Source organism: Nelumbo nucifera, chromosome 1 (assembly GCF_055504915.1).
Source record: "Nelumbo nucifera cultivar China Antique chromosome 1, China Antique-T2T, whole genome shotgun sequence".
In the NCBI taxonomy this organism is placed as follows: domain Eukaryota; kingdom Viridiplantae; phylum Streptophyta; class Magnoliopsida; order Proteales; family Nelumbonaceae; genus Nelumbo; species Nelumbo nucifera.
In genome coordinates, this window is record NC_142649.1 from 109,838,654 (window position 1) to 109,910,742 (window position 72,089).

Sequence of the window (72,089 nt, forward strand, 5' to 3'; positions counted from 1 at the left end):
GACTGGGAAGAATGAGCGATACAGTCTTAACCAACGTCTCCCATCAGTTTGGCTATTACTCTGTTATGGACTTGTTTTACGATCATGAATTTGAACGTCGATTTCATTGTTATTATATTATTGCACTGCATTCATGACATTACGTATCAAAGCAGTTCTTAGTGTTCAGAGTCGTCTTGTCCGGTGGATTATTTAATTAGCAACGTCCTATATATTTTTTCACGTTGATACACAGAACCAGATTATGAAAGAAATCATGTCCCAAGTCCCAACCGTTAAAGATAATAGAAATTTCCAATTATATATATATATATATGATGTAGCGCGATCTGCTCGAGGTGATTTGGCTTTCAAGCGGACGACGAATTAAGTTGATCTGCAACGAGGTTGCTCCGATGCTTAACTTAGTATATTATTGCGAGATAGAAAGCTTTAGAATGCAGAGAGCTAGAGAGTAGAATAATCACGTGTACCTTGAACCTCCAGGGATGGAGACTTTATACAGTCGAGTCCTCGCGGGTTTCGCGGATCAGTTTCGGGATCTTCGCCATGATAGGATCCGTTTCCGCGTTAGTTGGAAGATAATGCTACCAACCGATAAGGTTCATCAATTCCGCTCGAATCGGTCGGGGAGATAATGCTAGCTGTTACGCGGCGTGATCCCGTGAGGCCCGGGATCCGTTGGAGGGGTTTTTGGGATCACCACGTAGTGGCATATCGGTATCCCCGAGCTGATGTCTTTAAGTCCCGAACTGGGTTGAGTTCCAAAGTGTCTTAGCATCAAGGTGTTCTTGTTGCGATCTGGTACCGAAACAAACTCGTCCCGAGGTCAATTTTGCCCGGGGTGGTTGGGTACCCGAGCTCGATCTGCTGCGGACTGGTCATGATAAGCTGAATTGTCATCTCTTGGTCAGGTCGTGTCCATGTGTCCCCTCTTTACTAGGTTGGGCCAAATCACCCTTCATCAATTGCCCCCAACTCCCCGAGCTAGGGGTCTCGACCCGGTGCGGGGAGTTCATGACGAGACAAGTGGATTTGGCCCGAGGTCCGAGCGGCTTGTCAGACGAATCACTGGTCGGACCTGTTCAGCTATTCGGCTCAACAGGAATAACCCAGGTCGCATCTGGTTTATGTGCAGACGTCACACAATCTACAAACTCTGCGGACGTCACACAATCTACAAACTCCGCGGACGTCAAAAAATGCGCTAAACCGATTTCAATCTCGGGGGTCGTGCAACCGGTTTTCCTAAGAGCCGTTGGATTGCTTCGATCTCGACCGTTGATTTTCGGACATACCAGCTATAAATAGGGGGCCCGAGACTCATTTGCTTCGCCACAAATTCGCAAATCTTCGTTTTGAGGAAGCATTCAAGCGCCTTAGCTCGATTTCTCCAATCCAGTGTCTTCTTTCAGTTCGGTATTTCTTTGGTGTGTCTTCCCTAGCTCTCCTTTTCTGATTTGTCTTTTCTTCGCTATGTCTAGTTTAGCTTTGATAGTCTTTTAGATGAGAGAGGTGAATTTGCTGGGGCCGAAGTGGGTACCTCGGCTTAGGTCGTAGGTCGCCTTACCGAAGAAGCTACATCGGATCAAGAAGCGGTCCGCGGTCCTCCTGAGGTGGAATCACCTCGGGAGGCGCAAGAGGCCTCCGGTGGTCTGGTGTCCACCTCGCACCGAGGTCGGCAGCTAGATAACTTTGGCCCATCGACGATGATAGCGGACAGGCTCCAGGCCTTAGTAGTTGGGTATAGGCTTCCGAGTGATCTTGTCTATAGTCTTCCGATAGGTAACTTTCCCTGGGAGCACAGTCATGACGAGATCGTGATTTTCGAGGAGCAACTCGCATCTGGTCTTCATCTTCCACTTCACCCCTTAATCGTCGAAGTAATTAAACTTTTCAACATTACCATAGATCAGTTGCACCCGAACTCCATCCGCAGCATAGTAGGAACCATCTCGCTCTTCCACGACTCTAACTTGCCCCTTGATCTTGACATTTTTCTTCAATCCTTTCAATAAAGAAAAATTCCTCCTATGTTCTACCCGAGCACATAGAGGGCGGCCATCCAAAATCTAAGATGACCCTTATTTTGGTCCGTAACACTAAGGGGTGGCCTTTCCCGGCCCACTAGAGGGCGGCCATCCAAAATCTCGTTGTGAGGCTGAACTTGAAGACAAGGGAAGCGCTCCAGTCCTGGGCGGAGCTCGGTCTCAAGTTCGCGGACTATGTGACAGAAGACAAGGTCGTGCAGGCCGGTCTGAGTCTTGGTAGGACGTTACTTTTGTGCTACCTTTGTTTTATTTTGATATTGTTTCTGACGTTTTTCTTTTGTTACAGCAATCATGAAGCTTCCTGCAAATGAGCTCCTTAGAAGGATGAAGGGGAAGAAGAAGCGAGCTGTCAAAAGACCTCGCGTTGAGTCTTCGCAGGCTGCCGTCCCTGAGCCTGATCAGCCCTCCACTATGAAACCTCCAGTGATCGATCTAGTTGAGGAGGAAACAGGAAGGGTTTCCCCGCCCCGCGCGCCTGAGGAGGCAACATCTTCGGAGCCTGCCCCTGCGGCTACCACTTCTTCGGGCAGCGAGGGGGTAGTTCAGAGCATCTGGACTTCGAAGTATAGCATTCTCAAGAGCAAGAGCGCGGTATACGCCGAGGAGGTCGCCAACTAAGCCGAGCTATCGGTTGCTCAGCTCGGAACTCGAGCGGCTACTCATTGTATAGTGGTAAGTTGTCTTTACTTCTTAAATTCTGTACTTGAGAACTTTTCTTGTAATAACTGTTGTTCTTCTCTTGGCAGGTGAACTCCACTGTGCACGCTCTGATGTACCAGTTCGAACTGCACCTGAAGCAAGGTATTGCAGCTAAGTCCTCGTCTCGCGAGGCTCACGCCGAGTTAAACCTGGCCCGCAGTGAGAATAACCAGCTAAAGAAGGATGCGCAGGCTCAAACAGAACTGATCACATTGTTGATGCCTGAGAAGGAGGAGCTCGCGAGGCAGAGATTGCGTTACAGCGGGAGGTAGAGAACCTCATGGCCCTCGTGAAGGAGCGGGCTGAGATACTCCTTCAGGCAATGGAGGAGGCCAAGACTAAGGCTGTCGAGGAGTATAAGACCTCGGAGGAGTTCCACGCAGAGCTAATCGAGGCGGGGATGGAAGGATACCGTAAGGGCTTCAAGCTTAGTAGGTGGCTAACCCGACGTGAATTTCCGCAGCTCGATCTAAGCGCCATCACCACCTCAAGAGTCACAGATGAAATGAATGTCGAAGTTGCCAAGGACCCGGACTCCGAGGTGGAGAGTGACGACGAGCTGCTCGGCGACATTGAAGAGGCCGGTGTTGATGAAAGGGTTGACCCTCCTGCTGAAGCCTCGGGCAAGGGCGATGAGCACCCAGACGAGTAGATCTTTCATATTGTATACCCCGGGCCTATGAGCTCGGTTTATAGTAGAAAATGTTTTTCTTTTTTTTTTGTAGCGAACTCCTCATATTAATGAAATACACTTGTCTTTTTGTCAAAAATGTTCCAAGTGCAAATAAATCCCTAACTGGCGAACTAACCAAATAGGGTGGTGGATGTTGGCATGCCTTTGACACTTATCGCACTTCTTGACGAGCTAGAGTGTGTCTGCCTTCATTGTGGGCTAATAGTAGCCCTGTCGTAGTGCTTTCTGGATGAGAGCCCTGCCCCCCAAGTGTCCACCACACAAGCCTTCATGAGTGTCACGGAGGACGAGCTCGACCTCTGAGGGTCGCAAGCAGCGCAAGTAGGGGAGCATGAAAGATCTCCAGTACAGCTGTCCGTCTATAATGACGTACTTCGCTAACTGGCGCTCTACACTTCGGACCGCATTGCGATCTGCAGGGAGGGCCTTGTGAAGCAGATAGCTCGCGAGTGGGTCAATCTAGCTCGGCTCTGCTTGTACTACAGGAGCGACCTCTGCTGCCCCCCCGAGAATGATAGGCCGAGGCAGGTCCTCTATGTACACGGTCCTCATTATGTTACTGCTTGTGTTGGCTAACCGAGACAAGGCGTCGGCCTCAGCATTCTCGGATCTCAGGATCTGCCTGATGAAGTAAAATAAGAAACCGCATAGGACTTCTCTGACCATGGCTAAATAACCAGCCACGGTGGGGTCGCGAGCTTCATACTCACCGTTGATCTGTTTGATCACGAGCTGGAAGTCACTGCAGATGATGAGATGTTTGGCCTTTACTTCTTTCGTTAAGGTAAGCTCGGCTATTAACGCCTCATACTCTGCTTTGTTGTTGGAGCTGCAAATCCGAATCGGAGCACGTATTCCAGTTTCACCCCGCTTGGTCCATACAAAATTATGCCCGCTCCACTTCCTTATTGATTAGACGAGCTGTCGACGTGGAGGATCCAGGGCTCCTCGTCCTAGGTCAGACTTGCTCGAAGCGGGATTGGTGCCACGCTGGTTGAAGCTTCCTCCATGTGCCCGAGCTCAGCTAGTTCGGGGGTCGCGGTGCCGAATGTGAATTTTGCCATCAAATCGGCTAAGGCTTGGGCCTTAATCGCCGTCTGAGGTTCGTAACTGGTGTCGTACGAGTTGAGTTCGATGGTCCATTTCGTCAGTCTGTCGGACACCTCGGGTTTGAGTAGTATTTGCCTCAGAGGTTTGTTAGTGAGAACGATGACGGTGTGGGCTTGGAAGTAGGGATGAAGCTTCCAAGCTACTGTGACTAGCACGTACGCCAGCTTCTCGATCTTCGGATACCTTATTTCAGCATCCTGCAAAACCTTGCTGACATAGTAGATGGATCGTTGGACCCGATCTACCTCTTTTATTAGTACTAAGCTGACTACCTCATCGCTCGCGAAGAGGTACAGCTTTAAAACATCTCCCTCCTTAGGTCGGGTCAGAACTGGAATGCTAACTAGGTATTTTTTTAGCTCGTTGAAAGTGAGCTAACATTCTGCGGTCCACTCCAAGTCCTTGCTTTTCTTTATGGCCATAAGGAAAGGCAGACAACAATCTGCCGACTTGGACATGAAGCGGCTATCCTGCCATTCAGTCTCTGAACCTCCTTTATTTTGCGAGGTGGTCTCATATCTAAGATGACCCTTATTTTCTCGGGGTTGGCTTCGATTCCACATCGGTTGACTATGTAGCCCAGGAATTTACCCGAGGTGACACCAAAGATGCATTTGTGGAATTCAGTTTCATATTATACTTGCACAAGATTTCAAAAACACTATGCAAATCATTCAATAAAAATTTTGAAAACTGGGTCTTTATGACTATATCATCTACATAACACTCAACCTTATTGCCGATTAACGGCTCAAAAATTCTCTTTACAAGTATTTGAAAGGTCGCCCTAGTGTTTTTTAGTCCAAAGGGCAAAACCTTATAACAATACAGGCCGAGCTCAGTTATAAAGGCCGTTTTTTCTTCATTGGCAGGGTCCATCTTAATCTGGTTGTATCCCGAGTATGCGCCTAGAGAGCTCAGCAACTTATGCCCTGAGGTCGCGTCCACTAGAAGGTCGATCATATTAAGTGGGAAACAATCCTTTGGGTAGGCTCGATTCAGGTCAGTAAAATCGACGCACATGTGCCATTTACTATTGACCTTTTTTACCTGAACTGGGTTAACTACCCAACTCGGGTAATGGACCTCCCTGATGAGATCGGCCGCTAAGAGTTTCCTGACCTCCTCGTCGACTATCCTACAGCGCTCCGGAGCATGGTTGTGTTTTTTCTGTCTAACGGGCCTGACTAAACAATCAGTATTTAACTTGTGAGTTAGGATTTTGGAATCTATGCCAAGCATTTCTGCCACGGGCCATGCAAATACATCTAAATTTTTAAATAAAAAAACTTACCAGCTGAGAGCGGAGTGGTTCCTCGATCGAAGCGCCGATATGGAAAGTCTTAGCTGGATCTTCTGTTGAGACCGGGATGTGAACCGTCTCTTCTGTTGGTGTAGCTCGCTCCTCGGGATACTTCACAGGTCGCTCGAGCTCGATAACAGCCGCTAGCTAGGCTTTCCCCTTGAGGGCGGCAACGTAGCACTTGCGAGACTCGAGTTGGTTGCCTCACGCAAACCCTACTCCGCAGTCCATAGGGAACTTCATTGCCAAGTAGTAAGTGGATACTAATGCACGTAGAGCGTCATAATGGGCCGACCTACTATGGCATTGTACGGGGATGGAGTCGCGACCACTAGGAAAGTGTGCTCGAACCTTACAATGTTAGGCCACGTGCCGACCTCTACAGGTACTGAGACTCGCCCTAAAGGTCTGACCTCTTCACCGCTAAAGCCTACCAAGGGTGTATCTGTCGGCTTGAGATTGCTTTCTTGGAGCAGGAGCTTGTCGTAGGCGTTCTTGAACAGAATACCGGCCAAACTGCCCAAATCCACTAGGGCGCGCTTGACTTCAAAGTCGTTTATCCTCAACTTTATTACCAGTGCATCGTCGTAGGGGTACTGGATCTCGCGCTCATCTTCTGTGAAGTAAATGGGAACTTCAAGCCTGTGTCGCTTTGGTGGGTTCCGCTCTTCACGTTCCAGTTCACGAACTGGGGCTTTACCCGCTACTGAGGTGCAGCCTGCGATGATGGACCCGCCAGTAATCATGTTGATTACTCCGCGGATCGGTCTTTCTTCTGGTAACTGCCTTTGCGGTTGCTCACCCTGCCTGTTGCTAGATTCGGGAGCATTTCTCCTTTGCTCCCCCTGCCGGTCTGTTTGCCGGTTAGCCTGATCTCTGTCTTCTTTCTATATGAAATTTTTTATATATCCGCAATGGATTAGCTCTTCAATCTCATTGCAGAGATTTCTACAATTTTCGGTGCTATGACCATGGTCTTTATGAAAATGACAATACACATTTCTGTTTCTGGTGGTGGGATCTCCCCACAACCGAGGTGGCCACTTCACATAGGAGGAGTCTTTGATCGCCATAAGGATTTCTCCTCACTTCGCGTTGAGGGGAGTGTAGCTCGTCCTTTCAACCGGTGGAGTTATGGAATGCCGACCTGACTTATGAGGTCGTGAAGGAGATCGGCTCCTGGATTTGTTTCCTCCCCTAGTCGGGGACTTGCTCTTTCTTCGTTTGCTGCCACCATTACATGCGTTGTCACCTTCTCTTTTCCTCTTTTTCGCTGGATTTTCATTCTTCTGGTTCATTTCTTCTTCGGTCCCGATGAACTGATCGGCGAGGTTGAGGAATTCGGTGATGTCCTTGGGCTTTTTGGCCACTACATGCCACTTGAATTTCCTATGGGTAATATCTTTCTTCGCTACTGTGAGCCTCACATCTGGATCTAGATTGGGGATCTGTAAGCAGGTGTTGTTGAAGCGTTTAATGTAGCTTCTGATAGGCTCCCCTTCTCTTTGGACTATGTTGAGGAAGCTTTCTTGGAACCTCGGACACTTCTTGCTGGTGATGAAGTGTGAGGTAAACATCTCTATGAACTGCACCCAGCTTTTGATTGTCCTTGGCGCGTGCTTCTTGTACCATGTGCGAGCTACTCCTTTGAACGTTGTGGAGAAGGCCACGCACATGCAGGACTCATCAGCCCCAGCAAGGTGCATCTGGGACTGGAAGGAGTCCACATGACCGTTTGGATCAAAAGATCCATCGTACTTGTCCAGCCGAGGCATTTTGAAGTCCTTCGACATCGGGGTCACCAGGAGCTCGGAGGACAGAGGGGATGACCCGGAGAGGAGAGGAGCGGTCTTTGTGGCTACTGAGTATGCCTCCTCTTTACCTTTTACCTGCTCTGGCTGGCTAGGCCCGGCGAGGTGGCTATGAGCTGTAGTTCAGTGTGCCTTGCGATGCCTTCGTTGCTGCTTCTTAATCGGCTCCGCATTGGTGTTGCTGACCTCTGTTTGGTCGGGTACCATTCTGGCACGGAGTGGCTCTAGATGTTGAGACTGACTGCCATGAACGAAAGGGCCTTTTCATTGGGGTTGGTGCCTTTATATAGGCATTGTTTGGCGTGGGCTTCACGCACCATATTAGTACTGAGCTGACTACCTCGTCGCTCGCGAAGAGGTACAGCTTTAAAACATCTCCCTCCTAGGGTCGGGTCAGAACCGGGATGCTTACTAGGTATTTTTTCAACCGTCGAAAGCGAGCTAACATTCTGTGGTCCATTCGAAGTCCTTGCTTTTCTTTATGGCCTTAAAGAAAGGCAGGCAACGATCTGCCGACTTGGACATGAAGCGGCTATCCTGCCATTCAGTCTCTGAACCTCCTTTATTTTGCGAGGTGGTCTCATATCTAAGATGGCCCTTATTTTCTCGGGGTTGGCTTCGATGCCACGTCGGTTGACTATGTAGCCCAGGAATTTACCCGAGGTGACACCAAAGACGCACTTGTTGGAATTCGGTTTCATATTATACTTACACAAGATTTCAAAAACACTTTGCAAATCATTCAATAAAAATTTTGAAAACTGGGTCTTTATGACCATATCATCTACATAACACTCAACCTTGTTGCCGATTAATGGCTCAAAAATTCTATTTACAAGTATTTGAAAGGTCGCCCCGGCGTTTTTTAGTCGAAAGGGCAAAACCTTATAACAATACAGGCCGAACTTAGTTATGAAGGCCGTTTTTTCTTCATTGGCAGGGTCCATCTTAATCTGGTTGTATCCCGAGTATGCACCCAGAAAGCTCAGCAACTCATGCACTGTGGTCGCGTCCACTAGGCGGTCGATCTTAGGCAGTGGGAAACAATACTTTGGGCAGCCTTGATTCAAGTCGGTATAATCGACGCACATGTGCCATTTACTGTTGGCCTTTTTTACCATAACTAGGTTAACTACCCAGCTTGGGTAATGGACCTCCCTGATGAGATCGGCCGCTAAGAGTTTCCTGACCTCCTCGTCGACTATCCTCCAGCGCTCTGGAGCATGGTTATGTTTTTTCTGTCTAACGAGCCTGACTAAACAATCAGTATTTAACTTGTGAGTTAGGATTTTGGAATCTATGCCAAGCATTTCTGCCACGGGCCATGCAAATACATCTAAATTTTTAAATAAAAAAACTTACCAGCTGAGAGCGGAGTGGTTCCTCGATCGAAGCGCCGATATAGAAAGTCTTAGCTGGATCTTCTGTTGAGACCGGGATGTGAACCGTCTCTTCTATTGGTGTAGCTCGCTCCTCGGGATACTTCACAGGTCGCTCGAGCTCGATAACAGCCGCTAGCTAGGCTTTCCCCTTGAGGGCGGCAACGTAGCACTTGCGAGACTCGAGTTGGTTGCCTCGCGCAAACCCTACTCCGCAGTCCATAGGGAACTTCATTGCCAAGTAGTAAGTGGATGCTAATGCACGTAGAGCGTCATAATGGGCCGACCTACTATGGCATTGTACGGGGATGGAGTCGCGACCACTAGGAAAGTGTGCTCGAACCTTACAATGTTAGGCCACGTGCCGACCTCTACAAGTATTGAGACTCCCCCTAAAGGTCTGACCTCTTCACCGCTAAAGCCTACCAAGGGTGTATCTGTCGGCTTGAGATTGCTTTCTTGGAGCAGGAGCTTGTCGTAGGCGTTCTTGAACAGAATACCGGCCAAACTGCCCAAATCCACTAGGGCGCGCTTGACTTCAAAGTCGTTTATCCTCAACTTTATTACCAGTGCATCGTCGTAGGGGTACTGGATCTCGCGCTCATCTTCTGTGAAGTAAATGGGAACTTCAAGCCTGTGTCGCTTTGGTGGGTTCCGCTCTTCACGTTCCAGTTCACGAACTGGGGCTTTACCCGCTACTGAGGTGCAGCCTGCGATGATGGACCCGCCAGTAATCATGTTGATTACTCCGCGGATCAGTCTTTCTTCTGGTAACTGCCTTTGCGGTTGCTCACCCTGCCTATTGCTAGATTCGGGAGCATTTCTCCTTTGCTCCCCCTGCCGGTCTGTTTGCCAGTTAGCCTGATCTCTGTCTTCTTTCTATATGAAATTTTTTATATATCCGCAATGGATTAGCTCTTCAATCTCATTGCAGAGATTTCTACAATTTTCGGTGCTATGACCATGGTCTTTATGAAAATGACAATACACATTTCTGTTTCTGGTGGTGGGATCTCCCCACAACCGAGGTGGCCACTTCACATAGGAGGAGTCTTTGATCGCCATAAGGATTTCTCCTCACTTCGCGTTGAGGGGAGTGTAGCTCGTCCTTTCAACCGGTGGAGTTCTGGAATGCCGACCTGACTTATGAGGTCGTGAAGGAGATCGGCTCCTGGATTTGTTTCCTCCCCTAGTCGGGGACTTGCTCTTTCTTCGTTTGCTGCCACCATTACTCGCGTTGTCACCTTCTCTTTTCCTCTTTTTCGCTGGATTTTCATTCTTCTGGTTCATTTCTTCTTCGGTCCCGATGAACTGATCGGCGAGGTTGGGGAATTCGGTGATGTCCTTGGGCTTTTTGGCCACTACATGCCACTTGAATTTCCTATGGGTAATATCTTTCTTCGCTACTGTGAGCCTCACATCTGGATCTAGATTGGGGATCTGTAAGCAGGTGTTGTTGAAGCGTTTAATGTAGCTTCTGATAGGCTCCCCTTCTCTTTGGACTATGTTGAGGAAGCTTTCTTGGAACCTCGGACACTTCTTGCTGGTGATGAAGTGTGAGGTAAACATCTCTATGAACTGCACCCAGCTTTTGATTGTCCTTGGCGCGTGGTTCTTGTACCATGTGCGAGCTACTCCTTTGAACGTTGTGGAGAAGGCCACGCACATGCAGGACTCGTCAGCCCCAGCAAGGTGCATCTGGGACTGGAAGGAGTCCACATGATCGTTTGGATCAAAAGATCCATCGTACTTGTCCAGCCGAGGCATTTTGAACTCCTTCGACATCGGGGTCACCAGGAGCTCGGAGGACAAAGGGGATGACCCGGAGAGGAGAGGAGCGGTCTTTGTGGCTACTGAGCATGCCTCCTCTTTACCTTTTACCTGCTCTGGTTGGCTGGGCCCGGCGAGCTGGCTATGAGCTGTAGTTCAGTGTGCCTTGCGATGCCTTCATTACTGCTTCTTAATCGGCTCCGCATTGGTGTTGCTGACCTCTGTTTTGTCAGGTACCATTTTGGCGCGGAGTGGCTCTGGATGTTGAGGCTGACTGCCATGTACGAAAGGGCCTTGCCTCGAGTCTGCGGCCAAAACCACGAACCGGTTCCCTGCAAGCAAACCTTCATGATGCGAGGGACAGAGTAAAATGACTCTGGCGGGCTGAGTATCTCCTGACCTGATCGCAATGTTGCCCTGTAAAGCGGGTGGGGTGACTTGTTTGTCCCTCCTTCCACGGGACGAGACCCAATTCCCAAGAGGAAGTGGAACTTGGGAGGTCTCACCTCGGCGGGGAGAGCAAGTGTTCTGCCGATAAGATTGATTTTGTACCTTTGGGTGTTGGGATGGAACCGGTGGCTGATTTTGCTGTAGAGGAGGGAATTGCTTCTGACATTGTTGCTGGTAGAAATGATGGAGGACTTGTTGTTGATAGTGTTGGTGTTGTTGGACCTGTTGCATTTGGACCTGAATGGCCCAAACGCAGTGTACCAGGTCGTCAAGCTGGGATGGTTCAACGAAGGTCGCGCTAACTACTGGAGGGAGCGACGCGTTTACCTGAGTCGTCGCTTGAGGCATGGTCAGCGTTGGGACCCCAGCCGCAGTAAGCGGTATGGTGAACTGACCGATGCAGACAGACGGGACTGAGGTTGCCCCTCGGAGACATTCACTTTGTTGTTTTGTCTAGCGTTGCTGGAGGATGCCATGGATTTGATTCTGTGATTGATGGTGGAAAAAAGCTTTTTTTGTAGCGTTTCCCGTAGAAGGCGCCAAATGATGTAGCGCGATCTAGCTGCTCCCTGCTGGAGGTGATCTGGCTTCTAGGCGGACGACGGACTAAGTTGATCTACAAGAGAAGGATAAGAGAACCCGGGGTTGCTAGCCCAGCGAAGTCGCTCCGATGCTTAAGTTAGTATATTGTTGCGAGGTAGAAAGCTTTAGAATGCAGAGAGCTAGAGAGCAGAATAATCATGCGTACCTTGAACCTCCAGGGGTGGAGCCTTTATATAGTCGAGTCCTCACGGGTTTCGTGGATCAGTTCTGGGATCTTCGTCACGATAAGATCCGTTTCCGCGTTAGTTGGAAGATAATGCTACCAACCGATAAGGTTCATCAATTCTGCCCGAATCGGTTGGGGAGATAATGCTAGTTATTACGCGGCGTGATCCCGTGAGGCCCGGGATCCGTTGGAGGGGTTTTCGGGATCACCACGTAGTGGCATGTCGGTATCCCCGAGCTGATGTCTTTAAGTCCCGAACAGGGTTGAGTGCCGAAGTGCCTTGGCATCAAGGTGTTCTTGTTGCGATCTGGTATCGAGGCGATCTCATCTCGAGGTGGCCTTGTCCCGGGGTCACTTTAGCCCGAGGTGGTTGGGTACCCGAGCTCGATCTGCTACGGACTAGTCATGATAAGCTGAGTTGTCATCTCTTGGTCAGGTCGTGTCCACGTGTCCCCTCTTTACTAGGTCGGGCCAAATCACCCTTCATCAGTATATATTATCATGGTTTTCAAAATCGGGTCAGATTGGATGGTCGAAGGATCAGAAAAACTGGGAATTGTTCCTTTTTACCCTAAAACCATTTTTTAGCCAATAATTGTTGATTTGGTCAGTGAACCATTGATTCGGGTGGTCGAACCATAGATTCAAATAAGGTTTTTGACCTTTTTTTATATTTTTATTTTTCTGTCGGAGCAGACTATTCGTTCAAACCGGATGGTCGGACCATTTGACTCGGGAACCGGACCCACACTGGTTCCCTATCTGGTCCGGTTTTAAAAACTTGTTCATTATCTGTTGAGCAAGTATATATGATTCCAGTTATTTATGGCAAAATAACAAAAAAAAAAACGTTTTTCAGGAATTTCTTTCTGAGCCATAATCTTCAATTCCAACCATTTAATTCTTACAGTCTAAGGGTTGCCCATCTACAACTAAAGAATTAAATGGCATGAGTGATGAGTCTCTTATGTGATTGAAGAATTGGGATGCATGTCCATGGTCCATAGAATGGGGACCATGCATAGTACACGGTCCATGGAATATTGCACGAGTCTCACGTTGGTGTGTGCGGGAGTGCTCTTCCATTCAAGTTTTCACACGTCTCACTTCACATGTCACCCCGCATCACATGTGCGGGACTTATTATACGGTCATAAGTTTTTTTCTGTTATTTATATTATTTTTTAACTTAATAATTAAAAGAAAAAATGGAAAAGAAATGTCATATTGAGTGTCCAATATGAGAAAAAAGCAGGATAGACAAAACCAAATCCTATGCTGCCGCTGCCATTTTTACAGGCCAAAGATGATTGTCTGAAGGGTCTCATTGTTTCTTTTTCTTAGAGAGTTATTTTGATTCTAACGTGTAGCCACCACATATTAAAGACAAGGAAAATAACACAAGTATTGATTGGTTTTTAGTAATATAGACGTTTTCCGTCGGAACTTTTAGTCTTCATGAGATTAAAGGACCCCCAAACTTTGTGGGTGGTTGAAGGTCAAAGAAGATCGGGAGATGATCCTAATACATGGCGGGGATGCGCTGTGGGGCGGCCCCTTGTGGGGAGGAGATGTGATCTCGCACATGTGAGCCAAGATGCATGAGAAGTGAGACATGTCTAAATATGATTTGTAGTGCACCCCAACACACACCAAGATGAGTGCAGGAGATCCGAGCTCCAAATAAGCGGCCTTCAAATTCTTACCTAGAAGGGTAGAACCAAATATAATTATTCAAGACGAGAATGGGTGGACTCGTCACCACAAAGAAATTCTATATCTGGTAAGAAGTAGGAAGACTAAGAGGGAGGTCATCACCAAACTATGCAAGATTTCTTCTTCAACAACTTTCAAACCATTTCTCGGCAATACTGAGAGAGAATCTGATATAACGTATGTACCAATGAAGCCAGAAATGATTCTGTGCACGTGCTTTCCTTCTCTCTTGTTATTTCAGACCTAATTGGTGTGTTCTCACATATAAGTTCTGTTTGAGCTTCATCTTAGCATTTACTTCCTTAATTCCTCTTGATTAATTTAATTACGTACCGGCCACCAACCAAACAAGCAAGACTAAAATTAAAGTGATTCCTACCAATTTGTCAACTGTGTCGATCTATAGTTTAAAGTAAGAAAACCGATTTAGTTTTCGACTGGGCTAGTGAGGATATCATGCATATATGTATATATACTAGGGATTTGGGGCTTGAACAGTTACAACTACTGTATCTACCAGAAATTTCAAAACACCTTCAATTTTGTTTTCAACCTAATTAGCAAGCAAGAGTTTATTAATTATAGAAATTTTCAACACTTTCAACTTATTTTTCAGACTTGGTAATGTATAGTTTATTCATTATATAAACTATATAATGAATAAAAAAACAGAGGCAAATCAAAGGGTTGGACTTTTGTCAAATTTTAAATTAAGACTCGAACCCGAAGCAGTGCAAAATATTAATATGCATGTACGTAGCTTCCAAACTCCAAACTCTGATATCTACATTATTGGTTCCTAAGTAATTTAAAGTACGCGAAAAAAAGAAAAAAAAAATCCTAGCGTCGTAAACAAAGTCAAGGTGCAACCACCGAATTGAACCAACCATTTTAGCATTAGAAAATCTGTATTTGTCAATTCCCTTCTATCTCTCTATGTTCTTCACCACTTTAATTTGTATGGAGTAAGCGACCCCTTAATCATATAAATATTACTTTGATGCATCTATTAATTAATTATCTAATTATTCTTTTTCTCTTTAATTATTTGAATGCTAAAAATGCATATATAATTTAGTCAATATGCCTTCATTCATTAATTAACAATCCATTTCCTGATCGATATTCAAATTGAATTCATCAACCGGAATCTGACTAAATCGCATGGCCGGCCGGCTGTTTTCGTTTTGAACCACGCGCACGCGGTATTGGGTTTTTGCACCAACGTTAACGTTACCCTCAACCCCTTTACTCTTATCAGTCTATTTATACCGACACTCGCACCTCCAATTCTTCCATCAAACTCTCTTGTGATTGTGATTGTGATTGTGATTGTGCTTGTGATTGTGCTTGTGCTTGGCACCTACTGCACCACTTTTGCCTCTTCACTTCTCTCCTTCGTCCTCAGTATTCCTCAGAGTCAGAGGTCGTATATATGTCTGCAACCATGCATGCATATATTCGTCTCTCAGTAACACTTATTGACTCTGTTAATTAATGCACATTTCCGCCAACTAGCATTTTATTGATTCATCGTTTACCAATCAATTTTAATGCGTAGTGACCATTCATTTTGCTGTAGCCTGTAGACACATCTGGTAATTAGGAGTATATATCTGACTGACGATGGCTAGACTGTTACTAGCTCCCATATTGCTACTCATTGCGATATGCGGCCGAGCTGTCTCACGACCTCCGCCTCCGACATCCGATGCTGCCCTAACTCAAGTGGCCGCTTCTCTGCAAATGTTCGTCGACCAACTCCCTGTGATGCCCAGGCTGTATGGCTATTCCAACGAAGGCAACACCAAGCCTAAGTCTGGCAATCTCGTCGTTGGCATGTTTGAAAAGAAATGGGTATGCCGCGTTAGCTTCGTTCGTTCTATGGCTCTAACCTTTCACCATGTTTGCAGGTGTTAACTGTTTTATATGATATTTGTCTCTGCAGAAATTTCACCGTGATTTGCCAGAAACAACGGTCTTCGCGTTCGGCACAAGCCCAGAAGAAGCAACCGTGCCCGGTCCAACAATTGAGGCCATCCAAGGCGTACCCATGTCGGTGACGTGGCAAAATCACCTCCCTGAAAGCCACATACTCCCGTGGGACCCCACCGTCCCCACCGCCATTCCCAAGAACGGTGGTGTCCCAACTGTCGTCCATCTCCACGGTGGGATCCAAGAACCACAAAACGATGGCCACCCTGATGCCTGGTTCACTTCCAACTTCAGGGAGACCGGGCCCACCTGGACCAAATCCACCTACACCTACCCTAACGTCCACCACTCAGGAAGCTTTTGGTACCATGATCATGCAAAAGGACTGACACGTGAAAACTTGTTAGCTGGACTGATTGGCGCCTACGTCATCTGCAATCCCGCCCTGGACGCTGCCCTTAACCTTCCCTCTGGACCCGAGTTCGACCGGCACCTGATGATCTTCGACCGGAGCTTCAGTCGGGACGGCTCCCTCTACATGAACTACACCGGCAATGTCCCTTCCATTCATCCCCAGTGGCAACCGGAGTACTTCGGCCATGCCATCGTCGTTAACGGCAAGGCTTGGCCTTACCTGAAGGTTCAGAGACGGAAATACCGGTTCAGGATCATCAACGCTTCCAATGCTCGATATTTGTCGCTGTCGTTAAGCAACGGCCTGCCGTTTGTCCAAGTCGCCTCCGACGGTTCCTATCTTCCGGCACCGGTACATACGCAGAGCGTTGTCCTAGCACCCGCCGAGATAGCTGATGTGATCATTGACTTCTCAACTTCGGGCACCACCGAGGCTGTACTGAACAATGATGCACCCTATCCGTACCCGGGCGGTAGTTCTGTGGATCAGCTCAACTCCAAGGTAATTAAGTTCATAATTCCACCGGAGAAGCCGAAAGTTCCCGACACCTCGAAGATCCCGAGCAGTCTAGTGAGTTACCGGGCGACGGCGACGGTAGACGGTGCGGCGAAGACAAGGTACATCGTGTTCTATGAATACAGGACCTCGTCCGGGGATACCACGCACTTCTTGATAAACGGTAAAAAGTTCTCCGACCCGGTGACGGAGACACCAAAGTCCGGTAGCACAGAGGTGTGGGAAGTGATCAACTTGACCAACGACGATCACCCGTTACACATGCACTTGGCAACATTTCAGGCAATCAAAGTGCAGGCTCTGGTGAATGAAGCCCAGTTCAACAGTTGCATGATTGCCAAGAACGACGCGATCGCATGCAATGTGGGATCCTATGTAACAGGGAAGGTAACCGATATACCCCCTACTGAGAGGACATGGAAGAACATAGTGAAGATACCCCCGGGAAACCAAACAACCGTCGTCGTCAAATTCAATCTGGTCGACACCAATTCCCCTTATCCGTTCGATGCTACGGCAGAACCGGGATACGTCTACCATTGTCATGTAAGCACTCAGTCCTCCATGATACCAGAGAGAGAGAGGAGAGAGATTGAAATTCTGTCTGTTTCGGGTTTTTTTTTTTTGGTTCTGGATTATATTAAAATCCTGTTTCTGTGTTTAATTTGCAGATTCTGGACCACGAGGACAACGTGATGATACGACCATTGAAGCTGGTTTCAGGAAGTTGGTCTGAATCTGATGATAAAGGAAAAGGGGAGACAGAAACAGAAAGAAACGGCTGAAGCTAGTTTCAGCAGGGTGCATAGATGAGATCTCCTTTGCTTCTTCTGTTACAAGACATCAGAGTTTAATTTGCTTTCAGTTGTAGCTAGAAATTGAATTGAGTCAGCCCATTTGATTGCTCAGGAAGCTGCATAGCAGAGCTATCAGAATAGCTATTGCTGTTCCATGGCTTTCCTTTTGTTCATGCTCATGCTCATTCTGTTCTTGTATCCAGGAAGTTTGTCCATCTGTGTTTGATATCAATGGAATTCCTGGATCTTCTTGTCAAAAAAGAAAATTATAAGATGGCAGGATGGTGGCAGTGGAACAATTAATGGTTAATTAATTGATGATATATATAATTGGGTGCTTTAGAAAAGTACCCTCTTGGATTAAATATATCATTAAAATGTGGAAAATTAATCAAATCACAGTAATCTAGTGGAGTTTAACTCAATTGATATTATTGAGAATAATGAGGGAAATTATAAAAACAAGCTCAGCAAAAAAAAAAATGTTCATAGTAAAAAAACAAAAAACAAAAAATTGAATGAATGAGCACATCACACTATTGGGCTTAAGCAAGCCATATACGCATACGGCCTGAAACCATTTTTAGTTAAATGGGCTGCCAGTGTTTTGGCCTATGAGCTGTGGCTGGTGGCACTGGGTTTACCTAAGCCCAGCATATCCCCTCCTTCACTCCCTACCTTTTACCGTCTTGCTTTTGCGGCCCAACCCAATGAGCAACAATGATAATGCTGGACATTGACATGTTCCAAACTTCCTTTGTTGTTAATTAATGCTCGTTGGGTTAGACTGTGTTTGGTTGCAAGGCAAAGAAATTTATAAAACTATGACAGTACAAATGATTTGAGTGTAAATTCTGACTTATTTTTGTTTTAAAATTTAGGTTATTTTGTTTGATTGCAGTAGAATGAAGTAAATTAAGACATGAAACAGAATAAAGTAAAATCCAATACAAAATTAAACAATAATTTGCATGCAATTTTTACATTTGCACTTTCATGCATTTGTACTAGTGCAAATAAATTTGCAGCTTTAATTACCCACATGGGGCACTCGGATCTTCTTTGAACCGTTTACCCTGTCATTATTTTAAATTTTTAATACCTCTTTTCTTCCACAAAGAAGTTAAGGTTGGCATCTCTACTCCATCCATTGTGTTTTCTAATTTGAGAATAAAAGATATTATTAATTCAGAGCCAGGACTCACCATTGGATGGTCCCCAACCAAAACCAGCATAAAATAAATGACTTTCAAGCTTTAATCATAGATCCAGTGTTTTCAACCCGGTCAAACCAGCTGATCGGACCGATGACCCGTCACCCAAACTGATTTTTGGGTTCGTTTCACCTCCGAACAGAAAAATCGTTGAGTTAGCTTAGCCAACAACCCAGTGGCCCGTCTGAGTGAAACCACTTGACCCAGCCAGTCGGGTTAAAAATTTATTCTGTTGCCATTTATTTCTATCATTAATAATAATAATTTTTATTTATAAATTATGAGAAATGTCAAAAATTTCAACAGGTTTTTGTTATTTTTTTACTGATTCTTTATTTACTATATGGCATCACATGTTGATCCATTTATGATTGACCACTGACCCGCCACCCGTATTTCATTTCCAGCCGTCCAGGTATGGGCTTAGGGAGGGCCCCTCCACCTGCAGCGTAGTCCCGTCAAAAAAATGTAAAGAAAAAGGGGTAAGAATTTAGCACCATGTGACAATGGACGTTCTGTATTTGGGTGGGAGTTGGGACCTTAATAGTTGAGTTTTTGCTTTGTTAGTAGATACTTTATTATCACTTTGTCCAAAAAATAAAAAAGGCAATGGGCCCAGACTTGAAGACGGAAAATCAAGAAGTTAGGGCCAAATACCCATTAACCATGCATGGGTCTTGTTTTCCAGACCAAGATTATTTAGCCCACCTGGATATAAGATTCTCTTACAACACTAAACAAAAATACACACCTCTGGTATGCAATACCAATATGCAAAATAAGCTACCTACTCTGCAGATGTTGCAAAGAACGGTAGAGCCTGCTCACATACTGCATATTGATGTAACCTCTGAGTTCAAATAAGCCCTTCACAAGATAACTACATCCGTTGTGTATTGAGAACATCTCCTAATGATAATATCAGAAATGATAAGGCATCATCAGGAGATGTTCCTAATACACGGTGGGGTATATTGTGAGACGTTGTGGGAAACTAACAAGGACTTCAACTCGTAACCTCTTGGCCTGAGTCTAACAAGGACTTCCACGTGGACAAACCAAGGACCACCACATGCCCAAACCGAGCAGTGACACATGGTTAAAGCGACGAAGAATCTGCACCTGTTGAGAGTTTATGACGTGTCGCCTTTGGAGCTCATGTGTGTGAGATCAACAAGTCATCACTGAAGAAATGACACCTGTCCCTGTGGTGAAATGTCGGACTAACAACTGAGTCCAGATCACCTGCCAATAAAATATGTTCCAACATCCTAACAATGTCATCCGACACCGCACATCTCATTCAGGGTAGGTCTCGCTTTTATGGTTGGCCCCAATTTTATAGTGAGATGGTGGTGTCGGATCAAGTTGGTAGGATGTTGAAATGTGTGTTTTGTTGGTAGGAGATCTCAATCCCTAACAACCGAGGTTGGTGGGTTGGACTCCGTCCAAACCAAAATCAATTTAGACGGACCAACAGGACAAATTGAATTGGACCAGTCCAGACTTAATGGTCTAAAGAATTTATTGAATTGGATTGGACCTGGTCCATGCGTAATGAATTTATATTGGATTGGATTGGACCTGATCCATGCTTAATGAATTTATATTGGATTCTTTTGGACTTTGACCAATATCTGGTCCATTGATAATAAGAATAAAGGTGTCAATGGACCAGGTTTGGGTTGGAATCAATCTAAAAAAAATGAATTTGAACAGATTGGACGATTCAGACATTGAATTGGACTGGTCCAAAATATTCACTGAATTGGATTAAAACCTGACCCATTTATAACGAACGCACTTTGGATTAGATCGAATTGGACCAAACCCAGTCCAATTGACACCCCTGACGTTCCTCCTGTTCCTGACGTTCCTAAAGAACGTAAATAGGTTTGGGAAGAAAAAATGTAAGAAATAGCCTGAACAGGAATAGGAACAAGGCTCCAAAATGGTGTTCTTAATTCTCAATGAGAACGCTGTTCCTGTTCGTTGGTTTTAAAATAACGAACACGTATGCACCTCTTTCACGTGTTGATGAGATGGGCATTAGAGTAATTTTGTATCAAAACAGAAATTGGGATGTTTTCAAGCTCTAACCAAACTCAACAAACATCTTCCTACTCCTCCATCGACAGACTGTTGTTCTCACCCCTTTGTCGTGCTTCATCTCATTCATTCATTCACAATTGTTCGTCAAGCTCCTTTTTCTGCCCTTCTCTATTTTTTAGCCCCAACTAAACTCGACATTGACGTCTTCCTACTCTTCAATCGACAGACTGTCATTCTCACCCCATTTGTCGTGCTTCTTCTCTGGTGACGAAGATCCAAGTAACACCATCATTCATGGTCATTCGTCAAGCTCCTTCTTCTTCCGCCCTTCCCTGTGTTCAAGCCCTAACCAAATTCGGCATCAACATTTTCCTACTCCTCAATCGACAAACGACCATGCTTCTTCTCCAGCGACGAAGAGCCAAGTAACACCATCATTCATCATCGTTCATCAAGCTCCTTCCGCCCTTCTCTGTGTTCAATCCCTAACAACATCATTCACCGCCCTTCTCTGGTTTGTTTCTACTTAAGCAAAAAAAGAATTTGTTCCTGAGCAATAAATTGCCAAACATTTCAGTTATTCCCAAGAATTAGAAACGGAAACAAGGAGGAACAATGCCAAACAGGGCCTAAAATGTCCCACGAATGGTTCCCATGCCTGTGTGACGGCACACTGCCCAAGTTAACAACTTAACACTCTAGCAACCTAAAGCATTGTACCTGTACCCACTAACTCTTCAGCTCTACGGCTAGCTCAACTCTTCAACACAGATCGGCTTAGAGAATCTCTCTCTCTCTCTCGTCTTCATCCCCAGATATTGACCTCGGTGCCTCAAACTATCCCTGCTTGCAGATCCCCAAATCCACTCAACTTGTCCAGTTCACTATAGCCTCTTCAACATGTCCAGCCCAATTCGGACAGCATCATATATAATATGTGAGTTTGCTTATTAAATGCATTGAAGAATATGCCACTGTAAGAAAAAATTCTATAAATCTGCTCAATCACTTGGTGATACTTCCCCACTTTCAACAAGATTTATTTCATACGTGCACAATGAGTTATGAGAAGAATAAGAGATGCTCTAAATCAAGAAAATCCACCCTTTAAAAGATAAATAAACATGTATTCTGAATACTATTTGCCAAAAATACATTTATAGGCACATTTCATCACTTAAAAAATAAAAATTTAAGGCTCTGTTTGTTTGCGTGCAAATCTGAACCAGATTGTTTGATCTGGTTTAGTTTTGCAGCCATTTGTTTGTGGCGAAGATTTGCAGTTCTACCTGATACAAAATTTGTGCTTTTTGTCCTCACTTATTGGCAATACAATTTTTGAATTAAAAAAATAGATGCAAAATTAGTACCACCTCCTTCCTACCTCATTTTTTTTGGTTGAGCTCTACCTTAATTCCCTCTCATATAAAGTGGGGACTATATCATCTTGCTTCCTACTTCACTTTCAAACAAATAACCTTCTTCTTATCTCCATTCTCTAGGGAATACTAGAACAAGCTACAGCCCTGGTGTGGCCTGAATTAGCTAACCAGTCAACCACAAAATTGGCTTCCCTAAGAACATGCATATAAGACATATCAGACACTGTCAAACTAAATCCTTGACAAAGTAATTTCCGTTTTACTTCTCATGACAAACAAACAAGACAGTCAAATCTAAAACCAAAGTAAACCAGAATCATACTCAGCCGATTTGCACTTCCATGCATTTACACTAGTGTAAATGAAATTGTACTGCAAACAAACTAAGCCTAAGGAACTCGACGCTAAGGGTAATCATGGGCCGGGCCAGGCTTAGCACCTGTGGTAAGGGCTACAACCTGAGACTGGGCCCAGCCCATCCCCAATTCCAGGCCTGAAATATAAACCAGGCCCCGGCTATTCCAGGCCTATGTCTTTTGTGTAAAATTTTAAATATGTATAGTATTTTGTATTATGTCATATAATATAATTTATTTTATACAATATTTATATATATTATCAATTATAGGTGTTATATTATAACATTTATATATGAAATATATAATATACCATACAATAACACAAATATGTACAAATAATATCAATAATAACGTATGGGATGGACCTAAAATATTGGGCCCAGGCCCAGGCGCAGCCTGAAAATTGGTGGGCCTGATGCAGCCCTAACACAAAACATAGGCCCAAGCCCGGAACTTCCGGGCCGGGATGAAAATGACCACCCTGCTTGAGTCAATTGTAAGGCTTCATTTATAATCACTTGTTTACAGTACTGGCTACCAAATACAAAACAGAAAACAGTTACAGTTACATTTTTCCTTATTGATATATGCTTAAGATATCAGACCTGGTATAAAAGAGCACCAGACAAAGCATCTATTGATCTTTATGTGTATAAATACAACCAAACTGATTATCAGATTACACAAAAGACGGTTCATCTTAGAATCATGCTTTTCAAGTAATAGGTTAAGAATGAAAATCCGGGATTCACAAAAGACCAAGTGTCTTCAACTGCTGAACATGCTCAGGTGGGAGGGGTGGAGGGGACCAGTTGGAATCTGTCATCTCACCATCAACATCCTCCACAACGTACTCCTAATTACAACAGCGAAAAGGCAACGCAACCATTGTAAGAATGCAGCAAGAGGCTAAATTATTAGCACTCCTACAGTTGTGCAAATAAAACAAAAAATCATGTATAAGACTGAGAGCAAATATTCTGGCTGTTGAGTTGCACACAGGAAAACAAAACAGAAGCCATGAATAGTAGTAATATAATAGATACACACTCAAAAGTTGCTCGAATGTTTCAGTAAGATTTTTTTTTTTTTTTGTAAGATAAACATTGATCAAAAGGTAGGAGAAAACAATACAACAATTGGAACATCCTGTAAGGCCAAAAGATACACTGTTCTGACTAAATGCTTAGAATCACAATCCTATAAAAATCCTTTTATCCAGCACCCAACTCACTGAGCTCCACACCACCAATGCAGATACGTTGACCTTTGCCCCGGTGCATGGTGAGGATCAAGCACCAATGAATAAACATAAACAAATATGTGAGGTTGGCATGCTCAATCCTCACCATGTATCACAGGTAAAGACTGAATTGTCTTTCATCATCGGGGTAATTTCAGATGGGATCTTAGAGAGTTCACAGAATCCGGACTCTGCAGAGTTGCCACAGGCATCCATTACCTTATATAAAAAGGGAGTTCCCCTCCTCCTTTAATTGATTATCTCTCCCTTCCTCTCCTGTGTGAAGTATCAGTATCAGAAACATATTAGATACCGACATTCTTTGTATTATTGAGGGGCACTTCTAAGTAAAATTTTCCTTTTTCTCCTAATCTAGTTGACATAAATGAGCTGCCAACGTACAAAATGAATGCCATTTTTCCTACAAGACATTCAACAACTAAAACAACATTCTTTTACCATTTTATAGATATATAATGTTAAATCCAAAATAGAAAACATGAAATGTTTTAGTATTATAAACTTTTTTCTATAAACATGTTCATGCGTCCATTTGTTTTTTTTTTTCATATTTTCTAGTCAGAATCTTGGTCGTGCATCAGATTCCGACTCCCATGTCCATGTTCATGCAATAATTTATGCAAATGCACATACCATGCAGCTAATACAAGAAGAAGAGCATAACAAACTCTTGGTAGAGTAGAAAAGAAAATGTGGATAGAACAAATCATGACTCACTTTTGTTAGCATCCTTTTTGCGAGTATGTGATAATGACGCTGCCAAATCCGTTGCCCTACCATTGTAGCCACTAGAACACTGTAGAATATGCCAATTACAGTAAATAGTCCCAGCACAATTAAACCCACAATAAATAATAATGGCAACCCTGCTTCGCCAGCACCTCCTAAGCAACCACCACATTCACCTGCTGCACTTCCACAACTTTCAAGACATGTGGTACAGTCAGTCCACATGCAAAGAGTGCCAGGTAAATGGCAGTCTGCACACATTCTGCAAAGTAAAAAAGAAACATTGAATCAACTTGATTAAGAATAGCACAAGCATCAAAAACTTGAGCAACTGCAGAAACATAGAAAAATACACTCTATACACCTTCCCAATAACTTCAGTATTTTTCTTCATTCAATTCTACATGTCATGAGAATATTCAAGCAATTCAGATGTCGAACCATTCCTCCAGTGTTTACTGGTACCTAGCTTTTCTTACTGAGTTCTCAATTTCATATTGACTCTGTAAAAACACCTAAATATGTCCTGATGTCATGCATTACTAAAGAAGGGATTATTGTAATTCTTCAATGTTTTAAACACACAAGTATATAGACTTGGCGAGCCAACCACTAAGGTCAACTCATACTCTATTCCTCTCAATCATATCTTTCTTTCTCATCTCCATTTTTCCCTCCTCTCTTCTCTCTTATTTTCTCATCTGATTTTTTTTTTTTGATAAATGAAGAATTTATTAATGGAATAAACCAAGAGGCACTATTACAGAATACACTTGGAGAGGCACAAGTTGCAACCTCTCCAACCCATCAAGAACTAAAAAAGATTACAACTAAGCCCAATACAGATGTTCCCTATTTGTCCCTTGCTTGGCTAAACAATCAGCCATAGCATTGGCAGACCTCCCTACCCATTGTATTCTAATAACCAAATTCCTCGTCAAGCATTTGAATCTTTTAAGTTCATTTTTGAAGCACCAAACTGTAGTCTCTGGTTTTTGTAGCCACCCCACAACCACCTGAGAATCACCTTCTATTAGTAGCTGCCCCACTCCTAGCTGCACAGCAAACTGTACCCCTTGTAGTGCAGCTAATAATTCTGCCCTCATGGAGTCCCCCTCACCTAAAGGACCTGAAGATAGAAAAGCTACATAACCACTTACATTCCTTATAACCCCTCCCATCCCAGAAAGACCTGGATTGCCCAGACTACTATCATTAAAATTTAACTTCATGAAACCTTCAGGTGAGGGTACCCAGCTCATATGCATCTTTGTCTTCAGAGAGGAACTGCTTGCCACTTCTGCCCAATGCCTCCACAGGTCATTAAAAGAGAACTGCCGAAATAAATTCCGAGACTTTTCTTTTTACTTATCAAAAAAACAAAAGAATGGCAAACATTTAACTGTTTTTTAAAGGGTAATGTATTGACAAGCATGGTTAGTAAACTGATGAAACCTTACCCAGGATGACAACAACAAAGACACAATTCTCGACAAGGCTGAGCCAAATCATTACGAACTCTTCGATCATAGCAAGTAATGAAGCAGCCTGACAATCCTAGTAAGGCAAAAAATAGTAATGCTCCTGTATTCAAAAGCCACACTAACAACTATATTAGCATCACAAAATGCAACAATATAATGGAAGGCAATCATGGACTTTAACCTGGAGATTTCACAACTACAAGTACATAATTTTTATGAAGTTTCAAATAAACTTAACAACTGAAATGCACAGAATTCGAGGCCCAGAAATCTTTCAGACAATAATAATTCATTATACCTTCTAAGGACATTAAAGCATTTTAATGAAGCAAACCATGGAAGACCAAAATTAGAGCAAGTCAAATAATAAGAGTAATGTCAGGTAAAGATAGGAAGTTATTTAAGATAAAGATAACAAGTACAATCAGCCATGCATAAGGTGTAAACTAGCTGCTTATGCAAAAAAATAAATAAATAAAATAAAATCTAATCCTAAAGATATCCTCCCAGCAGTTATGTCATACCAGGTACTAATACTGATGATAAAATTGAGGAATTAAGTCCTGCAGGAAGTTCTTGCAGGACATTGACAGACCATGAGAAACAAGGTATTAAAACTATAAAAATTAAGCACAAGGGACCAAAAACTAGGATGAACTGGCAATTAATAATTTACCACATATATAGTAGAAACTAAGTTCATTTTCAAACCCCCAAGCCAAGCGAAGCCAAAATTGTTGGCAGCTATCAATTAGATACACCAAATATGACAATGAAGCAATTACCTGCACATAAAGAAAATTAATGAAAACATTTATTCTTAAGCCTACAGCATAAAACTGCAAAATGTAAAATTCAACAAAAAAAATGCAAATAGAGGAATCCTACAAGTTGAACAGCCACAAAGATAAATAAAATATCTCTAGTCACAAAGAAGCGAAACTTCAAGGTTCGCCATTTTCTATCTGCAACAGCATGCACTCTCAGGTGGTAAGGGGCCTTGCAGGTCGTGCAATGAGCAAATGCAAAACCTTCCTGCAGAAATTAAGAGAATATTATCACATAGAGAGATATTAAATGGGGTGGAAAACAGAATCATTTCATATCAACTAGACATGAACCCAAAGACATCTGTTGTATCAATTTCTGATATTATATGACTAAAGTATCCAGAGCTAAAAAATTGCAAAAAGACTAGCAAAGGACAACATATGTGAGCACTTAGTCATGTGCGCATAACAATATACATCACTTCAAATTCACAAGGCAACTTTTTCATCTAATATAATTCTAAGCATTATCTATATCATGTGGTTACTACTTAAAAATATGATTTTGCATTAAAAGAGAATCTATTTTTTGCCTAATTTTGTTTATGCACAATAGGTTTTCAGTAATGACTTCATCCTGCAACAATTCTATAGATGTACATGATATGTGTTTGCACTTTAATGTTTATATGTGAGCGTGTCTAGCAGCTGTGGTTAAAAACCACTACTGATCTTGAAAAGGAGGTCTTGAAAAAGAAAAAGGGTTCCAAATAGGTATATAAAACTAATTAAGGATACGTATGAGGGTGCAACAACTGAACAGCCAATGTAAGAACAACACCTGTGGGAGAGGGAACAAATTCTACAGTTATGATGGGTCTTCACCACGGTTCAGCATTTAACCCTTGTATATTCAAGAGGAGGTCCCATGGTGCATGTTTTTTTGTTGATGACATTGTTTTAATTGAGGAAACTAATGAAGAATTAAGCTTATAGACAAATACCTTAGAAACAAGAGGTTTAAAATTAGTATGACTGAAACAGAATATATGATATGTAAATTGAATAATAAAATGAGTGCAAATCAGGGTACTCTCCTGGTTCAAGTATCAATACAATACAACCTATATTGAACATATCGTATCGTATCTTGAGCTCACTAGAAAGCTAAATACAGTGGGTTAGAAAATCTGGCCATTTTTAAAGGGCAATACACTTACTGTAGATGTCTTCACAGTGTGTTGGTCATCCAAAACATGCAACATGCAATCTTTACATAACGTACATATCAATACTTTGAACTTTGGGTATACTTAGGATTGGAGACAAGAGATAACTTAATGTGACATTTTCCAGTACCTTAGTTCAATAACTCATAACAAGGGAGAGATTGAGGAGGATGTCACCCATAGAATTAGAGTAGGATGGGCAAACTAGAGGGGCACATCCAGAGTTTTATGTGATAGGCAAATACCATTTAAATTAAAAGGAAAATTTTATAAAACAGTTGTAACACCAGCTATGTTGTATAGAGCAGTGTGTTGGGAAGTCAAGAAATATGTCCAAAAAATTGAGTGTGACGGAAATGTGTATGCTGATATGAATAAGTGGGAAAAAAACTATAAAGGAATAGGATCATAAATTAAGTAATTTGAAGGAACCTAAGAGTAGCTCCAATAGGTGATAAAATGACAGAAAGTAGACTAAGATGGTTTGGTCACATGCATAGAAGACCATCAACAGCACCTGTGAGAAGAAGTGATCTATTGCAAGTTGAACTGACCCATTATTTAACAATGGATATGGCATTAAATACAATGGAATGGTGAAACAGGATTCTTGTAGGTGACCCCATAAAATTAGGATAAGGCTTGGATGATGATGATGATGACCAATACCGAAATTGTAAATATTAAGTCCCCATCAAGAGGCAATAGTGCATGGTTAGCAATGCTAATCACTTAGACGAACAAAGGGTTACTAAAAGAAATCATGTCAATTTCTGTCGTAAATGCATGTTTAGCCTGTGGCTTAAAATAATATAAAACTATAAAAGCATGGGTTTTACATGTAAGCACGAGGATGAGTGAAACATTAAAAAGAAAAATTTGCATATGCACAGAGACAATGACAAGTGATATAGGGAAAATTCATAGAACAACTAAGATCTCAGCCCAAATTTGGGTGACAACACTTGCACATTTAACTTGAATTTGGTGTCACCAGAAAAAGTATCCAATCATATTCATCAAGTGCAAGATTATTATAATTAATGAGATTAAAGAAATTTCATTTCGTAAGAAAGATGAACAAGGGTATATAATAGCCCAGTTGCAAGAAGCCTCTCGACAGAAAAGAACAACCAGAAATAAACACATCAAAATACATCCACACATATTGCATTACCTGGGATCATGGCTCCCCAGCACAGATCCTCTTTCCACTCCTCTAGATAAGCTGTCCACTAGAAGTTTGGGATAACCATAAGCAAGATGTTTACAATGGACATTAGAGCTTTGGCCTCTCTAAATTAATTTCATATCGCCAATGTGATAAGTTCAACCCTTGTCTTTGGGTGGTAAAGGGGATTACAAAAGAAAAAAGGGCTAAAACAAAGTCACCAAATTGTACCCCATCCCCAAATATCCATGAATCATCTATAGAAGTTTGGCATGCTGTTCAGTTTAAAGACATTGGCATGGGAGCCTATGTTTTACCTTCTATTTCACTGGGTGAAGCACAATCAATAGTCAAATCAGAATCACCCACAATGTTAATACTTATTAACTCCTCTCTTTTAGGAGTGAGGCAGCAAAAGTAGTTTTTCTATGGCCATGGATATAATAAACATATCAGTTATTTGGTTTTGAACGCATTCGCATGGGAGCCCATGTATTACCTTCTACAACATTGTGGTGAAGCACAATTAAATCAGAATTTCCCAATAAAGTGTTTTGTTAGCCTAAGAAATAGATGGTACACACATCTGGAATTTCTTGATCCAAAAAGTTTGCTTTTAATTGATAGCTATTTGTTCCTTGCAGAAATATCTGAAAATGCAAGAAAATCAAATTATAAAGTGCACAATGGGTGGATGGCCCCTACTAACTACGACTTTCAAATTAAAAGGAAAAAAAAAAAAAAAAAAACTTCTTGTCAATCAAACACCTTTGTTTCTTTACTTTTTTAATTTCTTTTAGGTTTTTTTCGCTTTATTATACTCTCTTGGCAATGGAAGTGAGCCATAAAGATTCCCTGGCTGTCAGAGATTATGAACTACAATAAAGTGGCAAATAGCGAGTCCACATGCACTATGGCAGCACTGGATATTGCAAAGCATGGTATAGTCTACTTTACTAGATTAAAATGAGACGTTAGAAGGCCGTTACCCTCACGGCTCGCCAATGATCCAAACATTCACGATGAACGTACTTTGAAGTTCCTTTGCACTTGCAAGGAGCAATAAAATCCCTGCCTGCTAGAGAGTTAAAGAAATACAAAATAGCTGGTTAGTTTGGATATTCAACTCAGATTTAAATAGATTTATAAAATTTTGATAAAATAACAAGTATATAAGCTGGCAGAAACAAAGCTGAGATTGCAAGAATGGTACCAGAGATTCATAAAATCGGCATTTAAGACAGTTTTCAAGAAAATTAATGGGAAAATAAAAATGATCTGGTCAGCAATTAGTCACGGGTCAGCGAAAACCTAGGCGTAACTTAACGAAATAAAGGAATTGAATTGGGAGTCAAATACCGTCTGTTTCTAGACAGATTCTGCATTGAATTTGTTCTCCTGGTCCTGCTTCGAGGTCGATCTCGCCTGGTTCGGTGATCGGAGAAGGAGCAATGAGAGGAGAGGACTCCTTATGATCAGCCATGGACTTTAGGTTGGAGTTAAATTTACAGAGACGAGAGTGATAATAAGGAATTCATGACTAGATTCCCTAATTGATCCCTCTTCTCTCTCTCTCTTCCTAGTCCCTCGTATAGTCTCTTCCTCCTTTCTCGATGGCTTCGAGTTGCCCAGTCGTATGAGGCCTGGAGTCTGAGCTCTGACGACGAAGGGAAGTCTCTGAATAACAAAATTTCACGGGAAACCCTGTATTTTGATTATTTCGAGTTGACGGCAAGTATATTCAACCAAAAAGAAAACAAAATTAAAAGAAAATAAGATCCAAGTGTCTGAGAGCGGATTCGAACCGGGGACCTCTACTGTGTGAAACTAGCGTGATAACCAACTACACCACCCAAGCAAGGTTGTATTTTAGATCTCTTTAAAACTTAATGACTCTCTCGCAGTAATAAGAAAGCAGATGACCAAACCACGCATATACAAGTTTTCCACAATGTCACTGTGCGCATCTTTTCACTAACCAAACTAACTCCTATCTCACAAACTAGGTTTGATATACGGTATCCCAAGGTGAGAGGCAAAGCCTCAACTGGGATACTAGAAAAACAAAAGTTTTATAATACTTTACTAATTCTATTTTGATTAGCTTGAATGCTTGAACAATATTGTACATTGTACAATATAGAGGATCAAAGGGGGGATAGAGCAGGATGCATGTGAAGTTCAGTTGTGTGGGTTTTGATCCAATGCCTTTGATGAGGGGTGATTTGGCCCGATCTACTAAACAACGGATATGTGGATGTGATCTGATAATTAGACATTGACTCAGCATTTCCTGCCACCTCAGTAGGATAGGTCACCTTGGCCAGGACCGAGGTCCGAGCAACTTGTAGTGTCCTGAACTACCGAGGTGACATGCAAGCAACACCTAAAAGTTAGCCAATTGTCTCCAAACTTCACGGGATCATGTCGCGTGTCCTTAGGTCTTATCCTCCTCCCGCCCGGATCGAATGGACTTGATAAGCCTTATCTGCTAGCACGAAATCCGTCTCCTAGTGTGAAACAGATTACTAACAGCACGGGTCAGGGATTTTGGAGGTGTTTCATGAGACCCCACAACAGATCACCTATATAAGGGCATCTACCCCAGTGGTATAAGGTACGCACGATTTACTGCTTACTAGCTATTACTCTCAAAAGCTTACAACTCGCATACATTAGCTACTAACTTAAGCATTGGAGCGACCACGCCAAGTAAGCCACCCCGAGTCCTTTGCTCCTTGTTTTCTTGCTGTTCAACCAACCAGTCAGGTGTCCGATGTTAGAGCTGCCCTCCAACTAGGAGCATCCAGATCGCACACCATCAACCTCCTTATGAGAAATGCTGAATGACCATGTTGACTACTGATTACTAAAAGGATTTTGACCAATCAAAACCCTTCCATGAATTTTGATGAATGTCAACTTATTGGTTATCACTTCTATGATATCAATTCATTGATTATAAGTTTTTTCGGTATCATAGTTGAACCCTATTGGCCAATTCAAAGTTATTGGACTTAGAGTATGTACATAGGTGGAACCCTTTATTATTGATTCAGATTTGCTGAATGTAATGGCTGTTTAGCAAGTTATGGAATCAATGATACTTAGGATTGTAATCGGATCAAAATCATCAAAAATTGGATCCGATTGATTTATTAAAAACTTGCATTCAAAACTAATCTGAAATTCAATTGAATTTGAAGAATGGTTCAAATTCAAATCCTAACGGACTCTGATCGGATTTGGATTTAATCCAACTATGCTTCATTTTTTAGTTACAAAATAAAATTAAAAAATTAATTATTTTTCAATTTTTATATATAATAAATTAAATCGGATGTTGGATCGGACTGTACATTTTAGATATCATTGACAGGCTAATAATAATGCCCCATGCTAATCATAAAATGCATAAGGGCCACAATGAGAGGTTGAATAGTCGTGACCCCATTATTTTATTTGGGGTGCAAAGCATCATCATTGTTTTCACAGCCCGCTGAACAGCTATAGTGTTCAACAATGCAGAGAAAATTGGCATGACAACTATTGGGAACATTGGAGATCAGCGTTTAGAAGATCAGCCGAGCCACAAATCTGCTTGCGTAGAAGGACCCAAACCAGGGCCCAAGAGGAAGATAGTGAATGATTCAACACTGTGCTTACCTATAGAGCCCAGGTAGTCCAGGAGTACCAGCGAGAGCATCTATCTATGGCCCGCTTCAGCCTTTAGTTGAAGCTAACCACTGCATTCACATATTTGGATATCAAATTCATTGCTTTGTTTTGTTATTCTCGTGGGTGTTTGGCACTGGTGTGTTTTACAAGTAAGCCCCGATTTGAAAAACACAAAAAAAAATTGGGATGCAAGCTGATTGGGCGTTTAAAGTGATTTAACTTAATATCATAATATATTTATAATGACAATTGTGTGACATATCAGAAAAGTAGTCAATCTTTTCAAATTTCAATGTGCCATGTCACTAGAGTGATTCAGGATCACCAAGGCGAATCAAGAAATGTCAATTTGACATTTCAAGAAACCCCTCCTTTTCAGAATTCCAAAGCTAATCATTCCAAAAACATTTTTTTTTGGAAATAGATTGCCAAATATAATATTCTTGCCAATTCCGTTTATTTGCTGACATGGCATGCATAACACATCAGAAGAAACAAAACACTTGTAAAACGCACCGGTGCCAATCACCCATTAACAATTTAACTTGTAACTGGCAAGTAAAGAAAATAGATCACCAGAGTAATGCTATCGTAAAGGAAATACAGTTCCCCTGTTCTATTTCTTGTTGTGTTGATCTGCAAAAAGGGGAAACTGGTCCGCCAAACAGCCCAATGCCAAGGAAAGAAAATAGCTCACAATCCGTTTCCCCACTACGTTGATATAAAGGCTCAGTTTGGAAAGAGTGCAAATACAAATATGTTCGATACAAATACATACAAAATGCAAGACTTTGCACTCTACATATTTGTATTTGTATTCCTTCCACATTGACTCACTGAGCCAAAATAACATCGTTTATTAGAACAGTGAGCTTGATCTGTGCCAGAGAGGGAGTTCGAGGTAGGGCTCACAAACATATTAGGTGGTGATCCGATCCATTCATAATGGGATCAAATGTGGATCCACCACTATCTAATCTGATATAATTTGGTTTGGGATTAACAAAACGAATTGAAAAGAACTTGTATGAACTTGGACCCATGACAAGTTGGTAAAAACACAACTTTGAGCAGCATTAAAGTCATTTATATTATTCAATGTTCGGTTTCAATTCAATATACGATTCAATTTAAGTCTAAATATAAATGGATCAAAGTTGGATCTATTACTTATATACATGAATATTCGGGCTTGGGCTTCAGATCAGACCAGCTAAGCCCAAACCCAGCCCATGAACAGGTATACCCGGTGGGTCTATTTACACTTCTCAGCTCTAGTTCAAGGTTTCTATTTGGGCTCAACTCAGGTCAGGTTCGTTATACATAGCCCAAAAGTGTGTGACCTCACATGTCACATCCAAGTGGAGTTCAAGTCATTCCAAAATCCAAAGGATGGGTACAAGGGTTTCAGTGTCAATTGTTAATATAGTAAATATGATTTCCAATTAGCTAAATGCCTACTGGTACTGGATCCTGCTGAATGCAATAAAAACGAAACGAAAGAGGCTTTAACATAAGTTCTAAAACTTGTATTGACATTTTTAAAAGGATCCGAATTGAAGCGGCCAGAGCAAAATGTCACGTGTGCTCTCAATCAGCTCAAAGTTGAAAAGTTTCTCTCTAAACACATGATGACATGCATTAAAGAAAAAAAAAGAGATGACAATTACCTAAATAAAGTAAACCTTCGACCTAAAACAACGCCTTCTGGATTAAAAGCTAAACAACATGGTAAAGGTTAGATAGCCAGACAGAAACTAACAAGGGCGCGGCTACATTGATGGCACTGAAACCCTAGTTTCTTTGTTTCACTTCTTCCTCTTCTTTGGGGGTTGGAGGGCCTCTTCTTCCTCGTCTTCCTCTTCCTCCTCGTTCTCTGGTTCCTCTTCCTCCACGACTTCGTCTTCATCTCCTTCCCCACCATCATCATCTTCGTCGTCGTCATCATCATCATCTTCATCGTCATGGTCCTCCCCATCTTCTTCCTCTTCCTCATCTTCTTCCTCTCCATTCTCTTCAGCTCCACCTGCACCTCCTTCAGATCCCTTCTTGGAGTTGCTGTTATTGCCATTGGGGTTTTCATCATAACCTCCTCCATCTTCTGAAGAGAGTTCCTCTTCACCTTCTCCAAAGCCATCATCGCCATCGTCGTCGTCGTCATCATCATCTTCATCTCCTTCTGCATCCATTGGCTCGGACTGGCTTTGCTTGAGACTGTCTCCTTTGCTTTGAGGTTTGTTGGTTACTAAAAACCCACAGAGAACCTGAAACTGTTTGATGAAGTTGAATACTTTAATCAAAAGGAGATGCCAAGCAAACTGAAAATATGGGCAAGACAGTTGATAATCCATGGTGAGAGGTGTTGAAAATTTGAAAGGATCATGGAGGTAATGCATCAAGGTTAGAAGCAAGTGATAAGTGATAACATACATAGATCCAGGTGATGTGCCATATGCTGATAAGTGATAACCCATGGTGAGAGTGTCATTAACAGACGCAGTTTACAATAATTCCAAAATAAATTTAGCATTTAATATCGACAACATACAAACAACTATGAATTTTTTTCTGGGAATGTGGATAAAAGGGAAATGAGACTGTCTGGTCACTAGCCTAAAAAAAGACTATCCACCAAGAGCAACCAAACACTGCTGAGGTAATAAAGAAGGAAATCTTATAGTAATATAATGTAGTCCATATTGACCTGAGTTTAAGCTTACAATAATATTAAGCTTGTATATTAACTACTTTTTGGTAAGATATTAAACATATCTTTCACCTCCTATATATAGTGGCAGAAAGCAATGTATATCTAATATTTGTGGCTGGAAAGGCAAGTTATCTTAGCTTGATACACAGCGAAAACAGCCCAACACCTGGTCATGTATAACCAGTTCATTTCTGAGCCAAACTAACCTCACAGCAGGGATAAATATGTGCACATGTAAACACTCATTTACTGATTGCATAGTGCACATGGTCATAATTCCTTGTTGTAAATCCTTTACAATAATGCTTTAGTCCAGTCCTTAGTACAGTAATGAACTCCCATTACACCACCAGGTGATTCAGATTTCTCAATGGCGGGATACTAATTTTACATGTGTGTAGCCTAACAGCAGTGTAACAGACCCTAAAATCAAGACACCTACCCTGATTAGAAAGAGGTTAGAGAAAGCAGTGCCCGATGTCTCAGACGTTCTAATTTCTTTCTAACCATGCAATTTAATAGACCCAAGAATTATTGCTAATGTTGCAGAAAGAAATGTTATCACTCATTCAGAAACCCCAAAACCAAAAACAAAATTGCATTTACACTGTTCTTCCTCAGGAGACCCCTACATGTGGCATAAAAGTAAAATAGAGTTCATGGGGTGGGCTTTGGGCTCGTGTTTCGGGCTGGCCCATTCAAATTCTGGCAAAAGCTAACCAATTAGCCAAATCAGAGATCAACAACTATCCTCTTTCATTTCTTTAATCTCACCCCCCAGCCCCCAATACCTTCCATCCTCTTCTCCTCTTCTTCATCTACTTTGCCCGGACCCAGACCCGCATCAGTATCACAATCTCAAGTCTCAACGGGTCGGGTTAGATTAGTTTTGGAGGTCTGTCGTCATTCACACGTCCCACCTCACCAGCAATGGTCCCACACGGCCAAGCAGTGGAGGACAGCACAGCAGAACCATCCATTCATAGATCACAATTCACATCCATTAACTTTTCCTTTATATGAAAGAAAAAGAAACACAGACGAATATTCGCATTTCTAAATTCTTTTTCCTTTTCTAATCTGAAACACTTTGACCTTTCCAATTCCGAGAAAAAGAAGAGAAAATAGAACATTTCCAGAGATCTTCCCATCAGACCAGACCAGACCAGACATGCTACCAAAAGAAAAGAGCCAGATCACATTCGCCACGGGCCCCGCCGCTCAACCAACCAACCGGAACTCAAACAACTTACCCACAACCACTGCATAATTCCTTTTCAGTTCCGGAGAAACGGTAACCGACCCAGCGGCGCATGTTAGCAAAGGCCTTTACCAAAAACCAGCAAATCAGTTGCTTCAAGTCCAGACAAGGAAGAAAACCGTGTTTTTCTTGTTCAGACTTGCAATTAAAGCTTGTAAACTAGGATCTAGCAAATAATAATAGCCCTTGATGGATCAAAGTTCAAACTTACTTGAACGGAGAGGTGGGCTTTGATCAAGGTTGAGGTTAACAAAGCAGCAAGTGTTTCGCTGGCGCACGTTAGCAAACCCAGGTTGGCCATCATCTGAACCGGACCCTGGTTAGTCTCCATGTTGTACGGCCGAGATCTTTCGCGTGGGAAGACCCCTGAGACAGCAAAATCAAGAGAAGGGGACCTTCAGATCGGTTCCGAGGCCGGCTGAGCCGTTGGATCTCCAAAGAAATCCGTTAGGCAACAAACTAAAATTAAATAACAACCTTTTTTCTCTCCTGGTGTTCAAAAAGGTTTGGAAAATCAGGGGAAAAGATCGGACGGGAAAAAAAAAACATTTTTTTATCGGATCCTTGGAGAAGAAGACAAGAGACTTCCCTGGAGAGACGAAGCGCGCTGAAAAAATGACAGATTTTGCCGGGATTTCGCCGAAAAACAACGAAAACATTGTTTTTTATTTGAAAACACTGTCACTAGAAGAAAATACTGGAAAACCTCCATTGGAAAGACGGATTTGGTCATGAATTCCGCCGGAAAATAACGAACACTACAAAACTCCAACGAGGAATGCCGGGAAAAGAATAACTCACCGGAAAACGATGGGTTCCGCCGGGAAGTCGCAGTAAAATAACGAAAGCAACGATTTTTACGGGGTAAGGCAAAAATTTTGGGGAGAAAAGCCAAAATCTATCAGGAAACAGCTGTTTCGTAAGGAGCTTCACCGAGGAACAACGAAAGGCTGATTTTTTAAAGGACAAACCGAAAATTTTGACCGAAAATACAAGAAAAAGAGATGGAAAACGAGAAGAAGCAAGAAATTCGCAGGGAAACTGAAAATTACGACAAAAAAACGGTAAGATTAACGGAAGCCACTCACTTGATCCCGAAATTGGCAGTCAAGAGAAAAAAAAAACGAAGCAGAAGCTCAACTTTCAGTGAGAAGCTTGATACCGAGCACAAAATGCTTGAAACATAACATACCAACCCGAAAGCCACAATTAACTGGCAGAATCACGAAAGAAAAACAAGAAATCGAGAAGAAACCATACCTGGTATGAAGATCTGGACACAGACGCTAGCAGATCTGACGAATTACAGCTCTAAAACCTCAAGAAACCAGCATCAAAAGCCCCTTTCATCCTGGACCGTCCGATCTCGATCGCGAATACACAGAGATACAAAGAGAAATATATACTAGAGCGACGGAGAGGGAAGCAGCTGAACTCAAGTGCGGTTATTACTGAAGAGCTGCCCGTAATTTGTCAGCCAGGTCTCGAAGCCACAACGGGCAGTTTGGGCATTCTCTACCTTGCGTAATACCGTGCTTCAAGCTACCCGAAGAAATTGTAGAGATGGACAAGTGGGTTCGAATTAACTTTAATTGATGTCTATTTATTAACTCTAATTAAAGTTATATTTATTTATTTATTTTCCATAAAGTCACTATTCACGAGCCCAACGACTTCAAAATCTACTACTCTGACATACTCTCTCTCTCTAACCCCAACTGGATAGAGAATTGGATTCTAGGGTTTCGCAATTCAATTCGATCTAACCGTGGTTGGTTGGTGAACCCAATTTGGGTTAGAATTGGGTTAAGATCTGTTACTAGAGTTTATTAGTCATCACTCTCCCAGCTCTTTCTAGAACCACGCGTCACGAAAACCGTGAAATTCTCCTCTCGCCAATTTCTCGAGTTTTTGTCGCGTAGTGAGAAACCGTTTACTGGGACGAGTTATGACGGGAAACTGAGATACGTTAGGATTTTTGTGGCTAATCGGACACCGTCAATCTGTCTTGTGATTGTAATGTCCACATACAATCTTAGATCATAAATATCTTATGTTTCGAACAAACAAAAAGATCTTCGTCACCCGTGTGGTGCACTGTTGCACACGTGTTAATTATCATGTCTCTTTTTCATGGATGATAAATTCGTGACGTGGCACACTGATTGACTCAGTCAATCCTCAACACATAAAAAAATCTAGGGACTAAAAAGAAGTCCACGACTCAGCTCTATCCTTATAAGACGATTCTGATCCAACGGTGCAGTGTTATCCTTTCGACCCAGAGAACGGTTTGCTGTAAAGTTTTAAAACTGAGAAATCTCAGATCCGTAGATCAATCTTTCTCACGCGAGAAGGTGAGAGAGATCTGAGATGTTTGAGACAGATTTATGCGAAACGGTGAGAGAGAGTGAGATCTGAGACTTAGAAATCTCGGATTTGCCACCATCGTCGCCGTTGTTGCTGTTGTAGTTTGCCATCACCGTCGCCGCCGCTGTCACCATCACCGTCACTATTGCCACTGTAAGTCGCCGTTGTCGTCGTCGTTGCAAGCTTGCAAGTCCTCCTCCTCCTCCTCCTCCTCCTCCTCCTCTTCTTCTTCTTCTTCTTCTTCTTTCAAACTCTTTCGGTTCAACCAACAGTTTTGTCAAATCTCTCTCATTTAAATTTTCAACCCTTATTTTCTCTTACCAAATCTGATGATGTCATCATCAAGAAATGAGACGTGCACAATGAGACGTGCACAAATCTAAACTGATTGCAGTGCTCGTTGGGAAAACCACAATACAAACGATAATGGCAAAAGTCGATGTTCCCTTCTATCATCGAGAGGAAAGAACTCGAATTAGGGAACGCCACCTCCCTCATTCACCGAACAAAGCCCCCCTTGCACCTAGTCCGCATTTCCTACAATTCAGATCTTCCATATTTACACCATTCATGGAGAAATATTCTTGATGCACAGCAATGATATCATGTGGGTAGGAAGAGGACACCATAGCCACACATCAAGAAAATGGAACATCTCCCCATGATGTGCGGCTGTAGTGTACTGTGGGTAGGTGTGAGCAGGGCTGTTGTGGATAGGAGATCCAACCCTACAGCAGCCAAAAAAGAAAGCGAATCATTAGAGAAACAAATAAAAACATGCCCAAATTATTATTAATCAGTCTCCCATCGCATTTAAGAACTACCTCAAAATTAGTCTCATTTACTCTAGGGAACAACCATATATTATTAGACTGTTAACCAAAATATCACAGTCTTTAAAAACTAAGGTTTTAAAAACTTATTTCGAATTGGAATCGTTCTGGCCATTAGTTTTTTTGGTTAATAATTTGATTGCCCATTTCAAATGGATGACCTGTTCTAATAAAAAATAAAAATTAAAATAAAAAATATCAAAACCATTGAACGGATTGACTGCTTAGGTCAATGAATTATTAACCAATTCAACGGTTTTTAGTTAAGGACCAGATTTGAGATAAAACAGAACCGATTGTCTAAATGGTTTTTGGACCAAACGGTCTGACCATCCAAATCAACAACGGTTCAAAATCAGTGCTTTAAACTAAGCGTTAGAGATAAGGCCAATAAGCTTAGCAGACTTAATCTCTTTCCATTAAAAACCAGCTCATTCCGAGCCATCCAAATACGGTAACGGATAATATTACACCAAACCAGAGAGAGATTCACCAACCTCAGAGGATAAGCTTGAAAGAGACTTTCAAATAAAATCGACTAGAGAGAGAATAAAAAAACAATATAGTACCCATCTTTCGAAAGAATCTGAAACTTCATTCAAAAGATAAAGAAACGTGTAAACATGAGCTGGACATAACCAAATTTGATTGGTTCATTGGAACTAAAATAAATTCTTTTGTGCTTGGTAAGATAGAAAAGATAAAAAGAAGTAAAACATTTATCCTTGATTGATTATACATGAAAAATCAAAGAGAAAACTGGAATAGGGAAGTAATTAAATACAGTGAAAGCACAAGTATATATGCTCAATATAGAAAATGGGTGGTGTTGAATTAGATTCTTGTTTTCATAAGAAGCTGATATTGCTACTCTTCTTTTTGGTCGGGTCAAGACATTACCCTTGTTGCTTTATTAGACATGTTCAAAAGGATGTGGCCCCAGCAAAAAGGGAGAGTGGCAGTAGAACCTTTTCTGCAGTGAACCAATGAAGCATTCTCATTTACCATATGAACCACTTAGGAAGCTGTGGAGTCAATTTGCAGCTGGGTCAGATCGCATTCCTCCCACTGAGCAGGTATCGGGTGGGATGTCGGATGATAGACCCTCTTACCCTTGCCCCACCAACCCGCTAACCACAGGATTGGAATGGACCCTATGAAATCCAAATGTGGATCCTAACCATTTCTTTCCACTCAAATGTGGATTTCGATCTTTCTTGGTTAGCTCCAAAAATTGATACATTTTATGTCCCAATTATAGGTTTGAGAAACAATTGGATTATATAGTGTAAACAAAGAAGGATTGAGAGTGATAAGAACCTAATTTAATTCCTTCAGTTTCTTTGCCTTTTAATTGAAGAAATTAAAGCGATAACATATAGAGCATGGTTTTTAAAACCGACCCGGAGATCGAATTGGTCAGGGGTCCGGTTATCGACCCAAATGGTTGGTTCGTTCTGACAAAAAATAAAAAAATTAAAAACAGTCAAAATCGTTCAAACGGTTATAATGGTTAATTGTTCGGTTCAGCAGTTTGCTGACCAAAATCAACGTTTTTTTTGAGAAAATCCGGTCCAATCTGGTTTTGAAAACAATGATATAGAGTTCTATTTTTTTCTTTCTTTTATTTGGGTATTACTAATCGGATCGGATTCAGCAAAATCCGAATCTGATTCTCATTATTGAAAACCTCGGATTCAGCAAACTCAATCAGATCTGAAAACATCGGATTCGAATTCTAATCCTAGTGGACTTGGATAGGATTTGGATTTTATCCGGCTCTACTTTAATTTTTTAAATACAAAAATTAAAAATTAACTACTTTTTAACCTATATATAATAAATTAATGTAAATATAACATACTAAATTATTATATATAAATTTGTATTTAATATGATATATAAAAATAGTAATTCTTATAAATTTAAATATAATTATATAAAATCTATATATTAAAATCAATAAATATTATAATATAATCGGATTCAGATTTTAATTAAATCAAATGGAGTCAAATCCAAATTTGATCAAATTATATAAACACATCATTCAAATATGAAATGATAAGATTGGATGTTGAATTAAGCCACGAATTTTTAAATATCATTAACAAACCTAATATTACGTAAGACACATTAGAGGGAATTCGAGCATAAGGATAAAGTAGGTTGCATGTGAGACCCATTGACCATACTACAAACAGCCTGCAGTTCAATAGGTTTGATCCCATGCCTCCTATTTTAGGGGATGACGAGCGATCATCTCAACCACTAAATATGTGTTCGGTTCCGTTTATGTTTATTGAGTAAATGCTGCCACATAGGTGCCCCATCAACAAAGGCCTCATTGTAAAAGCAAACATCGATTTCTGTGTGCCTCTTTCGTTTCAGGAATCTTCAATTTGGAGTTTCCCCAACGGGTAGGCGTTTATTGGCATCTTTGCTGATGTAGTGCCTAATGGCACTTATGTATCATAAACACCATCGTTAATTGTTTTTCTCGATTTTACTATCACACAAGTACAAAACCTTTATTCAATAAACATAAACGAAACCAAACATATACTAAGTCATCATTAGCGAGAGTCCAATTTTTTTTTTTTCATTCTTTTCCTTTAGCCTTGTTTATTTATGCAGAAAGATGGGTTTTCCATTAACTTTCATTCCTTTTCCCTAATTTTTCTCTATAACCCTGAAAAGAAGCTTCTCTTGAAAAGTCAGACATGAATAGTGCTGTATGTGCCCCACTCTTTGTTATTCTCAAGAGATGAGAGATGAATTCAATTCCATTCTTTTCCTCCACTAACAACCGAATATTCCTCCATTTTAAACAAAGAAAATCCCAGTACAGACCACAACTTTGGCCAGCTCCCGGCATCTAACGATTAGGTCCTGTTTGGTGTCTTGTGGATTTTGGGGAGACAATGCTGAGCCAGCTGAGGTGTGTCAATGAATGGTTTTCAAACCAGGGACTAGCCCAAAGCGTTTGCTTTCTAACCATTAGTCCAATCACACTTTTGGTTTTGGGTAATAAACTAGTCAAATGCAATAAGAAACTGAAACAAAAAAATTCCATTATGCTCGCATCCAAACACGCTGTAGTTTCATCTGATTATCTGCTTTCTGCTTATTGCACTTGTCATGCTTGATATGAATATAACTCAGTAGATAGATATCGCACATATGGAAACACAATTGTTTGCTCGGTTCCTTTTGGGATTACATCTTTCTGCTCTCCTCGACACTTTGGACTTTTTCTGCTGAAAATATTAGGAAATTACAGCATCACTGTTGCCTTTAGAATTGAATAAATGTCAATCTGAAAATGCCCATGCATGCCCTTGCCTTGAAAGCTTTCGAAAGACAATTAATCCATCAATCAAACAGAAAAAAAGTTTGGAGAAGTAAACTTCAGTCGGATGCAGAATTCTGAAATTACAACCGCTCATAATCTATTAGTAGCCCATATAAATCTTGTCCTGTTCATTGATTTGACATCATGGTCAGGAGGCTTTTCTTTTTTTTACTGTAACAATATTTTACTTTGCAAGTTTGCATGTTAGTTCCTTCCTCAGCTTATATAAAATTTAAAAGTATTTTCAAAGATTAACTAAAAGTTAAATGAATGGTTTTTTTTTCAAGCTAAAACATTTGAGCTGAACTTTTTTCCCTTCAAAGTTACATCAAAACAAATCAAAAGGGGTGAAAAACAAAGTTTTTACTGTAAAAGGAATACATCTAAGAAAATATTCTCCACTATCTTTAATTCTTTATGTTTGCCTCCCATCTTAGCGAATCCAAACCCAATGCTTTACCAGTCAGCTGAAATGACATGATTTAATTGTAGATATCCACTTGCATTTGAGGCTAGAATCTATCATGTTTAATCAGGGTCATTTTGGGGATCTCAAATAAATAAACATATTTTTTTATTTTTATTCCTTATTAATAAATATAGTACTGGACCAGCTGCAATTATAACTAAGATGAAATGATTTCATGGTAAATTACATACATGGTTTTTAAAACCGACCTGGTGACTGAATCGGTCAGGGGTCCGGTTACTGGGTCGAATGGTTTGATCGTTCGAATCGAATGCTTGACCTATTTTGACAAAAAATTCAAAAAAATAAAAAATGGTCAAAACGGTTTGATCGGTTAACCACCTGGTTCAGCGGTTCGTTAACCAAAATCAACGGTTTTAGGAGGAAATCCGGTTTTTGGCGAAAATGGAACCGATCACATGACTGGTTCCCAGTTTCTCCAGTCCAACCATCTGGTCCGATCCGATTTTAAAAACCATAATTACTTATATATCCTTTATTTATAATTCTTGAAGTTTTTTTTTAAAGTATATATTTTACCCTTTTTGGCACTTTCTTGTATGTCATAGAGGCAAAAATACCCTTATTTATAATTCTTGAAGGGACCAAACGTTTCCCTCAATGACTCAAGGAATGAATGAAAATTGAGAATATTAATTAATGGGTTCAGAAGTAAAATAAAATAAAAGGTAAAATTTTGAAATCAAAGCTGCATTTAATCTCGAGGGTACTTTTAATAATTTTTTTTTTGTTTCTATATTAATTCTGTCTCTTCCCTCCACAGTCCCCTTTGGTTTTGTGGTTAAAGTCGGTACAAGTTATTAGGTGCTGAACTGAACCTGAGGCTGTGTTTTGTTGCAATGCAAATAAATTTGCACTGATACAAAACCTAATGCATTACCACCTTCCTTCTACATAAAATCTCTTTCGTGCAGTTGCAGTAAATAAAAAAATAAAAATAAAAAATAATAGGGGCCACACCATCTTACTTCTTACCTAGAACTGGGACAGGGTGGACCAGTCCTGAACCAATTTTTAATCAGGATAATGGTCTGACCCGGTTGTACGTGATATCTATAATAACCTATGTTAATTAACAATTTAGAGCTTCATTTTTAGTATTTTCTTTAACCAAAATCATATACTATCTATGAAATTACCCTTTTACACATAAAATATAACAAAAATTACAAGAGAAACCAGGAAACCTATATATATAATTAACGACATAATCAGTTTGGAATAGCAAGAAATGGTCCCAATACAATTATTAATCAACACACAAACCACGGAACAAAAACTGGCATATTCAATTTGGTTCTATCTGATAGATTAAACCAATTGACATCTCCTTTGTTGCCTTACACCCAAACAAATAACCATCCTTGTACCCCTGGCGTCAAAAATAAAAAACCATCCTTGTACCCCTGTTCACATAAACAAATAAAACAAAGTCAAAAATAAAGCAAAATTAACCCAAAATTTATACTCCCATGCATCTATATCAATGCAAATGAAATTAAATCCAAATGAAAGGTTCAAAATTTTGGTATGATATGTTATGACCTCTTCAATATCCCAAATAAAAGGTATTTTGGATTTTGAACACTTTCAGGGGGTAGGCATGCCTAAAACCGACCCCTGAAGCAATTTTGGAAAAAGAAACATAAAAAAGTTATTAAGTATTGAAACACTTGATCGTTGATATGCCTGTTTGTTCGTGCATATTAAATGTATTGATAATATGAACCTTAGCTCAAAGCTCCTAAAAATAAAAACTTTGCATACATATATATCATCCAATCATACATTGGAAATATCACCTATACATGTATATTTTTTTGTGAATGTATTTTTTTAAGGCTCCTATACATGAGGTGATATTCCCAATATGTATTGGATGCCCTCAGAGAGTCAGAGTGTATGCAGAGTTTTTGTTTAGGCTTTGATTGGTTTGAAGTAAAAGGTAGGGAAAGTAAGGGAAAGACATGAGAACTTATACAAGATTTATAAAGGTTTTTTTATCTTTTCCTGTTCCTTCAAATCAAATATAACCTTATGATCTGTTTGTTACTAGGGTATTAAATGTACTTCAGTTCACGTTTGCAAGCATTTGTTTGAAATGTAAAAATAAAAAAATAATGATTATCAAAGCAAAACTATATTTTTTGAGACTTTTGCATTTTAAGAAGAGAGCATTACTATACCTATTTTTTGGATACAATTTTGTGTTCTTTTGATAATTAACTTTTTGACCAAAGCTAATGTATTAGAACATAAGATAGTTAGAGTATTTAATAATGAGCCCATACTTTTGCACCGGTTTCAAACAAACAAGATGAATACAAAAACAATTTAAAATATGAACTGTATTTACATTCATGAACCGAAAAATGGGTAAATATATAATTTACATATTTGTGTTTGCATTGTAACCAAACACAACCTTAATGAAATTCGTACTAAGCAAAAGCCTTATTTCCATAATTTATGTTGTGAACATGGGACAAGTGGACAATTTCTAAAATGACTGCAATTGATGTGTCATTGGTGGAATTAATATTTAATATCTAGGGGGGGTGGCCACAATTTTTTCTCATTATAAAACCAAAAGGCCCACATTGTACAGTAAAATAATAATATAATATTCAGGGTTAAGTAATGAACAATTCGTCAGTGACCCGTAAATCATAATGTTTGAGTAACGCAACAGACAGAAGAAGGCCCATGCCCAGCTGAGTTGTCAGTGTCAGAGAACTCTCGCCAAATTTGCACGTGCATCCCTTGCTTCTTATTAATTTGCACTCAACTACTGGAATTGGGGGAACCGAATTCAGTAAGAACATTCGAAGAGCCATCATAGCCTTGCATTGGGAATATTTTCCCATGAAATAAAGCACAAAGTATGGAGATATTCCTGGTGAAAGATTATAAAGGCTGTTCGAGCAAACGGGCCTTGCTGACTAAAGCCGATCTCGAAATTGGGCCTTGGAGAGGAACCGGATTTCCAGAAAATTTTCCTGCACAACCAATCATAGTGTGTCAGGTCAGCCTCACAATATTAAACTCTTACACGTGCGAAATGATGGAGAATTTCCGTTTCTTTCCTTTTTATTTTTTAAATATTAAAAACATTAAAAAAAAAAAACGTTTCTCCTTGAAAGGTTATGAGGACCATTTCTCTTAGCTCTCTATAGAGGAGAAATAAAGTAAAATCATTTTCTAAATTTCAATAGAAGGGCAATCAACAAAATTTGTTGTTTATTTCATGGTTTTTAAAAATGATCTAGAGACCGAAGTGGTCAGGGGTCCAGGTATAGGGTCGAACGGTCCGACCATTCAAATCGAACGGTGGGCCTATTCTGACAAATAAAAAATAAAAATAAATAAAAACGGTCAAAATGGTTCAAACAGTTAACCGTCTGGGTCAGCGGTTTGCTAACCAAAACCAATAGTTTTAGATAAATTTCCGGTTTTGGGGAAAACCGAAATCGATCACCTGACCGGTTCCCGGGTTTTCTGGTCCGGTTTTGAAAACCATGGTTTATTTACATTATTACATGTTTCCTTTCTCCATTTCCCTCTCCAAGGAGAAACAATGAGATCATCGATATCTTTCTATGCAAAATACCTTGAAAAAGGGGTCTCCTCTGATGGAAACAAAATCTAACCTGAACTTTCTTAGCAACCACAACAAAGAGAGCCTCCCATCATGTGCTTTAACTTTCTACTGGGTTTGGGTCTGGGCTTTCTATATGGCCAAGGCAATCTCTCAAAGTGCTTGCATTGCTCTAGAATGATGGAGAAGATAAGCTTCCCAAACTTGTCTAAATCATCATTGCTAAGTCTTGAGTAGGCTGTAGGCATCTCCTTCTTCCCATTCCATTTTTAACACTTTCAGCCAACCCTCTTTGCAAAAGCTTTTTCACATTAAAAACAGAAAACATGGGCTAGAAATTTTTATATAGTGATGGTGCGCGATCTAGTGCTCCCTACTGGCAAACAGCTCGGACGTTGGACTGAGTAGGTCGTTAGGTTGAGTTACAAGAAAGATGGCTGAGTGTTCGGGCTACTTTACCTGGGGTGGGCACTCCGAAGCTTAAGTCAACGAAGAGTTTTGAGAGAGCTAAAAAAGTGAGAGAACTAAAGAGCTAGTGACCTCGTAGACACACAGCCCCTCGCGGCCATGTTCCCAAGGATAGTGACCAGGACCGGGCGTGATCCAATGGTACTCGTCAATGATCCCATACCTATGACACAACTTGACTAATTCTTTCCTTGATAGCTGGGTCCGCCCAAACCAACCCATAACAACCTCAACTTCATCCCATTTGCCTACTAAGGCCCCATCGAAAAAGGTTTCAAAAGAATCGTTGCCGGAGGAGCTAGATTCCTCCTCTGACCCACTGCAACAGAACTCAACAAAGGAAGAAACTACAGCTCGCCTGCGGAAAACAGAGCTCACCTTAGAAAATCAGCGACAAAACCCTACCCATAAACCACTCACCTTTCTCCAGAAAAGTCCAAGAACAGTGACAGAGTGGGGACCTCAGGGGACCCCACATTTAAAGCTCGTAGGAGAAGGAATCAACAGCCGAGATGTAAAACAAGAGCACGCCTCCTCCGATCTGACGGTGTCTGTGCATGACAGACTAGCGACAGCCAAAACCCTGTTTATGCGCTGAACCTGATAGCGTGCCTATTTCAAAAATTCAAAATAAGGGTGCATGCCTTTTGAAATTTGAAAAGCCTGCCATCCCATGCAAGTAAAACCGTGCTAACCGCACCAGAACATTCTGGAAAAGAGCAAGGCTGAACTAGACAAGCTGAACCAACGACGAAAACAAACTGAGCCGGTCACGAGAGCGAGCTGAACCTACGGTCAAAGCGAGCCAATCCAAAATGCCCACAGAAACTTCTACTCTCTTTGCCTACTTAGGTAGTGGCTCGAGAGTGGGGGCAATTGATGAGGGGCATTTTGGTCACCCCACACAATTACAGACACGTGGACGCTGTCAGCAGCATAGCATCCAACTCAGTGAAATAGCTTGACAGATCGACACGTGACAATCTACAATAGGTACATAGCCGAGCTGAGGCGAGCTCAACCCGCCGACCACGACAGCTTGCCTCGAAACCGCTCCGCGCGATACGCCCCCACGAACATCGTTACCGCGACTATAGGAACAACTCACCGAACCGTACGCCATAAGACCCATGGGTGACTTGTAACGACCACGCGAATCTAGCAACTTACAGCGCAGTACGCCCCCAAACTATAGAAATAGCTCCACAGTAGACTTAGAGGCGTTGCCTAATGCCACCTGAACCCCAAATAGCTATAAAAGGACCCCAGGATCACTCTAAAAGGTATGCACACATAAGCTCCCATACTCTTTCACATACTCTCACTAAAGACCTACTTCCTGACTTAAGCATTGGAGTGTCTTCTTGGGTAAAACCTACCCAGGCACTCTAACTCTTATTCCCTTATAGTTCTTCTCAGCTCGGACTTGCAGTTTACAGCTCTGCAATACAGCTTGGCGTTGTCAGGTTTGAACCCAGTTCGAGCCACATCATCAAACACGAGGAAGTGAGCAAATTATATATATAGTAAAACAAAGCGGGGAAAAAAATTTCTCCTTTTTTGGATTTTTTATTTTTTTTTCCGTGTCATTTTTTAAACTGCCCAATAAAATAAGAATATTTTAATTCAATTTCCCACTCTTGCCTATCCGATGTAGAATGTGTTTAATCTTTAGCTTTATGTGCTATTTAGTCTCCTCTCTTGAATTGCTTTCTCTCTTATCAGCAGTAGGAGTCTTGGCAGAGGTCATTTGAACGAAAAGAACTTCATCTTTGAAAAGTAGGGGACCAACATCGGTGACGAAGTAGGGGAGCGCAGTGCTAAAACATCCACAGTATGCTCTGCCATCTTCTTTCTCTGTTCTTTTTTATGCGCTAGAATATACAAAAAGGTTAATACTGCTAAAACGACCCATGTAGTTCAATTAGGAAGCCATACCTATCTTCGTTGACGAGTTTCTGGTCAATTTTCCATTCAAATAACCAGTTCTGAAAAAATACCCTAGATATAGTTTAAGCTTAAACAACCCCAAAATACAGAGAGAGATGGAGTGTAAGAGAAACAAAAAATAAAAAATAAAAAACAATGCACGTATTAATCGTTTTTCACAGAGTGGCTTCTTATGATAAAGTCATCTCTCTTGAATGCTTTCTTTCTTATCAGCAATAGGAGTTGATGCTGTGCAATCCGGGCACTCCTAACTGGCGGCTGATTGGCTCCTGGCTGGCGACAGACGGTACCTGAGAAGAAGACGGTGAAGGATTCCCGGGGGACTTGCCCGGTGGGAATACTCCGATGCTTAAGTTAGAATGCTGGAGAAAGCAATAAAGAGTGCAAAGAAGGCTAAGAGTGTAGGTCGCGCTAAATCACTGAGTTAGTTCAAGAGAAAGTTCGAGTAAGTTCAAGATATTCAAGATAAGATCAGATATTCGAGAGAGCCCTCCCCTTCAACTAGGGGGCTCTTAAATATGAGCGTTCTTGTCAAATCGGGCGTAACCGCCACTGGACCTCTGTCGCAGCCGTTATTTGCTAGGGCTACGCAGGTAACTGTTGCAGAGTACTACCCAATCGGATGAATGACACGTCCCGAAAGGACAGACACGCCACCATCTGTCGAGAGATGTGGGTGTAGTCTGTCGGGCTGGCAGGGACTGCGCCGCCAGTCAGGAGACGTGGCGCAGTCTGACGGGTACGGTCTTGTCAGATAGAAGCTTCCTGAGAACGTCGCGTCGCTTAGTAGCGAGCTGCCTTGTAGCGAGCTATCCTGCTGCGAGCCATCTTGTAGCGAGCTCCCAGGGGTACTTCGAGGTGATTCCTCTTGAGGTTGCCCTTGAGGCAGTTTTTCTGCCTAAGTATTAGAGCGAGCTGGTTATCCTATCTCGCGAGTTAGGGTAGACTTATCTTGGAGTATTCCCTTTGTACATCGGGGGGTCATTGATCTCGCGTTGTAGCGAATTCACCTTATAGCGAGTTGTGACGTAACGAGCTGTCCTGCGGGCTTCGTTACTTAGTCACGGTCAAACTGCGATGCTGAGCTGTTACGAAAAAACTTCATGTAAGAAAAGTAGTAGGGGACCAACATCGGTGACGAAGCAGGGGAACGCACTGCTAAAACTTCCGTAGGTATGCTCTGTCATCTTCTTTCTCTGTTCTTTTTTATGCGCTAGAATATACAAAAAAGGTTTAATACTGCTAAAACAACCCAAGTAGTTCAATTATGAAGCCATACCTCTCTTCGTTATAGTTTAAGCTTAAACAGCCCCAAAATACAGAGAGAGATGAAGTGTAGATGCAAGAGAAACAAAAACAAAAAAAAAGATGCACGTACTGATCGTTCTTGGCCGTTTGATAAGTCGTCGTTTCAAGAGACTTGCGGGTTTCAGTCTACTGTATCCGCTCAATTGAGCGCACACAGTAGACGTTATTTGGGTGAAGATGGTGATGTTAACATTCGGGAATGGGTCATGTGCGACCCGGCCCACATGTTAACATTACTGTTATTTTTTATTAACATTATTTATTAAAATACTGTATTTTAATAAAAACAGTATTTTGAATAATTACAGCGTTATTCACTAATTAATAGTACTTTAATAATATTAATTAATAAATATTGTAATTAATTATTTAAACAATAATTAATAATAATTATAATTTAAGCTATAAACTTCAGAAAATTATATTTAATTACCAAAAATTGTCATAAATTAGTTTTAGCAAAGAAAATAACCAAAAATAGAGTACCAATATTTCTGAAAATATCAGAAAATTACATTTAAATAATTACAGTATTTTTAATAATTAACATGTTTTTAATAAATATAGTATTTACTAATTAACAATATTTCAATAGATACAGTATTTAGTTAATTATAGTATTTATTAATTAATATTATTTATTTAATTATAATACTTTTGATAAATACAGTATAGTATTTAATTAATTACTGTATTTATTAATTAACATTATTTTTAACAATTACAGTATTTTAATAAATACTGTATTTATTAATTAACAGTATTTTCAATAAATACAATATTTATTAATTTATAGTATTTATTTCATTATTTATTAATTAATAATATTTTAACAATTTCAATATTTTTAATAAATACATTATTTTTAATAATTAATGAACATGTATAAATGAAAGTAAATAAAATCTAACAAAAATTAGTATGTAAACAAATTTATAAAAAAAAAATAATTGAAATTAATAAAAATAACATCCATTTAAATTCAATTTGGAATTATAAAAATTAATAACAATTTAAAAAATAATAAACACTAATAGAAACATTATTAAAAATTAGCACAAGTATAACTAACAATAAATTATTGCAAATTACTAAATAAAATAATTGTTTGTTTATTTTACTTTATTAATGATTAAATGTTATAATATTTTTGTAAGTGTTACTTAAATATTTAAAATATTTAAATATTAGTAAATATATAATGCTAGGTTGTAGTCATAATTAAATTAATTTAATCCTGAGTTTGAGCCTTTGGTTGATCCTCAACTCAACCCAATCCACCCAAGTTGCACACCTAAGAGAAATGTGACATTCGTAATTGGATTGAACCAAAATGAAGAGAACCCATTCATACATTACTTTTGGGGTTTAAACTAATTTTAGATAAAATTTATTAATATTGAAGCCAAAGGAACTATGCAGATCGTGTCATGCCGACCAAGCACGTCCCAATTTACACCTCTACTTAAACCCGCCCAATACTGGGGACGAGGCAGGGAAATTCGAGGATTCCCCATCCTTGATGAGGAGTGGTGTGCCTTGCCCCTGAACTCGCTCAACATTGAGGAATTGTTGTCTTGCCCTAAACCAGTGTGGCACTGGGGATAAGGCAAGGATGAGGTAGAGTGCCTTGACTATGGGGCAGGGACAGGGACGGGGTGCCCCACCCTGAACCTACCCTGTTATTATTCCTATATAATTGTTAACTATTAATGAAATTAATAAAATGTTAGCTTTTATAATTATTTTTATTTATTTAAAATTAATCAAAACTTTAAAAATGATAACAATTATCAAAATTACTACAAATTATTAATAAAATTAAATTTATTAAAAAAATATTTATTCATATTAAATCAATTTATTTTTTATTATTAATTTAATATTAATTAATAATAAATAAAACTATTAAATCTTTTAAATTTTTCTATACATCACACGGATCCCTCTACTTTTAATATTTAAAAGTAAGAAAATAATACAAATGGACGCTCTCTCAGTGTTAACTAGTTATGGGAATTTAATCGTGTGATGATCATGAGGCACTTTATCATAGGATGTACAGGAAAATATACAGATTGGGATGTACAGATCCCTTCTGGAAAGCAATTCATTTGTTTTCTTCCGGGTGGGTAAAGTGGAAAACCCACAATGGCAAAGCAAATGAAAGTGACCATGCGTTTGCAAGAAGCTTGTAAGATCTCGAGTATCTAATCCTTATTTTAATCAATTCCACGTTCAGTTAAGATTTTTCCCCTTTCTCTCTGCCTTGCTGGTGGATAAGTTCAATAGGGACCTTTATCTCATAATGGATATTAACCAATCAAATCTAGTCCAGCATTGATATTGATTGCTATATGTTCGTAACTCCAACCCCCAAGTGAATATTATTTAGAGAAAATTCTTGATAGGTAGCTGTATGTTAGGTCGAATGTCAATTTAGTATTTAAATTTTAAAATGTGATAATTTAGTATTTAAATTTTTGAAATGCGATAATTTAATGCTATAATTAATGGACCGTCAGTTATGTATATCACGCGTAATCTCATGTACGATTTAATATTTTTAAAAATATCAAAATTACCCTTAAAATAAAATATTGTTCATTATCATCTTTTTAGCGAAAATAAAACAGATCCCAAAATATAATAGTCCGGACGAAAACCCAAGAGTTTGTTCGCCTCTCGCTATCCTCCAAGAGCCCAAAATGAAGGAAGTGAAAACCCAAACTTTTATCAGAGTCCGGATCTGCTACATCGTATGCAGATGATAGATTCCGCTCTGACCACATGGAGCATGCGATCTGAGGGTCAAAGTTCTTCTTCTTCTACCTCCTGCACCACCTCTTCTTCTTTCTCTTCTTCTCACACTGCGAGCAAAGAATTCTCCATGATCTCAGATTTGGCAAGACGCCACACAGAGCTGAAAGCAGGGCAGAACAAATCGAGCGCGAATTGTTGCAGATGACCCAATGGTCAGTTGGTCCTGAGTGAATGTTGGTGGACACGGACACATACTTAAAAAATAAACCATTAATGAGTTCAATATGATACTGAGAAACTTTGTTATTAATCAATTGATATTATATTTAAGTGGTAACCAATCAGTTGGTATTTATCAAAATTTACAAGGGCTTTGATTAATTATTGATTCAGTCTTTATAGACGTCACACTGTTCTCATAACTTTTTTTGGAGCCTTGCATTAGGAATATTTCTGTATTTGTATATTTTTATTCATGGAAAATATTTTCAGTGCACTGCTACAAGTGAATGTGAATATGATGTGAGGACGGTTGTGTAAAGACTTAATCTGAATTCGTTTTGATTACTCAAAACCCTTTTAGTATGAGTTGGGATCTCCCACCAGCTAAGATATGATCCAACACCGCACATCTTAGGACAAGTCCAATGCAGATTTTTGATTTCCACTATAGAGTTATAAACAATCAAAATGGTAACAATACATACTCTATGCATCAATGTCCGCCCATGAATTGACATCAATTCCAAGCTGACACTTACCCCAATAGTACTCATGCCTATAAATCCTGACCCTGGCTGAACAGTCTTTTTCCCTGATTTTTATGATAGACCTGTCTCATAGTGATTTGTGCGATTTCAAATCATGTTGGAAGGGTGTTGCAAATGTTTATTTTGTTGACAGGAGATCTGAACTCCTTGCGGTATCATGCCTTTCCGGCAGCATGGATTTTCACACCATTTAAGGATGATTTACAACACCAATTGACCCTCTAACAAATGGGCAAGCTGGGCAGTTGTGTCAAGAATTCCCACCTTTGAATCTTTGTCCATCTATCTATGAGGTTTCCTAACTTTGTTGTAATTTTTATTATATTTTATGCGTAAAGGGTAAATTTGATAACTATATAAACAATAATTTTGATTAAAAACACTTAATTTATTAGCATAAAAATAATTTATTATTTTACTTGGTTTTAGGTTGTTAATTATAGTTGTCATTATCAATTAGTCCTGATTATCCTGATTATTAATCAGGAAGGTTTTGGGTCTATGATTTTACCCCGTTTAATAATTGGGACAGGATTTATACATGCTATCCCAAACCATATCCAACTCGTTGACAGCTCTATCACTGTTTCAAAAGCCACTTCTGTCATATATTTAGTAGCCTCCAGTGTTAGTAACTTGGGTGGGTTCAATTTGAGCCCAACCCAAGCCTTTACATGGGCCTGAGCAAGAAAAGTTAGGTTTGACCTAAACTTAGCTTTGGCTTGGATTGAGCCCTGAGCTCAGCCCAAGCCCGACCTAACCTGAGCATGCCTGAACAAATGTATACATTTGTTGATAAAATTAATATATATTTTTTTATTCATTCTACTTTTAAGTTGGACTCTAAAGCCTAATAAATTATATTTGTGAAAAAAAATAATTATAAATTCTTTTCAAACCCAACCAATCTGCTCAAACCTAGCCCAAATTATATTGAGTTAAGCTCAGCTTCGAGTTGACCTCAAGTTGGATTATGCCCGAGTTCAAAACTTACATGTTAGGGACTTAGGATTGGGCCTGGGCTGACCCACCCGCGCAAGTTGCATCCCTAGGCGTGTGCAACCGAACTGAGAAGGAAATCAAATAAATAATAACCTGACGGGAATAAGATTGGATGTTGAAGATTACACTTTGACAATCAATTCGCTAGCTATTGATCCAAAAATAATTGTTAAGGCTTAGTTTGGATGGGGTACAAATATAAATATGTAGAGTGCAAAAATTTACATTTTGTATTATTTTATATATATTTGTATTTGTATTTTTTTTTCAAAATCTAAGGCTGTATTTGGTTGCAATGCAAATAAATTTGTACTGATGCAAAACCATGACAGTACAAATGATGTAAGTATAAATTCTGACCTGCTTATGTTTCAAATTTTAAGTTATTTTGTTTGATTGCAAGATAAATAAAATAAATTAAGACATGAAATAGAATAAAGTAAAACCTAAAACAAAATTAAACAAGAATTTACATTTTTTATATTTACACTCTCATGCATTTGTATTAATGCAAATAAAATTGCATTGCAACCAAACACAGATTGTTTTTTTCTTTTGTTGGGGGGATCTCCTATACTTTTTTCCTCATTTTTTTTTTGTTTTCTAAGTTCTTTTTTCACTTCCATTATATCTGTGACAGACGTCCCCTTACACAGGTATACCCATGAATGATAAAGCATATTGCTAATATGGATTATGGACTATGGAATTAAACATGTGGCCAATCCTGTGGGTCCCTTTTTGATGGATGCTTTGGATCTGATACAAAATCTTGTGCCTGGATCTGATACAAAATCTATGGTTATCTATTAATGCGATTCATTGCTTTATATCTAAAAAAAATGCACCAACTTCCCTTTTTGACATGTATATACAAACTGCCTGTGCAAGTGGTTTTGTATTTAGGGTTCATTATGCATAAAACTTGTATACAATATTTCTTAACCGTGTATTTGTATTTGTAAACCATTGAATTATACATATTTGTATTTATACTCTTCAAATTAACAAAATGGTGGCTCATCGACTAAGCCCACCATATTAAAATCAGTGGTCCATCGAGTGAGTTCACCTTTTTGGATTGTTTAGTGATGAAGACATTTTTTAAAAATTTCCATTATATCCCTCTCTACAGGTATAAATAGGGGTCCCCTCCTTTGTTGTTTTCATTCCATTTCATTTGATTATATACATTATATACAGTGTGTTGAGAGAAGTGTGGTGTTGGGTATATTAGGTGTTGGCGGGTGAAGCTCTGGTGAGATCATTGCATTGTATTCTTCTCTTGTATATAGTGAAGAAGCAAACTCTGAGCTACTGCCCGTGGATATAGGCAATTTGGCTGACCCACGTTAAATCTGGTGTTCTCTCTTCTTTCTTTCTTTCTATGTACATTTATTTCTTTTTATGCACATACAATAGCCTCAGCTGTCCATAGACATTAATCCATGGAATCATGTCTCAACATTGTTCCTGTTATATGGAGTTCATATGAACTAACGTGTCACTAGACCTGTTCATGGACCGGGTCGGGTCGGGTCGGGCCGGGCTCTCTTTATTAACAGAAAAATGTTAGGGCCGGGCTCGGCCTACAACTTGGGCCCGAGCCCGGCCCTGATAAAAAGCCCGAAGCCCGACCTAATAAAAGAAATTCGAATTTTTCCCTATTCAAATGGACATTTTCTATTTTAATTTAGATGTTTTTTCCCCCTATTTAAATGAATAATGGGCCTACAAGTGAATCAACAACCTTTTCAAATCAAAAAATTTATTCAAATGGACATCACATAGGGTTTTTACTTAGGTTTAACTATAGGTCGGGCCGGACTCGGGCCGGGCGGCCGACCTATTTTGGCAAAGCCCGAGCCCGGCTTGAATTTTATGCGGGCCGGGCTTTTTGGCCCAAGGTTAAGCCCGCAGGCCAAAAAGCCTGTTCAAGCCCGTCTGGGGGTCGGGCCGGGCCGAGCCGGCCCATCGGGCCACTCGGCCCATGAACAGGTCTACGTGTCACATAGAAAACCCTGAGAACAGCACAAGCTGTCAAATATAAACAGCCAAATTTTTTCCAGGTGGACCCTAGGTCCTGCCTTGTATTGGTGGTTTTAGCTGTTCAAAAAACTGTTAGTGCAAAAGAAAATGGCAAGTTATATTTGGTTGATTTATTTTTTCATGGATAAAGGGTGGAGAGGGACAGGGACTCCTAGGGTCGAAACTTATTTGCCACAGCACAAGTAAGATATGTTGGTTTAGTCCAAGGGATGTGATGTAAGATCACTTGCCACTGGAGAGAGATTTTGGAGTCTCACTCTACTTAGAAAACAGAAATCATATCCATTCTTATAAGTTTAATACGTAGTACGTGTGCATCAGCTCACATGATATTAAATTATTTTTTTGGGGAAAGACGCACGACAGTAGAGAGTCGAGATTGGATCTGCTCCTCACACCGGGTGCCTTACACCGAACTCACACGCAAATCTTACCATGCATTGGAAGCATCTCCCGTACTTATAAGTTATTATTCATGGGAGATGTTCCCAATGCACGGTGGGTGTGCCTGTGAGGCACCCCATGTGTGAGGAGCAGATCCCCTTCCTAGCAAGTCTGGATCTATTCCTCATAGAGTTCCTCACAGCATCTTCCAGTCATACATCAGGAACATTTCATCTCCCATTCTTGTTTGTTATTATTCATGGGAGGAGATCGGCTTCTATAAGGGCAAATCTGTGCCCACACCGCTCTAACACCCTTTTGCAATCTTGCATTGTGAATATCTCCCCATGAAATAAAGCACACAAATACGAAGATATTCTAAATACAAGGGAAAGGCTGCTCAAATGGGCTTTGCCCTGAACTAAAGTCGAACTCTCATGGGAGATGTTCCCAATACACGGTGTGATGTGGCTGTGAGGCCGGTATGAGGAGCGCTTTGTGAGGAACAGATATATGTGGCACGGTCTAAACCGTTCGACCCGGCTGGTTGAACCGGTGACTTGTGACCCTGAGGCAAAAACGGTTTGGCCTCCAAGTCGGTTTTTAAAACAATGAATTTTTGGTAATTTACTAACCGTACTAATAAGAATATTTAATTTTTAGTAATTTACTAACCGTATTTATTAACTTTTGGTAATAACACTATTTAATACTCATTGAATATGGGTTGAATTAAGTATTAGTCGTATTTAACTATTTATTAATTAATATGGATATTTTAAATAAAAAAGAGCGGGTATAAATTGAGAGAATGGTAGGATCCATCTAATGGACGCCATAAAGGTTGCGGAATGGGTGGGGCGAATTTCAAAAATTTCCTACCTTCTCCCAACTGGGAATCATATTCCCTGAATTTAGAATACAATATTCAAGGATCTACTTGAACCCTAATCAAACCAGATCTGTACCAAAAGATAAATGGGAGGATTATACCTGATCCGGAGAAGCAGTATCTCCCAAAGTTGGTGTTCACGCCCAAAGAATGCTCCAAGATCTGTCCCTGCTGAAGATGACACAGCTGTGGATGGAACAGAACCAGCAGGGTGCGTCCTACACACTGGATCCTTCACAAGAATCCCCTGGATGTACTAAACACTGAATTCTTTCAGTCTTTCTTGCAAGACTGATGTCAAGAACTGGTTTCTTGACTTTCTTTTCTGCAAAGATCAAATCTTGCAACAATGCAGATGGCGGCGGCAGGAGGAGATTTCCAGAAACGAAAAAGCTGAATTGTTTTCTTTTCTGGAGAGAATGAGATCTAATCTCAATTCGCAGGAACCTTTCTTGCTTACTAGAACCTCTTGGATCGAAATCTGATTTCCCTGTCTTGGTTCATTCGAAAATCTCCTCTCTTTTCTTCTTGATTAAGAAATCTCCTAATTAGGAGTTATCCCAATCCAAATCAGTATTTGGATAGGGGATAATCTTAATCCCTTTCCCAGATAGAGTTAGCTTACTCCTGATCTTATCAGGAGGTTACCAGATTCAAATCTGATTTGAATTTGGTCTCTAAGAGTGGATAAGGCTAAGAGCCCAATCCTTTTTGCTAACTTCAATCTCAAATTCGCCCCATTGATGGGTGATCATATCAGCCCACTTCGAAATGGGCTTTTGGCCCATTAAGTATTCAGTGTTTAATTAGTTTCCAATCTGCTGCCCAGTTGGGCTTCTTTGTATGGCGTGGGACCCAAGCATTGATCTACACACCAGCCACATGGGTTCGGCCCAGCCTTTAATACAAGGCCCAGCCGAATTCACTGAAAATCTCAATGAACCCCTTGAGTCCATCGTATGAACCCTATGGGCCCAACACTTACATTAAGTGGTCCCTGGGCCAAGCCATCTTATAAAAACCCAGGGACTGTGGGCAGGTGCAAGATTAGCCCATCAGGTATTATCCTAAATGGTCTTACACTTAACCTCTCAGCCCTTAATGATCAAGCACTGCCCGACAAGAGAGGACCTCTCCCTCGGCTGCAAGGAACAGTGCCGCACTCTCCTCTCACATGGATCCCGGGAATTAAAACCATTTGCAAACATTTTGAAACCGTATATATATATGTAAATATATTAATTTTGCAAAAACAAAATTCCAACGATTGAAATCAACTGCCGGCAGTTTGGTTTCCATCAGAGAGTGCATTCCCGATCATTACCCTTTGTCCGACAAAGTGGCCGATTCTGTCACTATGACCACCCACTCAGATGAATTCTCAAACTGCCCCAACATACCCAGGTTTTGATCCCCACTAAGGATCTCACTGATTGGCATATCAAAGGCAACCTGATCCAGCACCTAGTGAAGTGTCATAATCGAGTCTAGGGGTCAGGTGTAACTTTCCAGTTTTGCCCATCTATCTCCAAGGTCCAGGGCAAGACTGGAAATCTGGTCCGGTTCAAGGATTCAAGTAATCCCATGCTGTATGTGCCTCGGGTCTTACCCTGATGGCTGAGACAGGCCATCCCAACACTTGGTGGCACACCAGTATCAGCCTTGGCAGGATAAATCTCCCCAGACTTATCCAACGGCTGTGAACATTCAAAACTAACATGAGTCTCTACAAATGTCCAGTTTTAGGGTTTTACACAGAATTAAACCAAACAACATGAATCAAACATGCACTTTATTTATTTCCACTAAATAACAAAAGTACATCAAAATGATTGAAGCTAAGGGCATACAAAACTGTCTAACATAAATTGGGGGAGAGATTTTAGGAATTGATTGAGGAGTGGGGTAACATGATACATTCCTAATGACTTCGAGGATATATCTTACGAGAGAGATCCTAGGGATATTTTTTAGATAATTGAGTTGGGAATGGTGGCATGGCTTAATGAGAGTGGTAGAAAAGGGGAGAGGAAAAAGTCAAGGATAATGCAAGGTGGGGATAATAGAGCAAGGAGAGGTATATTGGCATGGACCGATTATATATATTGAAAACTTTACAATAAACCCAATCAGAACTAAACATCTTTCCCTCTTGTCACCGACCAATTACATGTCCCATTTCACTTCCCCCTTGTTCCAACCTTGAAGAACAACTGCCGTAGCTAATTTGGATTAGCTATAAGTAATGACTGTTTAATGGGCTGTGAAATCAATGGTAATGCTTCATGCCAGTTATAAATGCTAAGTGATTGAATATTGTGGACCTCATTATTGGTTCTACAACAGAAGGATCAAAAAATTGAAATGTATTGAGGTGTATTGGTTGATATGTATCCTATCAATAACCCTCGATATGCCTCTATAGTGGGTGTTTCAGGTTTGACCTGGTTCAGGAGATAGATGGGTCTTAAACCAACCCCCTTAAACCAGTTTGAAAAAAAAAAACTAAAAAAATATAAAATTACAGTTCGGTACAAGCTGATATGCCCCTGAATCAATATTTAGAACCTTGAACAGCCATTGCTTTCAGCTAATCCCGTCTCCACCTTTTCATTCATTTCCTGCAATCTCTCTCACCCTTGGGCATTTAGAGTTTAATGGTCAGTTTTCTGTTTAGTTGGAAATGTTGAGTTGAAGTTCATAAAACACTTCTGTTTTAGGAATTTAGGAAGCAAAATCTGAACACCTTAACTGATGTGGCATGACATGGATGAAAATACACATTTATTTCCAAACAGGAGTTAAGTACAAACAAAAGTTTTTGATGGCATTTGGTATGGATTCCTTTTATTTGAAAAACGGTACCAATTTATCACCATCTAGACGTTTATCTCAAAATTCTATTTGGTAAGATTATTTATCAAATAAATGTGTCTCGATTTATGTGTGAAATATTTATTATTCAACTTATGTGGTATCTAATGGTGCCTATCTATCAAATTACATTAAAAATTGTTTATCAACCACTTTCTCTTAGTTTTGAAGATAAATGAAATACAAACGTTTTTCAAATAAATGGAAATCATATCAAACATTCTCTTTGTATTTCAAGTATGCATGATATTTATATTCAAGATAGTGCAGGTAGAAACACCAATTTCCTAAATTACCCTTATGGTTTAGCTAATTAATTGACTTTATCCTTATTATTTACATATTATCTTAAATTGCCTTTCTGTAAAACCTCCCTCTCTGCTCACAAATAATATCATGTGACTAATAATATTTTAAAATTCTTAAAATACCCTTACTATTCTCTGTCTTCACTCTAGATTCATTGGAATCTTGACCAGTTTCTCGTCGTCACTCTCTGATGTCATCGTTTCTTTACCTCTGTTGAAGAGATCACTAAAACCCCTTGGCTCAACTAGAACCCGAATCTGGTCACCGGTGTCATCGCCTATCAGACAACCCAAAGAAATCGAAGCCTGATTTTCAAAGGCTTTCTTTATCTCTCTACTCTGCTCTGCTGTCGCCATTGTCGGATGTCCCTGATTCTGCTTTGCTCTTTGTGGATAGTGGATTGACGATCAAGTAATCTGGACAAGCCATCACGATTGGCGACCACCACATCTGCGTTGGTTTCCATAAAGTTGTTTCCTTCTGCAATGAGCAGAGTGGCATTCGTAGCACCTTTCGACGTTTTTTCAGAGTTAGGGTTATGATGAAATGTATAACCAATGGACTTTACAGAGAAGATTCCTGACAATGGAAGTTCTCAGAACAAGACAGCTCAAACCCGGGAAAGTTACAATGGATTCGTCCAAGACTTGTTGCAACTGCACATCAATGGCTAGACCCATCTCCGATGGTCCACTGTTCACTCCTGATGAGAGCAGGACCCCTGATTGATTGAGTTCATATCTATAGATTTTTCCCCTAATGAAAGACGCATGCATTTGTGGAGATGCAAGAAATGATTCAAAGGATTAAAATTTAGATATCAACATATCAACCAATCTACTATACTTATTTGTCTTTCAATGTTGTTTAATTACAATAGAATTGTGCTTAGTTTGAATCTTTTAGATATCAACATATCAACCAATCTACTATACTTTTGGAATGATCACCAAGCCTTTTTTTTTTTTTTTGTAAAATAGCATTTCTGATAAGAAAACAACCAGGCACTGCTATGTTTTTGAAAACACAGAGAACAAGTCAGTGTTGCAGAAGGAGATGGTGTATTGGATGATCTCTTCATCGGTTGAGTTTTATATTGAAAATTTAAGGAATAATGGAGGGGAAGTTTGACATTTGTTTCTTTCAATTAGCATTTACCGATGATGTCTGATGGAGGGTGATTTGGCCCGACCTCGTAGCTCAGGTACACATGGGCGTGACCTTGCTCAAACAGTGACTCAGCATGACAGCACAACGGACGTAGGCACAACTCGGTGGGGAAGTCCCACCGAGTTCAGCACTGCAACTCGGCAAGTAAACTACTCACCAAAAGCCACCTTGCCCGCACCTCCTCCCCGGGGTTAAGGCACTTCGGGGGTCCCGAGTTCGGGACCCCTGACCCCTTTTGAGGCCCGAGCTCCTCCCAATGGACCTCAGGCCACTCCCAAGCAAGAACGCACCGATTCTTCTTCGGACGCCCCGAGGCACAAAGACCCCGGGTCGGCTAGCTCGGCATAACCGGCTGCAGACAACCCGTCACTTAAAGGACAGCCCAGCTCAGAGCAATTCGCAGGGGGGCAGCTCGGTATACCATAGGAGGGCTTCCTGCCCAAGCTCTTTTGAGGCCCGAGCTCCTCCCAATGGACCTCAGGCCACTCCCAAGCAAGAACGCACCGATTCTTCTTCGGACGCCCCGAGGCACAAAGACCTCAGGTTGGCTAGCTCGGCATAACCAGCTGCAAACAACCCGTCACTTAAAGGACAGCCCAACTCAGAGCAATTCGCAGGGGGCAGCTCGGTATACCATAGGAGGGCTTCCTGCCCGACTGTCGTACCCGACAAACCTGTGAACAGCAGGCATGTCCCCTCGCCGCGCCTGCCACCTTTAGAAAGGCGTTCCACACCTGACAAACACGTACCCTGCATGACGACCTGCGCGTGCCACCTCAGCCCTACCTGTAACGGCTGTGGCAGGCTGACAGTGGCGGTTATACCTGCCCTGTCAGAAGTTAGAGGGCCTGGAGCAACGGAATTCGGTATAAGGTGCTTATTCTCAAGGAACAAGGTATCTCGAATGACCAAGCACAACCTGCACTCTTAGTGTTCATTCTCTTTCAGCTTCTTGCACACAATACTAACTTAAGCATCGGAGCGTTCCCTCCGGGAAATCCCCCGGGAGTTCTTCCTCCTTCCTCTCGTTTCAGGTACATCTCAGGAGCCACGCGAGCGCCAGCTAGGAGTGACCGGATTGTGCTACATCATTTGGCGCCGTCTGTGGGAAACGCTTCAAAAAGCCTTTCTCTCTAAACTCTTTCAGTTCCTTCTTCTTCCTTGAAACAATCCAACACTCATGGCTTCCTCTAACAACATCGGACGAAGCACGAAAATGGATTACTCCAGGGAACAACCCCAGCTTCCTACTGTCTGTATTGGACAGTTCACCATCCCCCTCTCAGTAGACGGAATCCCCAGCTTGAACGTGCCTCTCACAATGGCACTTGTCATCGCCCCACTCCCTACTACAGTCGGAACGACGTTCACCGAACCTTCGGTCGTGCCCCCAGCGGCCAGCCCGAACCAGCCGGAGGACCTGATGCAGTGCATGAGGGCCATGCAGGCTCAAATGCAACAGTTCCAACAACTTTAACTCTATCACAAGCACGTACTGCACCAGGTCTCCCAGTATCAGTATCAGCAGCAGTTCCCCCAGCTGCTCCAACCTCAGCGCCTAGCCTCATAGCAAGCTAAGTCTTGCCGCCAGAGTGAGCACCCCTTCGGCCGAGGAGAGGCCCTCCAAAATCTCCCAAAAAATCAGGCCTCCCCCCACGGCAGACGGGAGAGACCGGCTACCTCGATCTCGCCGCGGGCGGACAGGTCAGGAGGACACCGGCTTGGCAGGTCTACGTCACCTCAACAGTCGAAGTTTGGAACCCCGATCCTTGAAAACCGGTTCGAGATCCTGGCAGCAGACTCCAAGCAGGACCCCTCTGTCCATAGCCACCACCAGCAGACCGGGCTACTCCCTGCGCAAACCATTCTGGACAGTGCAGAGGTGAGCAGCACGAACGCCGAGCCCATCAAGAAGCAGAGATGCCGCCGCCGATCTCGTCGATCTGTCACTCGCGATTTGCCCGAGCTCATGGGCAAAGAAGAGGTAGGCTCGGCCGAAGCCAAAGCTCCCCTCCTCTCGGTTCCATCCCCCCTATTTTCCGAACTCCTGGCAGTCCCGATGCTCAAGGATTTCAAGCTCCCCCCTCTTGACAAGTATGACGGGTCGTTCGACCCGAATGATCATGTAGATGCCTTTCAGTCACAGATGCACCTGGCACGAGCCAGTGAGTCGTGCATGTGTGTGGCCTTCTCCACTACTTTCAGGGGAGCAAACCGCACGTGGTACCAGAACTTGGCACCCGGGTCGATAAGAAGTTGGGCGCAGTTCGCACAAGCCTTCACATCCCACTTTGTCACCAGCAAACGGTGCCCGCGAATTGAAGAAAGCATCTTCAGCGTAGCACAAAGAGAGGGAGAGTCCATCCGGAGCTATATCAAGCGGTTCAACGACGCTTGTATGCAGATACCGCGCCTGGACCCCGCTGTACGCCTTGCTGCAACCAAGAAGGGAGTGATGCAAAAAGAGTTCAAGTGGCACATGGTCGTCAACCAACCTGTGACCATAACCGAGTTTCTAAAGCTTGCGGATAAGTTCATAGCCACTGAAGAGGAGATCAACCAGAAGGGCGAGGGCGCACCCGAAAAAAGAAAGAGAGAAGGAGAGCCTTCCAGTCAAGGGGACACTCGAAGAAAAAAGGAAACAATTTGGGGTGCAAAGCCGGGTCAATTGTTCCGAGCTCCTGCACTAGACCGAGCTGATTACACCCCATTGAACGCAAAGCGGGCCGAAATCCTGATGGCAATCAAGGACGCCCCATACGTGAAGTGGCCACCCCGTCTGAGGGGGAATCCCAATGAAAGAAATAAGAGTCTGTATTGTAGTTTTCACAAAGACCACGGTCACAGTACCGAGAGTTGTAAAAACCTCCGTGACGAGATAGAGGAGCTCATCCGTCGCGGATATTTGAGAAACTTTGTACAAAATAATAATAATAACAATAGTAATAGAACAGGTCGGAAAGGGGAGCACGGTAAAGATGCTCCCGAGTCCAGCAGCAGGCCGGCCGAACAACCGCAGAGGCAGCCTCCAGAGGAGAGGCCAGTTTGAGGGACCATCCACATGATAGTGGGAGGTTCGATCATTGTGGGTTGCACTTCAGTAGTAGCTTGGACGTCAGTTCGTGAGGCCACCCGGGAAGAGCAGAACCCCCCAAAGCAGCCGAAGACAGGAGACCCAATTTTCTTCACAGAAGACGATGCGCGAGGGGTCCACTACCCCCATGATGATGCACTCGTAATAAAGCTAAGAATCAACGACTTCGAGGTCAGGCGCGTACTTGTGGACTCAGGCAGCTCAACCGACATCCTCTTCAAAGCCGCGTTCGACCAGCTTCAGTTGCAGAGAAGCAATCTATGGCCTACAGACACCCCTTTAGTGGGCTTCAGTGGAGAGGAAGTCCACCCCCTTGGGAAAATAACAGTACCTATAGAGATCGACACATGACCTTGTGTGGTCAGATTCGAACACAACTTCCTGGTGGTAGTGACCCCCTCTCCCTACAATGCCATAATAGGTCGACCGATCACCCATGTCCTACGGGTGGTGGTCTCCACTTACCACTTGGCTATGAAGTTCCCAATAGAATTCGATGTGGGAGTAGCGCGGGGCGACCAACTCGAGTCCCGCAAGTGCTACGTTGCCGCCCTAAAGGGGAAAACCAAGGTGGCCGATGACCTCGAATTGGAACGACCCACGAAGCAAGGCGAAGAGGGAGCCGTGCCCATGGAAGAAACAGTCGCGGTCCCGACCTTAACAGCAGACCCAGCTCGGACGCTTTAGATCGGCGCTTCCGTCCAAGAGCCCCTATGATCCGAACTGGTAAGCTTTTTACTTCAAAATTTAGATATTTTTGCATGGTCCGCGGAAGAAATGCCCGGTATCGACCCCAAACTCATAACTCACAAGCTGAACATTGATCCTGTAGTTAGGCCTGTTAGACAGAAGAAACACAACCTAGCCCCAGAACGGTGGAAAGCGGTCGATGAGGAAGTCGAGAAGCCTCCACTACCCGAGCTGGGTAGCCAACCCCGTCCTGGTAAAGAAGGCCAATGACAAGTGGCGCATGTGCATCAACTACACCGATCTGAACCGGGCTTGCCCGAAAGACTGCTTCCCGCTCCCCAGAATCGATCGTTTAGTGGACGCGACCTCAGGGCATGATTTGCTAAGTTTCTTGAACGCCTATTCGGGCTATAACCAAATCAAGATGGACCCGGCGGACGAAGATAAGACTGCCTTCATCACTGAATTCGGCTTGTACTGTTACAAGGTTATGCCCTTCGATTTGAAAAACGTAGGGGCAACCTTTCAAAGGCTTGTAAATAAATTGTTTGTGCCGTTAATCGACAGAAAAGTAGAATGCTATGTAGACGACATTGTCGTCAAAACTCAATTCTCACATGAATTAATACAAGACCTGCATTCTGTTTTTGAAAATTTGCGTAAGTTTAATATGAGATTGAATCCAAACAAGTGTGTGTTCGGTGTGACCTCGGGTAAATTCCTAGGATACATCGTTAACCGGTGCAGCATTGAAGCCAACCCGGATAAGGTTAAGGCCATCTTAGACATGAGACCACCCTGTAAGTTGAAGGAGGTTTAGAGGTTGAATGGCCACATAGCCGCCCTGAGCTGCTTCATGTCCAAATCGGCGGACCGCTGTCTGCCATTCTTTAAGGTAATCAAGGGCAAAGGGTTTGAGTGGACCCAAGACTGTCAGCTCGCGTTTGACGAGCTCAAGAAATACCTCGCTAGTGTGTTGATCTTAACCCGACCCGAGGAGGGTGACGTTTTAGAACTGTACCTCTCGGCGAGCGATGAAGTGGTCAGTTCGGTACTAATAAAGGAAGTAGATCGGGTCCAACGACCCATCTATTATGTTAGTAAAGTATTGCAGGGAGCAGAGACGAGATACCCGGAGATAGAAAAGCTAGCGTATGCACTGGTAATTGTAGCTCGGAAGCTTCGCCCGTACTTCCACGCTCACACTGTTATCATTCTCACTGACAAACCTCTAAGGCAAGTCTTACTTAAGCCCGAGGTCTTTGGTCGATTGACGAAGTGGGCCGTTGAGCTCAGCGAGTATGATCTTCAGTACAAGCCGCGAACTGCCATTAAGGCCCAAGCCTTAGCAGATTTCATCGCCGAGTGCACATTTAGCTCTGAAGCCCCCAGTCTGGTTGAGCACGAGGCTCCCAATTCAGGTGAGCCCGAAGCTCCCAGGCCGGTCGAGTCCGAGCCCCGTTAAGTAGTAACCAGTGTGGCATCTCTCCTAGTTCGTCCAAGCCCGAGCTGGGATGAGGAGCCTTGGATCCTTCACGTAGATGTCTCCTCAAAACAGTAGGGCAACGGAGCCGGAATAGTTCTGCACGACCCAAGTGGCATGAAACTGGAGTACGCACTACGCTTCGAGTTCGCGGCATCTAACAATGAAGCGGAGTACGAGACGTTGATAGCTGGACTAGTTCTAGCCAGAGAAGTAAAATCCAAGCACATCGTTATCTGCAGTGACTCCCAGCTTGTGGTCAACCAGGTCACCAGTGAGTACGAAGTTCGCGAGCCAACCATGATCGCCTACTTAGCCAAAGTCAGAGAGGCCCTGCTCAACTTCCAGTCACACTTTATCAGACAAATCCCTAGGTCAGAGAACGCCGAGGCCGCGCCTTGTCCAGGTTAGCCAGCACCAACGATATTACCATGAGAACCGTGTACATAGAGGACTTGTCTCGGCCTAGCATTCTTAGGGGGGTCGAGGAGGTTGCTCCCGTCGTTTAAGCAGAGCCGAGCTGGATTGACCCCCTCGCGAGCTTCTTACTACACGGGACCCTCCATGCAGACCGCAATGCACCTAGAAGGGTGCTGTGCCAGGCAACCAAATATGTTATGATAGACGAACAACTATACCGGAGATCTTACACACTCCCCTACTTACGTTGCTTGCGACCTACCGAAGCCAAGCTCGTACTCCGCGACACCCATGAGGGTCTATGCGGTGGGCACTTGGGGGGCAGGGCCCTCGCCCAAAAGGCACTCCGACAAGGGTATTATTGGCCAACAATGAAGGCAGACTCTATTGAGCTCGTCAGAAAATGTGACAAATGCCAAAGACATGCCAATATTCACCACCAGCCCGCGACCGACCTCAAGTATCTCACCAGCCCGTGGCCCTTTGCGCAGTGGCTTATCGATCTACTCGGGTGTTGATCTTCGACAACGGCAAGCAGTTCGAGGACATCAAATTCCAAGACTGTTGCCGAGACATGGGGATCCAACAAAATTTTACTTCAATCGCGCACCCTCAAGCAAATGGTCAGGCAGAAGTCACGAATAGAGCCATCCTCCGCGGACTAAAGGCGCGGCTAGACCAAGCTAAAGGATTGTGGGCAGATGAACTACCCAGTGTCCTATGGGCCTATCGGACCACGGAGAAGACCGCCATGGGAGAAACACCCTTCAATCTCACCTACGGCACTGAAGCAGTGATCTCCGCAGAGATCGAAGTACCAACGTTGCGCCTAGAAACATACAGTGATCAAACAAACGAAGATGAGCTACGTACCAACCTCGACCTACTCGACGAATTAAGGGACCTCGCGTACATTAGGACCGCAGCCTACCAGCAGAGAGTAGCTCGGTACTATAACGCCAGGGTCAAGAGGCGAATCCTCCGCGTTGGCGACCTGGCCCTTCGTAAAGTTATGGTGCCTGAGCCCGGCGCTGGCAAGCTCGGGTCCAACTGGGAAGGTCCTTACCGAGTGAAACGAGTGCTCGGGGAAGAAACATACGAGCTCGAGACCCTCGAAGGTAAACAAATACCTCGGGCATGGAATATTGTCAACCTAAGACAATATTGTCTGTAAGAATCGAGTAGGCCACGAGCCACTTCCTAAGCTTAAGGGCCAGAATACCGAGCTAACATGACCTCGACACATAAGACCCAGCCGTCTCTTCGGCACGGGCGAAAGTAAGGGTAAGAAGAGAGGACTACGAGTCACTCCCAGAGCCTAAAGGCCACAAGAAGATCCCAGTTGCCACCTCGGCCTGGGTAAAATCCAGGAGCGGACTACAGGTCCCTCCCTAAGCCTAAGGGCCACAAGAAGACCCCAGTCGCCACTTTGGCCTGGGTGAAATCCAAGAGTAGACTACGAACCCCTTTTTAAGCCTAAGGGTCACAAGAAAGCCCCAGCTGCCACTTCAGCATGGCAAATTGACAAAAACCTGGTTATCTCTAACCCTTAAGGGAAAGACAGCTCGGGTATAAACCCTACGGTGTCTATACCCTTGTTGTTCTTACTCAGCTCGGTAACCTGATAGTCCGGGGTAACCCACACGACCCGAAGTAACACAACTTCACTTAGTTACCCTTACCGTCAACTCGGTAGCTTGACAACTCGGGTAACCTATACATTAAATTGACTAGTTTGGAGTCCATTCACACTTAGAAGTATTTTTGCACTCAGAGATACTCGAAAGAAACTATATTTCATTAAAAAGAGAGTTCAAGTACAAGAATTTTTACCCGAGCTCAAAGGCTCAGGATAGTACATTCACAGTTCAGAAAGAGAGGATTAAGTTACAAATATAAAGAGCAAACTACTTCGGGGGCTCGCTGCCTCTATCAGGGACCCCCTTGGAGACAGTGTCTGGACCGGCATCCTCTGCTCCATCTTTGGGACCTTCATCCTCGGATTCGGGGTCGTCTTTTGACTGATGCACGATGTCGTCAGTAATCCGCAAAGTAGTAATGGCGCTCGTGTCCAGCTCAGGGTAGAGGTGCCTAATCAGCAACCGACTGAGCTTGAAGCCCTTGCGGTAGGCCTCCATCATCACATCGTCGAATCTCGAAGAGTTGATGTAGTCAATGACGGTCTGGGTCTTGGCCTCCGCAAGAGCACCTTCAAAGATTGCAGTCTTCTCCCTTATGTCCTCCTGGAGGTACCCCACTTCGTGCTCCAGTTTCCCCTTTGCTTCCTTGAGGCCTTGTACCTCGAGCCTCAGAGCATCCCGCTCAGCCTTGAGGCTGCTCACCTCGAGCCCTAAGGCCTCCTGACCGACCTTGAGACCGTTCACTTCGGCCCTCAACTTATCTTTATCTCGAGCTAGCTCTCCCTTCTCTGACATTAACACCTCAATGAAACTCTATTGAGCCGAGGCGTCACTCTCCAAGCGATGAACCTAACAACGAGCTGCCCTCAACTCAGTATGGGCTGCGCGAGATGATTCCTCAGCCTTCAGGGCCCGCCTCAGATGTCGCTCTGATTGGAGGGTCAAGGCGCGAATGGCGGAGTTCACCTGCAAAAAGGAGAACCGGGTAAGAGGGAGACTCCAAAAAAAAAAAAAGAAGGGGGACTCACCACCATAGTATGAGAGGCAGCTCGGGCGCCGAGTTGACCAGGAGTGAGTTCGGCCCACTTGCGGACCTCCCCCGAGTATGCAGCCAGCTCACTCTTCTTCAGGCTGCATTGGGGGTTCAGGACAGTTTGGCTCCCCTGACCCTCCGAGCTGGAAGCCGTCATCTCCACATCGTGAGTGGAACTCTCAGAGGTCTCGGTGGCAGCATAGGCAGGATGAGCCCCGGCAGCAGCGGCGTGCCTCGGCAACGCTTTCTCTGGCAAGTCGGACGGGCTCGGCAACGAGCTCGGCGAGCTTAACAGCAGGTTCCACCATCACCTCGGGCCCCTTAGGCACAACCCCCTCTTCCAAGTTGATGACGGGCACGGCTGCCACCTCGGGCCCCGAGGCAGAAGTCTGCGGAAGTCGAGGTTCGGTTGAAGCTTGCGGGGAC

The 72,089-nt window shown here is 41.9% G+C and overlaps 3 protein-coding genes across 6 annotated transcripts; 1 reads left to right on the forward strand and 2 right to left on the reverse strand.

Annotated features, from left to right (window-relative positions):
- The first annotated feature begins 14,983 nt into the window (after nt 1-14,983).
- LOC104605889 (multicopper oxidase LPR1 homolog 1-like) lies at nt 14,984-17,681 on the forward strand. The gene is made up of 3 exons (XM_010270828.3): nt 14,984-15,609; nt 15,701-17,164; nt 17,290-17,681. Exons 1-3 carry the CDS (start codon nt 15,379-15,381, stop codon nt 17,401-17,403), a joined length of 1,809 nt encoding a protein of 602 aa, XP_010269130.1. The 5' UTR covers nt 14,984-15,378; the 3' UTR covers nt 17,404-17,681.
- A 5,226-nt stretch (nt 17,682-22,907) lies between these two features.
- Nucleotides 22,908-30,812, reverse strand: LOC104605888 (RING/FYVE/PHD zinc finger superfamily protein). 2 transcript variants are annotated; one of them, XM_010270827.3, is made up of 7 exons: nt 30,429-30,812; nt 30,059-30,144; nt 26,788-26,934; nt 26,576-26,684; nt 25,876-25,999; nt 24,404-24,677; nt 22,908-23,278 (listed from the first exon to the last, which is right to left on the reverse strand). In XM_010270827.3, the coding sequence occupies exons 1-7, from the start codon at nt 30,550-30,552 to the stop codon at nt 23,171-23,173; spliced, it is 972 nt and encodes a 323-aa protein (XP_010269129.1). In that variant the 5' UTR covers nt 30,553-30,812; the 3' UTR covers nt 22,908-23,170. The 2 variants fall into 2 exon arrangements, with proteins under 2 accessions (XP_010269129.1, XP_088748352.1); XM_088892226.1 differs by lacking the exon at nt 22,908-23,278 and adding an exon at nt 23,815-23,941 and having other exon boundaries at nt 30,429-30,786.
- Nucleotides 30,813-34,254: 3,442 nt separating this feature from the next.
- On the reverse strand, nt 34,255-38,355 carry LOC148803688 (uncharacterized). 3 transcript variants are annotated; one of them, XM_088892231.1, is made up of 3 exons: nt 37,979-38,355; nt 36,930-37,084; nt 34,255-35,017 (listed from the first exon to the last, which is right to left on the reverse strand). In XM_088892231.1, exons 2-3 carry the CDS (start codon nt 37,047-37,049, stop codon nt 34,556-34,558), a joined length of 582 nt encoding a protein of 193 aa, XP_088748357.1. In that variant the 5' UTR covers nt 37,050-37,084; nt 37,979-38,355; the 3' UTR covers nt 34,255-34,555. The 3 variants fall into 3 exon arrangements, with proteins under 3 accessions (XP_088748357.1, XP_088748365.1, XP_088748361.1); XM_088892239.1 differs by having other exon boundaries at nt 34,255-35,011; nt 37,979-38,291; XM_088892235.1 differs by lacking the exon at nt 37,979-38,355 and adding an exon at nt 37,807-37,919.
- Between the last annotated feature and the right edge of the window lie 33,734 nt (nt 38,356-72,089).

Excerpts from the sequence above, each read along its gene's own strand:
- LOC104605889 (XM_010270828.3), top strand. The coding sequence starts at position 15,379 with ATGGCTAGACTGTTACTAGCTCCCATATTGCTACTCATTGCGATATGC. Across the intron at positions 15,610-15,700 it reads GCATGTTTGAAAAGAAATGG|AAATTTCACCGTGATTTGCC; the intron begins GTATGCCGCGTT and ends TTGTCTCTGCAG. Across the intron at positions 17,165-17,289 it reads GATACGTCTACCATTGTCAT|ATTCTGGACCACGAGGACAA; the intron begins GTAAGCACTCAG and ends TTTAATTTGCAG.
- LOC148803688 (XM_088892231.1), bottom strand. The coding sequence starts at position 37,049 with ATGGAGACTAACCAGGGTCCGGTTCAGATGATGGCCAACCTGGGTTTG. Across the intron at positions 35,018-36,929 it reads AAGCCCACCTCTCCGTTCAA|TTTCAGGTTCTCTGTGGGTT; the intron begins GTAAGTTTGAAC and ends TTCATCAAACAG.
- LOC104605888 (XM_010270827.3), bottom strand. The coding sequence starts at position 30,552 with ATGGCTGATCATAAGGAGTCCTCTCCTCTCATTGCTCCTTCTCCGATC. Across the intron at positions 26,685-26,787 it reads TCTTTGTGGCTGTTCAACTT|GTAATTGCTTCATTGTCATA; the intron begins GTAGGATTCCTC and ends CTTTATGTGCAG. Across the intron at positions 24,678-25,875 it reads CTTTGTTGTTGTCATCCTGG|AATGTGTGCAGACTGCCATT; the intron begins GTAAGGTTTCAT and ends TTTACTTTGCAG.